General features: G+C 52.5%; 1 protein-coding gene and 1 long non-coding RNA gene across 2 annotated transcripts; both read right to left on the bottom strand.

Moving 5' to 3' along the window:
- Positions 1 to 920: 920 nt before the first annotated feature.
- Positions 921 to 2,361, bottom strand: LOC149126160 (uncharacterized). The gene is made up of 3 exons (XR_016234905.1): positions 2,117 to 2,361; positions 1,765 to 1,927; positions 921 to 1,140 (listed from the first exon to the last, which is right to left on the bottom strand). It is a non-coding gene; the product is annotated as an uncharacterized LOC149126160 (long non-coding RNA).
- A 4,509-nt stretch (positions 2,362 to 6,870) lies between these two features.
- On the bottom strand, positions 6,871 to 12,831 carry MSX2 (msh homeobox 2). Its single transcript, XM_002710390.6, has 2 exons — positions 12,287 to 12,831; positions 6,871 to 8,538 (listed from the first exon to the last, which is right to left on the bottom strand). The coding sequence occupies exons 1-2, from the start codon at positions 12,666 to 12,668 to the stop codon at positions 8,114 to 8,116; spliced, it is 807 nt and encodes a 268-aa protein (XP_002710436.2). The 5' UTR covers positions 12,669 to 12,831; the 3' UTR covers positions 6,871 to 8,113.
- Positions 12,832 to 60,948: the final 48,117 nt, after the last annotated feature.

Raw genomic sequence — 60,948 nt, 5'->3', positions numbered from 1 at the left:
AAGTGGAGCAACCGGGACTCGAACCAGTGTCCATATGGATGCCGGCACTGCAGGCCTTGGCTCCACCCCACTATGCAGCAACAGCGCCGGCCCTAATTCATTATATTTATCATGTTCTAAAAACCACATGGAGGTGCCGGTGCAGTGACTTAGCAGGTAAAGCCGCGCCCGTGACACCAGCATCCCATATGGCCTTTGGTTCGAATCCTGGCTGCTCCAATTCCGATCCTGCTCTCTGCTGTGGCCTGGGAAAGCAGAAGATGGCCCAAGTGCCTGGGCCCCTGCACCCACGTGGGAGACCTGGAAGAAGCTCCTGGCTCCTGGCGTCCCATCGGCACAGCTCCAGCCCTTGTGACCAATTGGGGAGTGAACCAGCGGATGGAAGACCCGTCTCTTTCTCAGCCTCTCCTCTCTCTGTGTAACTCTGACTTTCAAATAAGTAACTAAACATTAAAAAAGAAAACCACATGGAATCCCCCTTCTAGTCCCAGATGTAGCCAGGGCCGGGAGCAGAAGAGAATCCGGCAGTATTTTTGAGTTCGGCTCGGTTTTCCCCAGCTCCGGGCCCGGAAAACCTGCCGCCTTCCCCTTTAATTGCCGCTTTCCATCTAAGGCCTCATTTCCTCGCACTCGCCTGCTATTTGCAAGGGCAAAACGTCTGCACCCTCTCATCTCAGAGGTCTGAGGCTTCGCAGGCACCCGCGCGAGCCCCGCACGGAGGCGGCGGCCACCTGGCCCCGGCCTGGGCCGGCCCGGGGCGGGGAGGGGGCGGGGCGCTGACGCGCAGGCCCGCCGCCCCGCCCCCTCCCCGCATCCCGGCGGCTTTCCTGGAATTCTGGAGCCCGGGATCGTATTGCCCACACCCCCTCCTGGGATTTCCGACTGTCTCTTTGGCTCCTCTCTGTTCTCCTTGCCGAACAAAGAGCAGGCAGGCCAGCTGGAAGGAGCGTGGCTGCGGTGCGGTGGGGAGGAGAGGCTTCAGCCTTCCCCCACACTGGCCAATCGCGCACCCGTGGCCGCCTCATCCGTCAGCGCCGTCTTTCAGGTGATTTTCTGAGATGGGATTTCGGGAGGCACTTCAGTGACCAGTACACGACTTCTTTACAAAGGCAGGTTTTCCATCATCGGGTATTCTCAGCGCTGGAATTAAAAATAGCCAGTGTTGCCATTAAAATAGCCCCTTTTGTATCTGGCCCGCAACCCAGAAACCTCTTTTCAGGGAACTGTACACTTTCTTGGGTCTACAAAACACAAAAGAGTCCGACAGACCTCTCATGGTGGCGGGCGGGGGGGGGGGGGAGGGGCAAACCTCGCCCTCTGGGAAGGCCTTGGCACACACAGCTGATGAGCTCACTCTGTGCCCCGTGCTGTGTGACCTCAGGCCAGTCCCCTCCCCTCTCTGAGCACACCTTTGATTTTCTATAAGATGAGGCTAATAATAACACCCCTCCCTGTGCCCGCAGGGCCAAATGGGATTCCGAATCTGAGAGTATTTTTGGACACTGGGATATATTTCATGCACAAATATGTAGGATTAAGAAAGACCATTGAATATAGGAAGTCAAAGACAGACTGCAGATGACACCTCCCTCCCCCAACCCCGTCATCTTTGTTTAAATGTGTAACGATGACCCCCCCCCCCCTTCCGGGAATAGCAAACCACACAGAACACAGACAGGATGTGTCGCACAGGCGTTCACAAGTAGCACACCTGAACGGCTTTGCTGTGTCACCTCTCTGGGCAGTTTGCTGGCTAAGGCTTACTTGTGTGTTCTGAGACAACGGTCAATCCCATGGCTCGTGAACTGCAGGGTGGCAGGGAAATCTTCGAATGAAGATGGCTGGAGCCAGGCGGCGTCCTCAGCTTGAACTGGGCCTCGGGCTGTGGTGGCCTCGCCTGGATGTGCGCTTGAGAGTATCTACTTCGCTAAGTTAGCAGGGGGAATAAGTCAGATCCCGCCTGAAAGCTGAATCAGTCAGTACCTGGCCTACGATGCTGCTAGCACACCTGAGTGCCCAGAGCCCCAGGTAACTCTCCGGCCTCTGGGAGGCGCTATTGCCTCGTGGGTCCCGCGGTGAGCTTGGGGACTGGCCAGGTCGCGAGGTCCCGTCCTACCTGGGCTACTGCACGTCCTGGAACGAAGCGGGCTTGGGTCTAACTCCCGAGCAGGTGGCCACCCCGACGGTGGGGAGACTCGCAGGAGCCGAGGGATGCGAGTCGCTGAGCGAGGGGGCTGCAGCTATGTGCTGGGATTTCGGCTCCTCTGGGGAGCGAGGTGTAGGTTTAATGGTGGGGGGCGGGGTGCGGCCGCGGGCGCCTGGCCGGCTGCGGTCTCCCGGGCCGGCGGAGCGGGCCGGGCCTGTGTCAGCGCGCACTTATTGATGGCAGGTATTTGGGGAGTAATTGAGCGCAGCGGCCGGCCCGGGGCGAGAGTGGGCCTCCACGAGCAATTAAATGTGATTAGGCCGAGACCTTCGCGATCCAGCTGGGTGATTGATAACCCGGCCGCATTCCTGCAGGGCCCGCGACATCAAACGGGCGGCCGGCGGCGGGCGGGGCGGAAGGGGCCGCGCGCTGGGACGCTGCCCTGGTCGCCCAGACGTCCACGGTCCCCTGCGGAAATCTGGGGACGCGGCCCCCTTCCTGCGCGAGGGTCGCCCCCGGTGCTCCTTGGCCAGGTGCAGGGGGGAGAGGGGAGGGTGTGATGGTAGGGAGAAGCCCCCACTGCGCGGGACTCGCGGCGTCGGGACCCGCCAGGTCGGCGTGCCAGGCTGGGCTCCCACGATCTGGCCCGCAATCGCAGGAGCAGGGGAAGAAGGAAAAGGAAGACGAAGAAAGAAAGAAAAGGAAAAAAGGGGGGAGACGTAAGAGGGAGCGGTGAGATGAGATTCGAACACGGAGAAAGACCGAGGCACGCGACCACGGAGCCAAGGGACAAGACAGGGCAGGAAGAGGGAGCAAAGAGAAAGTTAAGAAGGGGCTTGAGGGCAGTGAGCAGAGAGGACAGATCAGAAAGACGGGACCAGGCACAGGCAGGAGTGGCAGGAGGGGAAAAAGAAGAGTGGCAGGCGGGAGGTAGGGGACAAAGGATCGCAAAGGGGAGCAGCCAGAGGTGAAGGCATACAGGCAGTGCAGGAGAAATCAGATGAGAAGGAAGCTGGCCGGTGGCCCCCTCTCCCCCAGTGCCATCCCAGGCTCTGCCTCACTGTCAGCAAGGTCCCCGCCCAGGGACACCTGGCGGATCCTGCCTCTGGCCCAACCCCAGCGCCTCGCTGGCCCCTCCACACTGAGTCAAGGGCACCCCCAACCCCAAAGCCCTTGTGAACACCCCAAGCCTGGGCCGCACACCCGTACATCCCGAGCGAGCAGAGGTGCTGGGGTTCCCCAGGCCCTCGCCTCTGGCCCGGGGAGTCTGCGCTGAGCCAGGGAACAGTTTCTGCCAGTGCTGACTCCACAGACAGGATCTAAACAGCATGAAAGAAATCAGAGCGGGGCACGTCGGCAGGAGCCGGACTTCTAAAACCCCCTTCCGCCCCCATAGGCTCCAATATTAAAAAACCCCCTAGGAGTCTCAGACACTGTATTAATTAGTGCAACCACCCATGAAAAGTTGGGTTTGGAGCGGCATTCTTTGCCCTGTGTGCAAAACCAAGTCTAATAAACAATTGTTAAGTTGGCATGTTGCCTCTGGTGAATTACATAGCATTAAAAAAATAATGCTTTTCATATTAGGCACTAATTAAAGGTTGGGACAGCTTTAAAACAAGAGAGGGAGGGGGGAAATCAAAGAAAATATAAAAATGTTCTTTCAAGAGTTATGGGAGGTTAATAAAGTATGTCTGTTAGAGTGAGCCTACTTTGCCCCTAGCTACAGCCAAACTGGAGCCGCCACAATTGGGTCTCAATAAGATAATGATATTCCTTTCTCTGCTATTAAAAGCCTCCCAGTGCAAACTTAAAATGATTTATTTAATTTAGGAAATTATGAGGTGTAACTTCAAAGCCCGAGCCGTTAGTAATGGAAAATACCAGGTTGTTTAAAATTATAATAATAATTGTTTGGAGGACTCGGGACATCAAAGTGTTTTCATCAACAAATGCGCAGGGGTCCGGAGGGGATGGCAGCGGAGTGGGAGGAGATGCCTGGAGTTTGGATTTGATTATTATGAACCTTATCAGGGCGGGATTCGGGATTCCCGCGGCCGGGGTCTCTGCTCCGCTTTGAAGGCAGCTATTTGGGAAAGTTAATTTTACTGCTTTTTATTTAGTTGGTCGGAGGGAGGAGGTGGGAGGGCGGCTGGGGGGTGGGAGAGGGAGTTCAGGGGCCCAGGAACTAACAGCAGGCTTTTCCTACTTGCTGTGACCGTTTTATTGCAACAGGGAGGCCTGCGGCATCCCCCACGCTGGGGGTGCGCTGGGGGTGGGGGCGGCAGGAGGTGTGTTTGGGTCTTTGGGTTTGTTTTTGGTTTTGCTTTTGTTTTGTTTTGTTTTGCTTACATGGAAGGGGCAAACAGGCACAGTCAACCTCACCGACCAGCAGGCCCAGTGATTTCGGGGAGAGAGGGAGACTCTGTGTGTGTGTGTGTGTGTGTGTGTGTGTGTGACGTGGGTTCTTTTATAAATGAGGTTTATGCTTATTTCAAGCCCAGCAGTGGAAAGGGAATGGGGGGTGGGGCAATGGCCTCTCCAATCCGTGGCAAATGAGAGGCTTTTATAGCAAAGAATGGCCGTGGGAGTTTTCCTTCGGTCAGACAAGCTTCTGCTCAAAGGCCGGGATCCTCTTTTCAATCGGGCCAGGCAGAAGTTTCGCCCGCGTCCGCTCTCAGCCAGGCCCCGGTGCCTACCTCCTGCGGCAGGCCGGGGAGGGGGAGGGGCCGCGGGAGCCGGGGTCCCCAGGAGAAGGGATGGGGACTCTGGCGCTTTCCTGCGGGAGCTGACGCCCAGCTCTTCCGCGGATGCTTGGGCCGGGCTGCCCCCACTCGGGGCCTCAGTTCCCCGAGCTGTCACCGACAGCTGTAACACCTGCCCTAGGCGTGTGCCACGGCTAAAGGACAAGACGCGGAAGAAGATGTTTAGCGCCTCCTTCGCATGCGCCCCGGGTCGTGGGACCGGCCCTGCTTTCTCCCTCCTCCTCCCCCGGAGCGCGGCTGTCTTGCGGCTAGGTTTTTGGATGCCAGGGTTGAAGGTGTGCAAAGACGGGTAGGTCCGTGCGCCAGGCTCTCCGCCGGGGTCGGCGGGAATCCGCAGCCCAGGGCCTGCACGCTGGCATCTTCCGCTGTGTTTTCCAGCGGGCGGCGGCGCGGGTCCTGGGTGAGTCAGGGTCCTAAAGGCGCCGCAGGTCGTCCATCTATCTGACTTCTAAAACACCCCGCGTGCCCGACCAAGCCTGAAAGAGGCCCCGACCATGCTTACCACCAGGAACTGGAGGCCCCAGCGGGAGCCCCGCGCACCCCCGGCCTGGTCTCCCACTAGGTCATGCCACCCAACCAGCAGCGGCGACGGGCGGATGTTTGAGCCTCAGTTTCTCTTCGGGATCCCAGGCGAGGAGGGTAGTGCGCAGTCATCTAGTTGGGAGTCCAGTCTGCCCCTGCGCTGCCCGGCTTCTCCGAATCGCCCTGCGGATCGCGACCCCCTCTTCCCCGGGGGCGAGCTGAGCCTGCACCCGGAGCCGGCACCTCCAGATCCCCCGCCCGGACTGAGATCGCCCGGGGCTGCGGGGTCGGAGCGGCGCCGGGGAGGAAGCTCGGTGGACAGGCTAATTAGGGACCCAACTTGGCGGCTGATGACGAAGCTGGGAAGCGCCTGGGCCTAAGGAAAACGCATCCCTTCGGTGAATGTGGCTGGATCCCAGGCTGCAGTTAGGAGTTCGGGCCGGAGAGGCCTGGGCTGGGGCGAGGGGGGGGGGCGGTGGATGGCAGAGGCGCACACTGGGGTCGATTCGGGGATGCTGCACCGGCTCAGTCCGGGGAAGTCGGGTTCCAGCTTCGGGCTGACCCCTCGGTTTGCATCACGCCCGGCACAGGGGACACGTCGCGTGACCCCTGGGAACCCCAGCCCACCGGGACCCACTGTTCCCGGGACCATCTCCCCAGTGAGGGCCTATCCCGACGCCGGCGGGCCCGAGCGCACACCAGGTGCCAGGTCTCCCCACCGCGCAGTTCCCGCGGCGCTGAAGTTTTCCTTCTCCTCTGCCTCCTGTCCCTGGGGTGGCCGGCGCCTCCCAGCCGAAAGCAGAGCTCGGAGAGGTGTTATCAGTGCCACAGAAAGCGGAGTTTCAGCTCTTCTCTATCGCGTCTACCTATTCACCCACTCTGCCTTCTTGGCCATGGCTCCAAACCCCAGCTGCTTCTCCCTGGGAGACGGAGGCTGGGGAGCCTAGAGGAAGAAACCATCCTCTAGGTGTTCTTTCAAGGTCCCTTTCCTGGGGAGTAGACAGGAATGGTGACACACTCTGAGAGTGCCCACCCCACACCCCAATCCCAGGCAGTGTACCCTACCACCTCCGCCCCCTCCAGGGAGACAGCTACAAGCCCCTCATCCTTGGCTCTTTGTTGTTGTCTGGGTAGCTGGGAGATTTCAAGTTCAAGATTTGCCCTTGGTCATCTATAAACTACTGGACTCCGGGCAGATCGCTCTGCGGCAGCCCTGCCATTTTCACCTCACTGTCCTTCGAAACACGAATAGCAAGTGCACCTCTCTTCAGGAATCCCAATTTTCAAGATTCCCACCCCTTCCCCCCTGCCACAGGCTTCATTTGGCCACAACTCTTCATGGGTTCACATTAAAAGAATAATTAAACGTACCAGCCCCCTCCTCTTTTGAGCTAAACCCGGAGAGTGTCTCTTAAAATAATTGTGAGTTTGGACAAACTTTATGGCATAAAACGTTTAATTTAATTCAGAATAAGAGATAAGAAATAACTCTTCAATAAAATATATAAAATTGTACAAGGTACCCTTTCAAAGGGATAAAATGTATACTGGCGGAAGAGGTGATAGGGGCAGGGAGGTGACATACCGGGGAGCTAAGTGGGTTGTCTGACAACACCATCTTTAGCAAGTCAAAACATGGCTTTACCTTCCACCCCCAACGTGTTAAAAAGTGTATAAACGTTTCTAATAAGGTCAGCACATACAATAGGTACACACAGAGAAAGCATGATTTTCTTTCTGGATCTATTCAAGAATATTTAGTATGTAGGTCACGGTTACAAGATATTCATCTTTTTAAGCAAAAAGTACTACACTCTCTCCCTCCCCCCTAAAAAAAAAATCACTGTTTGCAATGTGTGAGGATTGCAGTACCTAGCATCTCTGCGTGCTTTAACTTCTGACTCCAATCATCTGAAAGGCAGTTAAGCAACAGTCGCCCGGGGAGGAATTAAGGAGGATTCCCATTTTCTACCCGCCCCGAGGCATTCTCAGGATGCTGCTCACCTCGGCTACTGATCTTAAAAAACAACAAAACAAGTCAAACTTCAACAACGTGAAGAGAGAAAAACAACTAGGGCCGAATACCTAATGAGTGGTGTGCATGTACAACGCAAACGTGGGATATGCCCCCTATCTACTTCCTACGCGCATTGTGTCTATGGCTAGTGTTTGTTTTCCATAAGCAACAGTCAATGACCCTATCAAAAATGCCATATTTTAGCCAATTTCCCAAATCATCAGTCTCCCCCCTTTGAGAAAAATGCCACAGACTTACGCAGTCTCTTTTAAGACGATGAACTATAGAGGAAAAGTATAGATAGATATATATATGCATATAAATTTTGCCTTTCAAAATAATTTGAATTTTTTTACGTCTGTTGTATAAAAGTGTTTTATATTTCATTTTATATAGATGTATACACTTATATATAAAAACAGCCAGCCAATCTTTGTAAAGGGAGTCGGGGGCGTCAGGAAGATGACACCAAGCGAACAGGACCTGATTGGTGTCTCAGCCAGAGAATGAATTCCAGCTATGTGGGGTGGGCCCCGGCCCCTCGGGGTGGGGCACGAGGCTCTCAGATCGGGAGCTGCTGGGTGGTGGCGGCGGCCTTGCTGGAGACGGAGAGGGAGCCCTAGGCGCCAACAGCCAGCCTGGAGTCTGTGGCTGAGCGCCTCCTTAGGACAAGTGGTACATGCCGTATCCCACTGGCGTGGCGTAGAGTCCGACGGGCGGGATGGGGAGCACAGCTCTATGGAACGGGTAGGAGGCTCCGTAAAGGGACGTGGCTTGCAGGGGCGAGTTGATGGGGAAGGGGAGGCTGAAGCCCGAGGGCAGCATGGGTTTCGCGGCCATTTTCAGCTTTTCCAGTTCTGCCTCCTGCAGTCTTTTTGCCTTGGCCCTTCGGTTCTGGAACCAGATTTTGACCTGGGTCTCTGTGAGGCTCAGCGAGCTGGAGAACTCGGCGCGCTCGGCGATGGAGAGGTACTGTTTCTGACGGAACTTGCGCTCCAGAGCCAGGAGCTGGGAGGTGGTGAAGGGAGTGCGTGGCTTCCGATTGGTCTTGTGCTTCCTCAGGGTGCAGGTGGTAGGGCTCATGTGTCCTAGAGAACAGAGGCAAGTGCATTAGCCAAGGGTTGGTGCCTGCGCAGGCGTCCCCTCTTAACTCCAAGCACTTAGCCTAACACACACACATAAACACACACACACACACACACACACACACCCCTGGACTTGTGTTTCCATCTTTCAGTAACATGGTTATCTTTGTCAAAACCACGTCTTGGGGGTGGGATGGAGAGGGACCATGTTTAAATGGACTTGTTGCACGATTAGAGTCTTTTTAAAAAAAGTTGGAGAGTTGAACGGCGTCATGGAACTTCCTCTGTGCACGACACACATTGTAAGAGAGCATAGGAGTGGAACATATGTGAACAGACGCCTCCTAAGCTGACAAATCAAACTATCTCTTCTGCACTGAATTTCTACGTTTAAAATGGGAGAATGGGGGCACAGTTACCCCCACCTTCTCTGGACCCTGAGCTAATCACAAAAGAGAAAGAAAATGCAAAGGGTCCTAGAAACTGGGCTAGCTGCTCCCTGTGGGCTGGGCAGTGCACTGGCCAAAGTTCAGCTGCGCAAACAGGTCTGCAGCAAATTAATAGCATCTTTGCATTTCTGGACAGCCCCACGCAATAAACAACCACGCAGCTGTCATTCCATGCAGTCTACAGATTATAAAAGCCGAACATCATTTTACAGAGCTGGATGTGGGGTAAGTTTCTTGGCTGGGTGCTTCTGTAATATAAACTTTACTAAGAGGAGGGAGAACTTAGCTCGCCCATAAATGTACATGTCAGGGGAAATCAGGCTGCCTGAGAATTGAGAGCATATGAAGACATCTCGGTCATGCCCTCTATGAGTTAGGGCAAATGTGTAAATGATTAGTTTGTCACCAACATTTAGAAGTGGGGGAATTACAAGCGAAATAAAGGTGTGCCAAGAGCGGGCAGGCTCCGCTGTTGTAGGACCGGGGCATCCTTGTGATCCTGCAGCACCAAGAACTTTGCACTTGTTTTCCTCAAGGGCAGGGGGAGGAGTGTGGAGCCATGGGGCTGGAACGCTAAACAATTAATGTCCTGCACTTGGCTTTTATGAGCTATGCTAATTTCCCAAATGTAGCCACAGTAGTAATTCCTCCGGTGTACTCCTGGGAGAATGTCGCATTTCTTGTTCAGTAACTTCGGTGGCCCAAGAAAGAGTTTACAGTTCATCCTTGAGGGTGACACAGCACAAGTCCCAACCCAGCCTCCTCTTCCAACAAGAAACAGATCTGTCCTGGTGTCACATTGTTAACCATCACCGTACTGATTTAAAGAAAGAAAAAGAGTTCTGTAATCAAAGGAATAGAAATGTGGGTGAGCAGAAAAGTCTAGACTTTTGCATGTGCTAACTCCCAAAAAAGCTAGAGCAGAGGGAAGCCTACCTCTTCATTTACAAATGAACTAACAGAACTGGGCCTTCGGGGCAAAATTCTCCCCCTCCCTAGTCCTGGCTTCGAAGTTCTCCGGTGGCCAAGCCTCCTAGCTCAGCCACCCAACTCAGGGCACACACTAGCCCCCGGCGCCACGTAAGGGTTCTGAAGCATCTAGGAGCCTGCGGAAGGTAACTCCAGCTGCTCCATGGGGCCGCACTGGAATTATGAAAGCCAGGCGGCGAGGGGTCCCCATATGTGTATCAAAGCAACAGAGCAAGGCTTCCTCTCAGTGTGCCACTCCCCACCCCCTCCCTCCACCCCATTTTAAACCAGCCAGAGGAAGGATGCGATTATACAAGGCAAAACAGCATTTATCCTACTTCCTCCGAATAACAAAACCAGGTCTGGGCAGCTGGCTCCTTCCTGCCCCAGGCCCTCCCGGGGGCCCAGGGCTTCAACCCTGGGGAACCCGCTGCCACCTCCAAGCTCCTCGCACTGACCACTTTTCATGGGTGTTAAATGAAACCTTCCTCAGGATCTCTCCAGGTCTTGTCGGGTAAAAGTTCCAGGCAGGGCCCAAGGTTGCCTTACGGAGAACCCCAGGGGCTCTGGAAAAATCTGCTGAGGAATCCCCCCCCCCCAGACCCTTGAGGCCTGAGCATGCCAGCATACCAGACCTACGCATTCTACTCCATGCAAGGCCCGAATCGCTGATGCACCCGCCGGCCATGGGCCCCAGCTTACGAACATACAAGTGCTCGCATGTGTTAAACAAGTGAAGTGTCTTAAAAGAGCTTGGTTTCACTGTCGCTAAAGTGGAGGAATAATACCGATGGCTCGGCAGGGTTGTGAGTGCTAATTTTTATTTCAGTGGTCCCAGTCCTGTCTGCTCCCGGGTAGGTGATCTTCTAAAAGTTCCCAGACTAAGGATGGCTGCCGCCGCCCTCTGGACCTAGCAAGGGGCTGGCTGGCTGCTGCTACACAGAGATCAGATAAGATCACATGGTGAAAAGTGCTGTAAAGCACTGTGCAAACCAGAGTTTAAATTCTTTGAGTCCTTAATCTCTGCGCCCTTTGAGTCTTTCAGAGTTTCTAACAGGGTGGAGAGAGACCGCCAGAGGGGACAGCCACTGACGCCTGGGTATATGGCCTTGTTTTGTTCACCCGACACTGTGTATCTGAAGTCTCCAGGGTTGAAAGATGGAAACACAGAAGTTTTTTTTTTTTTCTTCCTCTCCCCAAGCTTTGGAGAAAGTCCCTCCATGGGCCTCCTTCCTTCTCACCTTTCCTAAAGGGTGGGCCCAGAGGAGGTGGAAAGACAGGGGGTAGAAATCAAAATACTGCAGGCAACGATTCCTTCAAATTGCAAAAGAATTCAAGGCCCCAAAATGCAAGTTAAAGTAGAAGGGGGAAAAAAATCAACCCAGCCTCAGCAGCAGGAAGCTGGAGGCAGGTGTGCAGACCACAGGCTGGTCCCCACTGGGGAAGAGGGGATCCGAGGGGTCCAGGGCACGAAACACAAGCAGAGGGAGCTCAGACACCTGGTCCCCAGTGCCCAATCCAGCGGTCGTTGCTGAATCGGGCAAGCAAATTCAATCCTCCGAAAAGCCTGGCACCCACGACTGACCAAGGGGGTAGCCACAGGTCCCGGGGTTCTGGCGAGGATCCGGGTCTGGGGCGCTAATGCCCATCACTTCGTAAACTAATTACTGCTGTGAGCTCCGCGGAGCCAGAGCGCTTCTGGCTCCAGCCCGCTCCGGGCGAAGCTCAAACGTCGCAGCCAGCCTTTCGGGCAAGACGGGGGCAAGTCTCTGCCCACCATCCTTTCCTGGGAGAGGGCTTCGACATCCGCGGTTCCCACGAAAGAGAGTCATGGTTTCTCAATGTCTGGTAGGACTCCAGTTGGCGCATCTTTAAAATGGGGGTGCACCTGGCAGGGTGGAGCTTTGAAAGGAGACAGGGCACCCGCCTCGTTGCTGATACACATTCGAGCGCTCTTGAGCCGTGGGGTACTCTCCACTCCCAGGACAGAGACCCTGGGAGTCAAGACCCAGGGGAGCAAGGCCGAGGGCTGCGAACCACCGCGCAGAACTCCGCAAAGCCAGCGGGCGGTTCGCTCTAGTCCGGAGCCGCGGGTGCGCGCTGGTGCTGGACGCTTTGTGCAGTTAGAGGGATCCGGGGAGCGTTCGGTGCGGATATTTCCCCAGAGGGTGCCTGGGACGCGCACGGAAACCTAGGGGTCCGGAACTCCTCGCTTCGCTTACGGCGCAAGCGGAGGCGCCTCGGCACCCCCGGCCTCAGACGCCTGCCCGAAAGCTCCCTCCAGCTCCCCACGCACCCGCCGACCCCTCGCCCCGACCCCGGCGCGCACTCACTGGGTGGCGGCGAGTATCGGCCGGGCTCCTGCATCCACGCCGCGCCGTCCTCTGAGTTCTCCGACTTGACCGAGGCGGTCTCGAAGGGCTTGACCAGAGGCCCGGGGCTGTGCGCTTCCCGGGCGCCGTGTCCCGGCAGCAGCAGCGGCGGCCGCAGGGTGGCCCCGACCGAGGCGCTGTCGGCCGGCAGGGGCGACGCCTCCTTGGGCGGCTTCTTGTCCGACATGAGCGCCTCCACGCTGAAGGGCAGGCTGGAGACCTTGACGCGGCGCTCCTCGGCGGCTCCCTCGGCGCCCCCAGGCCCCGGGCCCGGCCCGGCCACTACGGCCGGGCCCTCCTCATCGGACGAAAACAGATCATTGCCTTTGGACGGAGAAGCCATAACTTCTCTGTCCTGCGGAGCTCCCGGCGCGCGACTCTGCTGGCAACCCCGGCAGCCGCGACTCCAACTTTTTTTGGGGGGGAGCCGGGAGGGGCGCGCCGGGAGCCGAGCCTTTCCTCCAAGGGGAAGTGGGAGACTCGGCGCGGCCAATGGGCGCCGGCCCTGACGCTGACGCCACGGGCGCTCGTCTCCGATTGGCTCTGGCGCAGGAGGCTGGGGCCTCTTTTTTTTTTTTTTTCCTGTTTGAAATAAATTAGGAGTTAATTACAGGAGCAGTCAGCAGAGCTGTTATTAGGCGATCCCTCAAGGGTTATAATCACGCCAAAACTGAAAAGTCCAAGGCGTAATTAAGGCCGATTATTTAAAGAGGAAGTTCGCCGAGTCTCATTTCTTCTCTCTTTGACCCCTCTTTAAAGGGTACCCCGCGCCCATCCCACGCCCCCCGCCGCCGCCGCCGCCGCCAGAGTGTGTTTCAAATCCGGAGCCGGCGTTGCAGGAACTTTGAGGGAAGCGCCTACTGTGCGCCCCAACTTCACAACTGCAGAGGTCAGCCCTGAACATCCCTTGGCATAAAACAGGCCCGGCTCTCCGAAGGGCGCCTCGCGTTTAGCAAGTGCTCGCCGCGGCCGCTCTCGGCAAAACTCGTTCCTCTAAGAACAGCAGAGCCAGGGAGGGAGCTGCTGGGGTGGTCGGCGGCTGCCCGCTCCCAGGCGGAGCGGACTGGAGAATTCAAGCCAGTCGCCCCCATCTCTAACGCCCCCATCCCGAGGACAGAACCAGGGCGGTTCCAAAAAAAAAAAAAAATCTTGGAAAAAGTGCTTTCTGGTCCCCCGACCTCCTGATCCGACTTCTTGGACCAGACCGAGAACAACTGTGGGTCCCTGCGTGTGTTTGTCTTGCGCGTTTGGGTGCCAGTGTTTGCTTGGATGGGGAGGGCGGAAAAGGTGACGACTTTATTTAGTGTCTCCCTCCCGCTTCCAAGTCTCAGAAACACAGGGTCCCAAGTTTGCACAACCCCGGCCTTCGCATATCCTTTTGGGAAGTACATTTTTATTCATTGCACCTGTGTGTGTATGTGTGCGCGCGCGTGTGTAAGCACAGATATTCCTGCCCCACCCCAAATTATAGCTTAAGTAATCACGTCCCAAAGCCTCCTTGATCAGACTGTCTCCATCCTGGGAAGCAGAAAGAGAACTCTGAGAGCACACGGATCCTCTGCAGCTCCCCAGGCCGCCCGCGAAGAAGACAATTTACCTGAAATGGCTCTTTCTAGGTTACAGCTGTGTCTGAAGGACCAGTTTGCCATGGACAAGGTGCACAGGAAGTCACTCGCCTCAGCACCTGGCCGCCACAGAGGCTTGCTAAGTAGTCCTCCAGCGCCAGGCGGAAGGGACAATGTTTTTACATTATCTGAATGACCACTGGGGCCATCTTCCAGTTCAAGAGTCTCAGAAACTTGACCCCTGGACCTACGGATCCTTCCACTCTTCCCAGGACACCTCTCTGATGTCCTGTCCCAAACCTTTGCCTGGACTGACACTTGGCTGGCCTGGAAGAAGGGATCTGCGTCTTACAGTATATATATAAAAAAAGTTTTCACTGGCCAGTTAATTCATTTTGATTAGAGTGTCCTGGAAAAGTCAAGAAATTTTAAACACAGCCTTTGAAAACCTCTGGATCTCTGCACCACAAGCAACATGCACATTCTTTTCTCTCTCTCTTCAACAAACTGAAACCTAGAGAAAGTTAAAAAAAGAAAAATAACTATGAAAGCTATCTAGAGATGTATGTATTTTCCCCTTGAGTCATAGTTGATGACAGTGGGCTTGATAGTCATCTCAAATACAGTACAGGTAAATCCAGATTAAGTTCTCTGCCTTCTAGATGTTTAAGGCAAGGGGTAGGTTATATATTTTGGAAGCAAATCTGAAATTCGTTTAGCCCTTAGCTGCCAAAGTGTACAAAAGGGTTCAACTTTCGGTTAGTCAGGACGCAGCCAATGTTTTATGATTGATCCTGAAAACTCATTGTTAATATTTGTCGGCTTTGGGTTCGAAGACTCATTCCTGGGATATTAGAATAATAATAATTTTAAAAAGTCACTGGAACTCTTTTAACAAACTCTGGAGTCCTGATGTCCGGGAAGAAAGAAAATTCGGAAGCCAGAAATAGGAAAATGGTAGAGATTTTAAAAAAAATAATAACAGCTAGTGTTGAAAACCAGAGTGCCAGGTTCTGCCTACGAGGAGATGCCCAGGGTGACAGCCAACCTGTTGGCCATGCCCTCTACCCTCGCTCTCGCTCTCCCAGCTCTGTGCCGGGGTGGAGACAGCTGGGGAAAGGCTGGAACCTCGAGAGCACCGGAGCCCCCCGTGCACAAGGCGCGACTCTGCCTTTGCTCCAAGGCTGGCTCCGTTTCCAGAACCCTCGATTCACCTCTTCCCGGCGGCGTGACCTTGGGCGCGCTGCTCTGCCTCTCTAAAATGAGCGCTAATCATCCCCACCTTGATAGCTCCTGGGGTAATTAAACTCAACAGACTCCATAAAGTCAGTGGGCGTGGATCCATTTAAAAAACATTATTATCTATCAAAACCCAGAGCAGTTTATCGAAGGCTTTCTCTCTGCCAGGTATTCAAAAGCGAGGCGCACCGCCCGCCTTCACGGAAGCTTCTCCCTCCGGTCAACCTGGAAAGAGGGTCCCTTCTCAGGGCTGGTTTTCCCCGGCCGCGCCCACCGAGTCCCTCCGTCCGCGCGAAGGGGAGGCGGCCGGGGCAGGTTAGCGCCCCGGGGATGTGTGCGTAGCTGCAGTACGCACAAGCAGGGACGTGGGGTTCGCAACGGAACTCGGTCTCAGTCAAACGTCAATCCCGGACAGGGCTTAAATACCTGGACCTGTCCGAGATCTCATTTGTTTCTCTCAACACATCGCTTCGGGCGGAGGTCATTTCCCCCGTTTTACAGATGGAAAAAAAAAAAAAAGCCTTAGGCTAGGAAGCCTCAAAGTGAGCTGCCCCAGGTCAGCCACGCAGGAAGTGGGAGTCCCGTGAATCCACCCCGACCCCGGCGTGGCACGGAGGCCTCTGCGCGCGGACGACCCCCAGCCCTCCTCGCTCTTTCGCTCGCTCGCTCGCTAGCTGGGCGCATTTCACCCGCGCCAGGCCCCTTGGAGGAGCGGCCGGGCACGTGCACCGGGAGTCCCAGGGCGAAAACCCGCCTTGCAAACTGTGGAGCGCGGCGCGCGCTCCGCCGCACTGGAACCCCCGAGGCCTGATCGCTGGATCCTGGCGGCTAGGAGGAGGCCGGGGGAGGGGCCGCGAAGGGGGCTGTAGACGGGCCAGGGCTGCGGGCAGGCGCCAGGCGCGGGGAGATGAAAGGCGGGCTCCGGGGGAAGGGGCTGCGCCGGGTGACCGGCTCCAGCCGCGCCGGGCGCCCCGCCCCCGCTGCCCCGGGCAGAGGCGGCTGCCCGCGCCGGAGCCGCGTTAATTGCTCTCGGCCCCGGCACTCAGCCTGCGCGGAGCCGGGACAACCTCGCTCCAGGAGGAATGACAATTCGCCCTAATGGGACAACCTCGCTCCCAGAGGAGTGACAATTCCTCCTAATGGGCCGCTTATTAGCGGCCTATTCTCCCGAACCCGGGTATCAGAAGCGGGCAGACAAGCGGGCGCCGACGTCCGCCAGGAATTCCACAACACTGCTCTCCACCCTTACCCGGTGGCTGTGTGACCTCGGGCGAAAGGCTCCCCTCTCTGAGCTCATTTTTTTTCCCTCACCTGTGCTTGGAAGATCGGACCCCAGAGGGGCGGGCATTCGGGCCACGGGTTGAGGTTCCTTGAGCGACAAAAAAACCCTTGCTTGTGAAATTTCGAGCAAGGACTTTGCCAACGCGCTGCGCGGGTCACCTAAGACCTCCTGAAGCCTGAGCCTTGGTTGGCTGCCCATTGTGCAGATGGAGAAGTAGTGGGCAAAGAGGACAGAAGCAGTGGGTGGGATCCGAGTGGACGCTGTGTCCCCAGGAGAGGGTGTTGCGCGGGAAGCGGTGAGGGAGAGGAAGGCACAGCTTGGGAGAGGGAATGTCGGGTATTTGCAGACCCGAGGTTGTCCCTGTCACAGCAGGTGTGATGGTGGCCCAAGGGGCTCTGCCTTCTGTGGTTCTGGGTTCAGACCCAGGACCTACTGCTAACCATTTGCCACCATGGCCTCACATGCAGAAGATGCCTAAGGGATGCTGGTGAGGACCAGGAGAGAAGGCTCACGGGAAGCCGGGTGTGGCTGTGGCTGCCCCGGGCCTGGGAGCCTCAGAGAGCTGTGCTGCCTTTAGAGTGGGCTGGGCCACTTCTTTCCTGATCCACTCGCCCTTGTGTACAGTCTCTCCTCTGTGACATGGGAGTGCCTAGCGGTCAGTGAATGTTGGATATTACTATTATCTTGCCGTGGTCCATTACGGATATAATTTTTTTTAACCTCTCCTTTCATTTGCTCTTTCTGGCATTGTATACAGATGAGAACCAATGTTTAAGGCATAGAATTTCTTTTTCCTCTTATAAAACGGCAATAACTGCCCATCTCTTGAGAAGGAAGCAGATGGGCGATTCTGTCCAGTGAGGATGAGAATTAAAGGAAGGAAAAAGGTGTACACAGGTAGCAGGGAGTCGTGTCCTGCCTCCCAGCTCCTGGGCACCGTGTGCTGGCACCTTCCCAATCCCTGCTCTCTCCGGAGGGAGGGTCACACCGGCAGGGCTGTGATTTGTTGCACAGAAAGATTCAAAGAGCTCCTTGGAAGAGGTGTTTCCCGGAAGCTGAGTTCCCTAAGGAACATCTAGGGTGGCACCCAGGCAATCCTGCCCTCCTGGCACACGTCTCTGCCCCTCCCCCTCCATTTCCTTTTGCTTTACCCATTTGCAACACCAGAATAACCACCCACACTGGGCTGGGCTGAGAGGTTTCCATCTCTGCTTCTGGTCCCCCAAGCAGCCCTAGGACGTTGGGACCCTGAAGGAGAAGAAAACTGACGCTTAAAGCTTGATGGGAGTGGTAAAAGAAAAAAAAAAAACACTCTTGCAGAAATGCAAATCCAGCTTGTACTGATACTGAATATTATGTATTTGGCCCGCGGCAGGGGTTGTGAAGGTGGGAGGGGATGCGTCTGGAACTGCTCACCCGCTAAGAAAGAGCTACCGTTTCCTTTTCTTCCAACTTGACAGAGGGGCTACTGGATGGATGGAGGTGGGGGGGCTCCAGAACCAGCCAGCGCACCCGGGTTAGGAGAAGCCGGGACTATGGATTCCAAAATACAAGGGGTCTTCAAAAAATTTGCGGAAAAATGTGCATCATGAAAAAATAAGTACACGTGGATTCTTTTTTTTTTTTTTTTTTTTTTTTGGCCCTGCAAAAGCTTTTCATTCCCTTTGCCACGAATAGCTGGAAGCGCCGCCATCCCTGGGAGGAAATCCCAAACCTGTCCTATTTGGTGGCCTCCGAGCTGTTTCAGCTCCCAAACGCAGCCGACCCAGCTAGAGGGAGGGAGGGAAAGGGAAGTTGAAGGAATTACTTAATAGCCGTAATTATATATTTGTCAAATTAAGGAAAACAGAAGCTTTTCCAGTGGCTCCCCCCTGCTCGGTAGAGACAGCATCGGTGGGCTGTTCCACCTGGAGGAGGAAGGCGATTAGAAGCAATTACTCTGAGGTTTGTTAACCCGCCAGAGAAGTCGGGGGCCTTGGAGCTGGGCCCCAGGCTTTGGGGAACCTTTTGGGGGGGCTGTGGCCCCACCCTCCCCAGGCAGGAAGACCTAGTTTCTGCACTGGGGGGAAAACCGCGCGGCCACAGCAAAGCGCCTCCACGTGCCCAACCTCTCTGGCTCCCTGGGATCGCGCTGGGGCAGGGTGCGGGGACCTCCTCAGCCTCCTGCGCCCTTTTGTCACTGCAGCGGGGCGGCCGCTGGCCCGAGGTCACAGAGACAGCTGGCGGGAGAGCGCGCAGTTCCCGACCCCGCCGCCGCCCTGCGCCTTCCTTGCCCAGGACAGCTGGCCTCGCCGAGATCCGCGGAGACGCGACTGGCCACTGCCCACCACCTCCCAGGTGCTTTGCGTTTACAGCGCTGTGTCTGGTGCCCAGGAGAGCCCCTGGCACAGTGAGGGGCTCAATAAATTCTGGTGGAATAAATGGATCCATCCAGGTGGTGGCCACACACCTGCAGGCTGCCATGCCCAAGGACTTTGGAATAACCCTGGAGTTGGGATATTGGCCTCCCAGGACCTAAGGACTACAGCTGGATCCTGGAGTAGCGTGGGGGACGAAAGATTTTAAACTGTCCACTGGGAAAAGCTGAGTGCTCATTCCGCCAGAGACTCAGAAAGTCACCGCGTTTTCCCTTAGTCATCAAGTTCCCGGTGGAGGGGTCCTCATTCCACACCTAGGGGGAGGGTTGGGGGGAAGTGTGGTTTGTCCAAGGCCCTGCTGCAGCTGAGTGGCCCAGGCAGCCTTTGACCCCCGGGTGACTCTGCGATGGCTCTTTCTCATCCTCAGAAGGTCAATCTCTCATCCCTGGCTTAAAGCAGCCATTACAGTTATCTTGGCCCATTCACTTTCGAAATATCTTGAGTTTGTTCATTTCTAGGTTTTCTGAAGGGTGTGCTTCTACAATTTCCAAAAAATCAAAAACAAAAAAATGTGTATTTGTAAAAATATAAACTGATGGGACTGGCACTGTGGCGTAGCGGATAAAGCTGCTGCCTGCAGTGCTGGCATCCCATATGGGCGCCGGTTCTTGTCCCGGCTGCTCTATTTCTGATCCAGCTCCCTGCTGTTCTTGTCCCAGCTGCTCTATTTCTGATCCAGCTCCCTGCTATGGCCTGGGAAAATAGCAGATGATCCAAGTCCTTTGGCCCCTGCACCTGCATGTGAGACCTGGAAGAAGCTCCTGGCTCCTGGCTTCAGATAGGCACAGCTCCGGCCATTGCAACCATCTGGGGAGTGAACCAGCAGATGGAAGATCTCTCTCTCTCTCTCTCTCTCTCTCTGTCCATAACTATACCTCTCAAATAAATAAATAAATAAATAAATCTTTTTTTTAAAGGAAAATATGGTTTAAAACAACATGTAAACTGATAGCTGAAATTTCTCCTCCCTAGTTTATGCTCCCTGAGCACTAACTCTGTGCTGGGTGGTGTTCCAATCTGGCACCATGTGCCAACTCTGTTCACAACAGCCTTGTTGGATACCTACTGTGAGCTTCATTTTACACAAGGGACTGCTTCTCCTACTTGGAAACTCTGGGGCCGTATCATTTTTCTTCATAATTGCATCTACAAGGACATTGCGCTGGCCACATCCTCTACCCGCTCTCAGCCCTAGACAAGAACTGTCCCCACTGTCTAAATAGGAAAAAGATTGAGAGCCATGGGGAGAACTTTACACAGAGGGCATTGTAATGTCTTCAGAATTTTAAGAGGTCCACCAACTCTACCCAGAGGTAGGGCTTCTCATAATGACATTCCTGCTGGTACATTTCCTACTCTGTGTGTGTGTGTGTGTGTGCGCGCGCGGGCACGCGTCTGTGTGCTAGAGCTGATAAAGTGGGCACTTTTGCCTGTTGCCACCTTTCCACAGCTCCCAACTTTTGGCGAATGGATTTGCAAGTCCTTGTGAGGAGGACAAGAGAGCCAAGGGCATGGCTTCGAACCCAGGCAGGAAGCCAGGCTTCTGATCCGCACGTGTCACTCAGGTGCTGCCTGTCTCTGAACGGTTCCCCCCCCTTCCCTGGGCTGCTCAGCCCCCTCACTGGCAAAAGGAGATTTAGTCACAGTCCGTGTCCTGGCTGAGCGGTTCCCTGATCCAGGGCTCAGTGGACAGTGAAGCAGCTCATCCAGCACCAGGCGTGGGGGAGGTGATGGCTGGGGAGATCACGGGAGTCGGACTGCGCAACTTCATCCCACACCAGCTGTGTGTGGTGAGGCAGGTGTGGCCACTTTTTTTTTTTTTTAAATTGACAGGTAGAGTTATAGACAGTGTGAGAGAGAGAGAGAGACAGAGAGAAAGGTCTTCCTTCTGTTGGTTCACTCTCCAGATGGCTGCCACGGCATATCTGAAGCCAGGAGCCAGGTGCTTCCTCCTGGTCTCCCATGTGGGTGCAGGGCCCAAGCACCTGGGCCATCCTCCACTGCACTCCCGGGCCACAGCAGAGAGCTGGCCTGGAAGAGGAGCAACCGGGACTAGAACCCGCTGGCGCCGCAGGCAGAGGATTAGCCTAGTGAGCCACGGCGCCGGCCACGGGTGTGAGCACTTCTCTGAGTAGTCCTCCCGGATTCGCTGCTGCCATGTGCCCCCGTGAGAAGGCAGGGAGCCGTCTGACTCAGCTGCTGGCCAGGCTGGGAGGAGGCATGGCGCCTGGTTGTGAATGCTGCTGTTAGAGCCAGGGTTCACTCTCTCTCTCTCCCTCTCTCTCTCTCTCTCAGTGTGGACAATTGCAGAGAGGCTTAGGAAAATGAAGCTTGTTGCAGTTTCTCGGAGCCTTTGAGGAAACTCTGGGGCACAGCTCTTCCCAGGAGAGAGGATTTGGGGGGGGGGTCCCTGGATGGGTGGGGGGCACAGAGGAACAGGGAAGTAGGAAGCATCAAGGGGGCTGCATTTCTGGAATATGTGGAGCCTGGGAGACCGTCCCAGCACACCTTCAACACCTGCGCCATGATTGCGGAGGGCCCCTTGGATGAAGCCCCAACCTCTGAGCTAGAAAATCACAAAACACAGTGGCTCCCACTCGCCCTGTGCTTTCCGGAGCGGACCTAATTATGGCTGATAAGGCACACGGAGGGGACATCCATGTCACTGTACAAATCATTTTTTTTCCCTTCGTTTGAAGAGGAGAATCTATTTAAAGTTAAACATTAATTGAATAATAGTGCTGTTGGTACTGGGATAAGGCCAGCGGATTGTTCTTAGACAAGAGAACAATGGGCTGGGTGCAGGACTGAAACCTGGGTTAGCACGGATTGAGGGGCTAGAACATTGCGTTTCCTACGGCACAGAATCTGGTTTGGAATCCTGCCGCACCTTCTCTGGGCTGGATGGCCTTGGGCAAGCTACTTCCCCTCTCTGAACCTTGGATCCCTTATCTGGTGACCACCCTGGCCTCCCAGATTTGCAGGAAGAATTTACAATGGAGATAATAGCGCAGAGGACATTACAGTTTGCTGGATGTGTGATAGTCAACAAGAAGCAGAAGAATTCGGTGAAAACACTCGCTTATTTACCTTGGGCCTGGTTATCTGCTAACTTAGCAGTAATTGCAAAAGAGAAGCCGGCTTTGAAAGCTGAGTTGTTGGAGAGCCTTTGATTCCTTAGCTCAGCTCAGGGCCTGGCTAGGTAGACTGAGTTTCCCGGGCAGACACATGTTACAATGCTCCTAGAACGTCTACCCTCGGTAGGCAAACCTGAGGCATCAGTATGTTGCAAAGAAGGCGGAAAAATGTAGCCGCATGTCTTCTTTATAAATGATTAAACACATCGCCTGCTCTGTTCTTTTGTCTTCTTTCTTTCATCTCCTCCCCACTTCCCTGCCTTCCTTCCTTTCCCTGGGTTGCTGGGGTGGCCCTGAGCTTGGGTTACACAGGCTCCCCAGGCCTGGTCCTGTCCTCAGGGAGACGGCTGTTACCGAATACCGGGTTACCCAAAGAGATGTCAAAAGGACTGCCCCAAAGCCAGAGTCATCTTGCAGGATTCGTTTCTTTCCCGCTCACGGGGTTGGCTGGGATACAGCGCGCTCAACACTTCCATAAGCTGCCAGCCGTTCACCACCAAGGGACTGTCCGTCCACAGCTAGAATCCTGACTTCAGTGCATTGGCAGGAAGGACAGGGGCCCAGGTGCGGGCTCCAGTGCCGGCTCCTTCCTGCGGGATCTGCAGCCTGCAGGTTCTTTTGGCCAGCCTTGCGAGAGAGCAGCACCCGCAATGGGATACAGTGGGATAGGGTGCCCAGCTGGGACAGACTAACCTGACCCCAGGGTGGGGAGGGGGCGGGGTGGGGAGGAACGGGAAGGCTGCTTGGAGGAGGCGGCCTGTGCACTGAGCTTTGCAGGGTTTCGCTGGGCGGAGAAGGGAGAAATGTTGCTGGCGAGGGGACTGCAGAGCCCTGGTCTCTTTGCTCGGCTGTGAAGAGCATGGAGGCAGTGGCAGCGCACACAGGTGGAAGTGGGAGGCAGGCCTGGGCAGGGGGGGGGGGCTGCCGTGTGACTGCAAAGAATCTCTTTCCTCCCTTTACCCCTCTCTTTTCTTTCTGTCAGCTTCTGTGAAGCCCCTTAGAATTTCAAAAGCAGTGGGTATTCAGCATTGCTGAGGAAAAAAATCAAAGATGTGTGAGTGATGGGTAATTTCCTCCATCCTCGACTTGCCATTCTGCCATCCAACCTATTAAGGGGCTCAGGTGCATCTGGAGACACTGCTACCCACCTACAAACACGGGGTAGCAGGTGTTAGCGTGGCAAGGTGGCAATGGATGGTGCCTGTGTGTGTGTGTGTGTGTGCACATGTGACAGGCACACGTGCTTCTCTCTGTACAGCTTACTTCTCTTGTTTAATTCACATCACATCCATAGAAAGAAATCTAATCCCTCCTTTGTGTACTCCATAGGAGACATGCATTACACTTCATTTAACCATTTTTTAAATGAATAGACATTATCTTTTGTCCAAATGTTTCCTACTACCAACAGTTCTAGAACAAAAAATCTTTGGAAGCTTTCATACTTGGACTCTTTTTTTTTTTTTTTTTTTTTGAGACTTACTTATATTTGAAAGGCAGAATTACAGAGAGAGGAAGAGAGCAGTGAGGGGAGAGAGAGAGAGAGAGAGAGAGAGAGAGAGAGAATACCTCTATCTGTTGGTTCACTCCCCAAATGGCTGAGATGGCTAGGGCTGGACCAGGCTGACAGCAGGAGCCAGGTGTCTTTGGGTTTCTTTCCAGGGACCAAGCACGTGGGCCATCTTCCACTGCTTTCCCAGGCACATCAGCTGGGAGCTGGATGGGAAGTGGAGAAGCCGGGACTAGAACTGGCGCTCATATGGGATGCCTGTGTTGCAGGCAGTGACTCAACCCGCGGTGACTCAACCCACTGTACCACAGCGTCAGCCCCTGGACTCTGATTTTTTAAGGCCTGAATTTCTAAAACAGACGGATGGATCCCAGTATATATATATATATTTAAACTGAATGGACATTACTAGTTTTTTAAAATTATTTATTTATTTGAAAAGTAGATAGAGTGATACCTTCCCTGCACTGGTTCCCTCTCCAAATGGCTGCAACAACTAGGTGTGGGCTAGGCTGAAGTCAGGAGCCAGGAATTCATCTGGGTCTCCCACATGGGTGGCAGGGGTCCAAGGACTTGAGCCATCCTCTGCTGCTTTCTCAGGTGCATAAGCAGGGAGCTGGATCAGGAGTGAAGCAGCCGGGACTTGAACCGGCACTCAGGTTCCCACCAGCACTGTCCAGCTCTGTCCCTGCTCTGCCGGCACTGGAGATTTTTGCTCTGTTTTTATTTCTGCCATTGAATGGTTTTGAGCAGGGGAGTGACAAGTCCCTTGCCATCCCTGGGAGGGGAGCATTACACAATGCCCTGGAAGGAATGCGAAGGTGTTGGGAGGCTTCTGTTACAACCCAGGAGACTGGAAGAGAGGTGTGGCACTGGGTGAGGAGAGGCAGGGAGGGAGCCCAGAGGGGAGTGGTGAAGAAGCAGGGCTGTGAGCTAACCTCTCGGAGGGCTGGAGGGAACAGCCTGCTGGCATCACAGGTCTGACCACATGCTGAAACCCCCCCCCCCCACATGCCATGGGGCCTGTCCTTGTGTTGTCTGTTTATCACGTCCCCCAGGGGTCAGCCATCCCAAGCCTCCTGTCCTGGGTGTTCTGTCTCGCCAGCCACACTTGTCTGAAGCCTGGAGCCAAGGCAGCAGCAGGCCACTTAGATCAGAAGAGCTGCCTTGCTCCGTCTGCCCAGGGCCTGGGTCAGCAAGCAGGACAGGCAGCCCAGGACAGGGGCCAGGCGCACCTCCACACGGGACACGGCTGTGCCCATGAACTCACTCCCTGGCCACTTCACAGGGCCACTTGCTAGTGAGCAGTGCTGTTTCATCATCTGACCCTCGCTGATGTGCTGCTTAACTGCTATGCTTTCAGTTGGCAGCAGGTGCGTTACAAGGTATACCAGCAGCATAATCCCCAGGGCAGGGCAGGGTGAGCCAGGCCACGGGACTCGGACCCTGTCCGTGCTGCCGGGGACGTCCCAGAGCCTCTGCCTCACTCCCTTTGCTGCTCTGTCTTTGCTGCGTTGCTCTTTCCATCTCTCTGCCTCTCCCCATCCCTGGAAATCAACAACAGACTTGCTTTTTTTCACAGGTCTCTGAAGTGCCTTGGAGGCTCCTGGGAAGCCCTTACAGCCCAGGCTGAAGCCATTTCATTCTGCTGGGTTTCCCCAGTCCCCGCAGGAAGCCGGGGCGGTCCTTCAAGGCCCCGTGAGCACCAGCGATTGCCATCAGTACAGGACAGCCTGTCCAGCACGTGTGTTTGCTCAGCCCTTCAATGGTCCGGGAGAGGGCGGCGAGTTCCCCTTGACAATGGGTCCGTCTGCGTTTGTAATTGGTCCCATTCTCCAGAGAATAGAATGTGGGCAGTTCAGGCTGCCCAGGTGCTGAGGTTTCTAACCTCGACGTGACCTAACAACCAGTTCTTGAGCGGTCACATGGAGCTCCAAGCTCATGGGCATCCAACAGATGTATTTAACAATCCTGGGTATTAGAACGTGAGAGGCAGAATGGAAGTTAATGATCTGTTCTGGCCTTGACAATGGGTCCTCCTATCGAATGAACACCTAGGTCTCTTGTTGGGAGAAGCAGACCACTTCTGCTAGGTCATCAGCTCTGACCTGCTTGTCTTTGCCAGGGGCAAAGCACAGAGCTCCGAGTCAGACGGAAACATGGGGCTGTGTGACCTTGGGTAGGTCACTTAACCTCTCTGGCCCACAGTTTCCATCTCTTTAGAAAGAGAGGCAGGAACACTGACCTGGAAGAATTGTTGGGAGTATGATTAATGAGCTACAGGATGCACCTGTCTGTTCCTGGACACAGTCGGCACTCGGTAAATGAAAGCAACAGTTTTTGAAATCCATTGACTGAATTGAGTAACAGAGACCAGCTGACTATTGAAGGAGGAGGAGGAGAAGAGGAGGAGGAGGAGGAGGAGGAGGAGGGGTGATGGGAATTGCTTGCCTGCTCCCACCCAACTCCATTTCTGAGGCTGGCTGTTGGTTACCTAGGCGATGCTGCACAATGCAAGCCCAGGGCCTGCTCGGGCAGTGCGCAGCTGCCCGGGCTCCTGGTGCTTGCGTGCAGGGGGCAGGACGTAGCCAAGTTGGCCATTCGTTGACACCAGCAATAAGTCAGCTCTTGCTACTTGGCAGAAGAGGTTGGAGCAAGCGGCTTAACTCCCCCTGGGAAAGGGAGCTCAGACCAGTGGGTATAATGCTAACAACGAACAAAATAATCAACGGGATTGTGAATAACAGTAGTAATAAGCATATTTAAATAATGAAACCACCACTAAGAAACAAAAGGGAAAACCCACACCAGCTGGTGCCAAAGGACAGGCGAGTTCCTGAGATTTGTTTGTAAACATAGTGAAGAAGGAGGAAGGCAACGCGGCTGCGTGTTTCGTGGGTTCAACTCTGTTTTCCCTGGAGTGTGGTAGCCATCATAGGGGGGCTTGGTGAGCAGAAAGCCAATGCCGACAGGAAGTCCTCGGGGGTGTCATGGTCTGAGATAAACTTGTGAGTTTGCTTTCAAAATATTCTAATTGTTTTATCACTTTTACAATTGCAACAAAGTTGTAAAAAATCAACTTTAAATCAAACTGCAATCAACTTACTGTGATTTGAGGATTTCCTGATGGATGAGTTTTTCCATTTACTCCAGGAAAGGTTGGAGATGGTTCTCATTTTCAAGTTATTATTATTTTATTTATTTCAAAGGCAGAGCGACACAAGGAAGGAATGGGGATGGGGGAGAGAGAGAGAGAGAAATTTCCATCTGCTGGTTCGCTCCCCAAAGCCCACAATGGCCAGGGCTGGTCCAGGCCACAGGCAGACTGGAACTCCATCTGAGTCTCCCACGTGGGTACGGGACCCAGGCACCTGGGCCATTCTCTGCTTCTTTCCAAGGCGCATTAGCAGGGAGCTGGCTCAGAAGTGGAGCAGCCGGGACTCGAATTGACACCCATATGGGATGCCGGCATCATAGGCAGGGGCTTACCACGCTGCACCACAGTGCCGGCCCCCCATTTTTATCTTTCTATTTTCCCAGAACCCATGTCCTACCCTGTCTGACCAGGTTCAGTTAGTTAGAATGTGAGAATTGCTTTCAGAAAGGGCTTCCCCATAGGCCAGGGGCAGCACACGCAGAAGCGGAACGGCACAGAGGCAGCACGCTGCCACCTCCTCGTCATCTGCACTGGCCAAGCCTGCTGGTGGCTGGGGAGACCGAGGCTGCGAGTAAGGAAGCGCCTTGCCCAGGCGGGATCCACTGTCATCGGGAGTGGAGTAGCATCCAGACTCCACACCCTTGAGTTCAAGTTGGGGTCTTTTTCCAACACTACAACTTCAGCCAAAAATAATTCCTCTGCATGGTAAATGCCCCCTCCCAGGTAGCAGAGGAACCACCTTGTCTCTCACATGGAGCCCGGGGCTCCCGACCGGCTCGCAAAGAGTCTCTGTGTCTCCTGATCTCTCTCACGGCCCCTCGGTCAACCAGGCACTTTGCTTGTTAAGAAAACCCGCGTGTCATAAAAATGATCTGGAGAGAAAGCAAATCAAGATCTGGTTTGGGAAGGAAAGCCAAGATTCCTCCTGATCAACAACACTGCTTCTTAGGGCAAATATTTACCTAATCCAATCTGCCTTCCCCTTCTCCCGCCTCCTGGGACAAGAACGTCCCTCCGTCCCTCCGTCTCGCAGCCACCGCGGCCCTGTTGGGACAGACGAGGTTCAGTGTTTCCATCAGAAGGCATGTTTTTCTGGGGCTTATGACTCAGCTGTAAAAATGTGCTCTAGGCAAAACCCTGGCATACGAGGTCTCATCGCACAGGCAATTGGTGGTTTGTTTTTTTAAAACCTTTTTTTTTTTTTTTTTTTTTTTTTACAGACAATCTTGGAAAGAGAGGCACGGAAGGTCAGGCGTTTATGGTCGGATGCCATGGGTCTCACACTCAATGATTTGCCTCTTTGGTTTTCTTTGCCCTGCATGGTTCTCCGTCTTCTCTAACCAGCTATTTGGAGGCAAATGGATAGAAGCCCCAACACCAGACGGCTCAAATCTTCTTCCTTGAATGGATACCCGTGGAGGGCTTCCTGTGTGCCAGACACAGAACCGGGCCCTGCAGGTGCAATGGTGGGCAACGCCACCGGCATGGTCCGGGTTCTTGTGCAAGCCCCACATGTGAACAGATAAAAGTGGCTGGAGGGCCGGCGCCGCGGCTCACTAGGATAATCCTCCGTCTTGCGGTGCCGGCACACAGCGTTCTAGTCCCGGTCGGGGCGCCAGATTCTGTCCCGGTTGCTCCTCTTCCAGGCCAGCTCTCTGCTGTGGCCAGGGAGTGCAGTGGAGGATGGCCCAAGTGCTTGGGTCCTGCACCCCATGGGAGACCAGGATAAGTACCTGGCTCCTGCCATCGGATCAGCGCGGTGTGCCAGCCGCAGCGCTCGAAAACTCCATACAGGGTGTAGACCTTGGGGCTCCCGGGGGTGGGGCTGAGCAGGAGCCCCACGTGAGATCTGGAAAAGAGACCAGGTCAGGGAGGGAGGAAAGCATCGGAGGCAGGAGACTGCTGTTTCTGAAATACACCGAGGAGGCCTCTGTTCCCAATCACATTGAACTGGGGGGCGAGGCGGGGCGGGGCGGGTGGGAGGAGCTAATTCAGCCTCCTTCAGAATTCATGGAGAAGCAGCAATAAAAAAATAAATGTAGGCTGGCGCCGCGGCTCACTAGGCTAATCCTCCACCTGCGGTGCCAGCACACTGGGTTCTAGTCCCGGTCATGGTGCTGGATTCTGTCCCGGTTGCCCCTCTTCCAGGCCAGCTCTCTGCTATGGCCCGGGAGTGCAGTGGAGGATGGCCCAAGTACTTGGGCCCTGCACCCCATGGGAGACCAGGAGAAGCACCTGGCTCCTGCCATCGGATCAGCGTGGTGCGCCAGCCGCGGCGGCCATTGGAAGGTGAACCAACGGCAAAGGAAGCTTTCTTTCTGTCTCTCTCTCTCTCACTGTTCACTCTGCCTGTCAAAAAAAAAAAAAAAAAAAGTAGTTGGATGTAATGGATTTCTGAAATCCAGTTTTTTTAGCAGTCCACATTTTCTATGAACTTTCTGAAGACCGCTTGCATGCAAGATTTCATAATTATTGTTGCACCAAAATAAGCTTATCTTTTAATTCCATGTTTTTTCACAACCCTCATTTGTTTTTTCTTGTTTTTAAGAGATTTATTTATTTATTTATTTGAAAGGTAGAGTTACAGAGATGCAGAGGTGGGAAGAGAGAGGTCTTCCATCTGGTGGTTCATTCCCCAAAAGGCTGCAATGTCTGGAGCTGAGCTGATCCAAAGCCAGGAGCCTGGAGCTTCTTCTGGGTCTCATACATGTAGGGGCCCAAGGACTTGGATCATCCTCTGCTGCTTTCCCAGGCACATTAGCGGGGAGCTGGACTGAAAGTGGAGCAGCTGGATGCAGGCACTGCAGGTGACAGCTTCACCTGCTTATCCCGCAGCACCGGCCCCACAAACCCTCATTTCTAATACCTAGAGTTGGGGTAAAGACAGGGCACGCAGATTTTAGCTGGCAGCTCCAAGCACTAATTAGAAGTAGTAGTCAGGGGCCGGCATTTTGCTGTAGTGGGTGGAGCTTGCACAAATGGCATCCCATATGGCCAATGGTTTGAGTCCTGACTGCTCCACTCCCTGCTAATGCGCCTGGGAAAGCAGCAGAGGATGGCCCAAATGCTTGGGCCCCTGCAACCCCGTGGGAGACCCAGATAAAAGTTGTGGGCTCCTGGCTTCAGTCTGGCCCAGTTCTGGCCATTGCAGGTTTTGGGGGGAGTTAATCAGCGAATGGAAGATCTCTCTGTCTCTCTGTCTCCCTCTCCCCTCCCCCATCTCTCTCTCTGTAACTCTGCCTTTCAAATAAATTAAATAAATCTTTAAAAAGAAGAAGTACTAGGCCACTCTGTGCATTGAGTTCTAGGGTACAGCCTTGGCACTTGTATTGGAAGTGCAGAGGGAAGCAGTGCGAAGACAGTGGAGAATGAAACACTGTTTCTCTCTTTCCAGAGGATCCCTGTGGTCTTTGTGTGGAGGACGCCCGGAGGGAGGGAAGGGAGGGTACCCTTCAGGCATCTGCGGCAGCTGTCTGGGTGTGAGTCCCTATTGGAGCTGGCTGAGCCGAGAACACGGTGGTGGAACTGGAGAGCTGCAGGTGCACATGGGGTGTTTGGGGCAGGGTGGGGCACAGACACTGACCATGGCCTGCTGCTGGGTGGGCCAAGGGCAAGCTGCAGGAGGGCTTGGGATGCTCCCAGGTGTCCCGCTGTAGCCCCAGCTGAAGTGGTGCTGTGATCCAAGGTGAGGCAGGATGAGGTAGGCAGGGGAGTGGACAGTGACTTGCTGGTGTCCATCCCAGACCACTGGGTCATCCCAATGTTGAGCCCTTTGGAGAAGATCACTTGGGGCAGCAGCACAGTCCCTCAGTTCAAGCTCTGGAAACATCAGCCTGGGGCCAGCCCCAGCTCTTCCATTTTCTAGCTAGGCAACCCCGGCTGGTTCCTTGGCCTCACTGTGCCTCAGTCTCTTTATCTGAAAAATGGGCGCAATAGTAGAACCCGCCTCACAGGGCTGTTGTGAGGGTCAGGGGAGCTCACCAATGTGAAGCCACAGGGGCGCGCCTGCCCGTGCTGTGAGAGAGCCGTTCCGCGTGGTTGTCAGAACCCAGCGGGGAGAGGTGGTTAGGGAAGGTGGCCCTGGGGGAGATCCTCTGTGGGCATTAGCAGGTAGCATTCGCTGAGAGAAGAGTGTGCGCATGCGTGTTCGGTCACGAGCGGAGACTTCCAGACCCAGCGGACAGTAGAGGGTTCTGAGTCCGAATCGGACGGGGTGTGTTTGAGACACGGAGAGTGGGAGGGAAGGTTTGCGGCAGACCAGGCCTTGGGGAAAGAAGCAGGAAAGGCGGCCATCACGGGCCGGGCCGTGCCGGGAGGTGGAGGTTTTGTTCTCAGTGAGAGGGAGGCAGCGCTGGAAGGTCTCAGGAGTGGAGAGAGCCCGTGCGATTTCCATTTCAAAGGCTCCCAGGGAAGAGGCTGGGAGGGCAGCGCGTCGGGGAGACCAGATCACAGAGGCGGGGGCTGTGGTTCTGGCTAGGGAGGATGGCGGACTGGAAGACGCTGGCCGTTGTACAGGTGGAGAGCAGTTGTGCCCAAGAAAAATTTTGAAGGTGGAACAAGCTCCTTCCTCACGACAGCCATAGCGACTCATGAAAAAGGCAAATTCGACTGTGTCCACCTCCTGAAATCTCTTCAGTGCTCGCTCCCCAGTGCTCTCGGAGTGATGGCTGAATTTCTGGCCGTGGCTGCTGGTCAGCTGCCTCCCTCCCTGTAGCACCTGGCACTCTCTTCCCTTTGCTCTCTGTGCCTCAGGCACCCCTGCCTTCTTTTAGTCCTCAGGATACGCCTCGCTCCTTCCCTCCTCAGTGCCTTTGCACATGCTGTCCTCTCCATCTCCAAAAACTGGCTCATCCTTTAGCAAGCCCAGCCCTGCTGTCCCCACCTACCTCTTTCTGATGTCAGTCTTGGCCCCCTCCCTGTTGACCTCCAGTTAAATTCACTGTGCTCATGAAAATGGAAAGTTGGATCAGCCTCCGCGTGCCCTGGTCAATGGATCAATAAACTGTGGTTTACCCATCATACACGGACACCCACAAGCCCTGTGACATCCTCTGTATTCTCCTGAGTTGTGCGTGCTGCCACTTGCCAGCGAGGCGGGGGGGCCGGGACAGTGGAGAGCACTTGGGGACTGTGTGTCTGATTGTCACGGGGCTCTGAGGGTGACATGTAGCTGAGCTGGGGCTCAGACAGGGGAAGTGACCTGCCCGAGTTCACCCAGGCAGCAGGGAATGGAGCGGGATCTCAGCCTGTACTGGGCAGGCCAAGCCTCGCTCTGCTGCCGGCCCTGCCTCCTAGGCCCAGCTGCATTGAAGGAGAGCACATCGAGTTGGGGGGAAGAATCTGGCACCTGAATTTCCTGGGGGACAGTCTGCAGCTGAGGTCCTCCAATCACACCTTGTCTTGAACTGGTAAGGAGGTGGTGCTTACCAGCCGGATGCTTGGCTACTCCTAAGAGCAAATCTGTATCCAGATATTTGTTAACAGAGCAAGAGGGACCAGAATCGCACTTGTCTTGAAGGTTCCCATTTCCCAGATGGCAATGTGAAGGCAGAACAAGGTCAAGGACATTTCAATCGATCCTAACTCAACTCTCAACTCTCAGCAGTGGCCTCAGAAACCCCCCCCTTTTTTTTTTTTAAAGACTTATTCATTTATTTGGAAAGCAGAGTTACATAGACTGAAAGAAGAGACAGATCTTCTGTCCACTGATTTATTCCCCAAATGGCTGCAATGGCCAGGGCTGGGCCAGGCTGAAGCCAGGGGCTAGGAACTCCATATGGGTCTCCCAGATGGAGGAAGAGGCCCAAGCACTTGGTCCATCTTCCACTGCTTTCCCAGGCACATTAGCAGGAGTCAGGATGTGAAGTGGAGCAGCTGGGACTCAAACAGGCGCACTTGTGGGATGCCGGCTCTGTAGGTGGTGGCTTAGCCACTGCGCCACACAACTTGGCAACCTTTAAGTATAGCCCAGTCAGACCCCGCGCCTCCCATCCTTGGATGGCACTTGCCAGAGCAGACAGGGCCAGCAGGCCTTCCACCTCCCTGGCATGATATCTAAGGGAACCATGAAGACTTCGGCCCGAGGACCCAGTCCTGTGCCTACTCCCTTGAGGCCCAGGGCTGGGTCGCCACCACCCCCTCTGCATCCTGGCCCCTGGATCCCTAGTTGGATGCCAGCCCTTCCCCAGTGCCTGCTGACCTCTCTCAGGCTCTGGCTGACTCAGGACCTTGGCTCTTCAGCTCCCCTGTGCTCTGCAGGGAACCCGGGTGCAGCCTCCTCCCGAGCCTGAGAGCACAGCTCGCTGGGGTGTCAGTAACAGTGAACTCCCATGCGCCTGCAGGGACAGTCCTGCCCCCAGTGCCAACCTGGGACCATTAAATCGGAGTCCTGTGAGTTGGGTTCATGAATCTGTACTTGTAAAAGCTTCCTGGGAGATGCCTCTTAAAACAAGATACAAAATAAGAGGCCACAGTCAAAAACAATGAGGGTTTACTTATAAAGACATGAAAAAAATTCCTTAAAAAATACTCAGAATGCAAACCCACAAACTGCAGAAGACAATTTGCCACGTAAATGCTGGCCTTTTACAAAAGACTGACATTAATAAAAGAGAAGTCTGATAGGAAAATAGCAACAGGATATAATTTGGCAGTTTGCAGAAATTTAAATAAAAACAGTCAAAGCATAGAGAAGAATGTTCGGTCTCTTTGGTGATTAAAGAAACAGATGCCGAGGGCACCAAAACGATGTACCATCCTTCCCCCGGCCCCGCCCCCAGCATGTTGTCAGTTATGAGAAAATTGCAGTGTGCTTCTTCCTCTTCTCGGGGAGTACAGGTGGGCGTGGACACGGAGCACTTGCGCAACATGGATGGAAGTGTAGGATGCACAGGCACTTTGGGTGGTTCTCCTGGTGGGCATGGTTTACTTAGCTAAAGATCTGCTCACAAGAGAACAGGAAGACTTATGTCCAGGGATATTTATGGCAGCCCATTTGTGACAGCGGAAAGGATCAGCTATCTAAGTGCCCATCCGTAGGAATGTGTTCAGTCAATAAGGCCCCAGCTACACAATGGGATGCAAGACTTAGGTGACAAATGTCCCGAGCAGGAAGAGATCTCTGCATAAACACAAGAGCTGTTTGTTCACCAGGTGTTTAGGGAGCATCTTAGGTGCTTGGCACCCTTTCAAGTGCCTTCCAGGCCCCCAGATCCGAAAGGGAATCTCACAGTCTCTTGGGACTTAAGGTCTGATGGAGGAAACCAGTTATGCTAAGTAGCGAAAAGTAGTGGGAAGAAAATTAGGACAGAGTAGGAGACTACCAGGTGGAGGTGGGGGTGCAGGCTGACTCTAAAAAGAGTGGCTCAAGGTTTCTCTGGGGTCCTGGCCTTGTGGCACAGCAGGTAAAGCTGCCCCTGCAATGCCGGCATCCTGTGTGAGCACCAGTTCAAATTGGTTCGAGTCCCGACTGCTCCACTTCTGATCCAGTCTCCTGCTCATGTGCCTGGGAAAGCAACGGGGGATGGCCCAAGTGCATAGGTCCCTGAACTCACGTGGGAGACTCAGAAGAAGCCCCTGGCTCCTGGCTTCGGCCTGGCCCAGCTCTGTCTGTTGTAGCCATTTGTGGAGTGAACCAGTGAATGGAAGATCCTTTCTCTCTCTCTCTCTCTCTCTCTCTCTCTCTTTCTCTCTGTAACTCTTTCAAATAAAAAAATATTTATTTTTAAAAGAAGGCTTCTCTGGTGAGATGACACTTGGGTATACTGCCATGAATCATGGGAGTCATAACATCCTGTCTGTGGGAAGAGTAGTTCAGACAGGTAAGGCAGCAAGTGCAAAGGCCCTGTAGCTGGACGGGCTTGGCTTGTGGTAGACCCAGCAATAAGATCAGGGAGCTGCACGGCTGTAAGTGACAGGGCTGGTGGAAGGAGAGGAGAGTGCACAGCCTGGGCCAAAAGGAAGCTGCAGGGTGGACATCTATATTTATGTTTTGGAGGCTTCTGAAAAATATATCTATTGAGAGGCTGGCGCTGCTTGTGGCACCATATGGGTGCCAGTTCGAGTCCCAGCTGTTCCTCTTCCGATCTAGCTCTCTGCTATGGCCTGGGAAAACAGTAGACTTCGCAAGTATTTGGGCCCCTGCTCTGGTGTTGGAGACCTAGAAGAAGCTCCAGGCTCCTTGCTTTGGATTGGCCCAGTTCTAGCTGTTGTGGCCATCTGGGGAGTGAACCAGTGGATGGAACATCTCTCTCTCTCTGATTCTCCTTCTCTCTGTCTATAACTCTGCCTCTCAAATAAATAAATACAAACATTAAAAAAGTTTGTAACTCAAGAAGATCAACAACCCATTTAACATATATGTGTATATTTATTTATTTTCTTATTTGAGAAAGGGAGAGAATAGCTCCCTGGTTCACTCCCCAAGTGCTTGCAACAGCTGTGGCTGGGTCAGGTTGTGGACGGCAGGTTGTGGACGGGAGCCCGAGACTCAGTCAGTGTCTCCCATATGGGAAGCAGGGGTTCAAGTACTTGAGCCATTATATGTTGCCTCCCCGAGTGTGCTTCAGCAGGAAGCTAGAATCAGAATCACAAGTTGGGGGCAGCACAGTGATGTAGCAGGTTAAAGTCCCAGCCTGCAGTGTCAGCATTCCTTTTGGGTGCCAGTTTGAGTCCTGGCTGCTCCTCTTCCCATCCAGCTCTCTGCTAGGGCCTGGGAAAGCAGTAGAACATGGCTCAAGTCCTTGGGCCCCTGCACCTGCGTGGGAGACTGGGAAGAAGCTCCTGGCTCCTGGCTTCTGGCTTTGAATCAGCTCAGCTCTGGCTGTTGTGGTCATTTGGGGAGTGAAACAGCAGAATGGAAGACCTCTCTCTCTCTCTGGTTCTACCTCTCTGTAACTCTGTCTTTCAAATAAATAAAATAATTCTTAAAACAAAGAAGAGCCTAGTGTTATTATTAAAGAAAAAAAAAAAAGAATCAGAGAGAAAATCAGCATTCAAACCCAGGCACCCTGAGATAGGATGTGGGTGTCCCAAACACCATTTTAACTGCTGTGCCAAATGTCTTCCCTAGAAACTTTTCATAATATGCATTTAATGAGATGGACTGTAGCACAGGTGGAAGAGGGACATGTTTTTCGCTTTCCACTTGGCTGAGGTATCTGCATTTCCCGACACATGGACCCATCACCATTCGTTAAACTTATACGAATGTCTAAGATGGTATCTGGATGGGATGTAGGATAGTTTTGTTTGCATATTTCAAAAACTGTGATTCATTCAAGCAAGACTGCCTCCTTATGTGATTTCCATGCACCGCTCGTGTTGGGAACCCCTGACTATGGTATCCCAGGCTCACAGCAAAGATGAGCAGAGCTGTGCACTGTGGGGAGGAACTCAACCCCCTCTCCCTGTCGAAGAACCTTGCAGAGGGCCTGGTGATGTGATAGCTGCCTCTTGCAACATTGGCCTCCCATAGCAGAGCGCCAGTTCAAGTCCCAGCTGCTCTGCTTCCAGTCCAGCCCCCTGCTAATGCACCTGGGAAAGTAGCAGAAAATGGCCCAAGTCCTTGGGTCCTTGCCAGCCACATGGGAGACCTGGATGGAGTTCCAGGCTCCCGGGTTTGACTTGGCTCAGCTCTAGCTGTTGTGACCATTTGGGGAGTAAACTGGCAGATGAAAGATCTCTTTCTCTCTGTCTCTCCCTCTCTTTGTCACTCTGCTTTTCAAATTGATAAAATAAATCTTAAACACACACGCACAACAAAGGAAACCTTAGGGGAGTGTTGAACAATGCCAGGAGTACTAAGTCCATTCAGTGACTTTGGGGATTCAGCAGTAGACTCAGTAACAAACCACTCACTACCCACAGGCAGGGCTCTGGGAAGCTCCGAATTGGATCCCAAGGAACTGGCTTTCCTGGGTGCCCATCAGGCCCAGTCTTTGGTGAGAACCAAGCAGGCCTGGTCTGGAGAGTCTTCAGTCCTCAGAGTGGTCCTCTCCTAGCCCTAATCCCTGGCTTGGGCTTGGAGGCCTCAGCCATCCTACCCCATGCAGGCCGGAAGTGAGATAACAGAAGGCAACACTGGAGCTATGCTTTCTGGCCTCTTCTACCGCAGAACCCAGGGCATGGTGGTCCGGGCCTCTTGTGTGTGTTTCAGATCAGCTCACAGCCTTTTGAGACTGCTGGCCAAGTGGCTTTTAGAGAGAAGTGCTGTCTTTCTGAACATCAAAGCTGATGTCCAAACGTGGATCCTTGGGTTACTTGGAGACCTCGGCAGGAGACCTGCAGGGTCCCCATCCAGACCCTTTCCAAGGGAGGCTCTCCAAGCCCATTTTGGGTATCACCTAAAAGCACAGTGTTCCAAGGAGCTAGGGTAATGGTTACAGGTTGGTGGAAGAGGAAACAGGAGCAGGCCCCAGAGAGGTAGACCTGGGCTGCTGGCAGAGCCGGGCTGGCCAGGCACAGTGGAGCCCTTAGCCTGGGAGGTGCGGGCAGGCTGCTGTTACTCATGTCTGACAGATCCAGAGCTGCTCCCTGGGTGAGAAAGCTGCAAGGGTAGGCTTTGTGATGTGATGGTGCTCCCAGGCCCCCAGATCATCACAGCTGCAGGGGGCTTCCTGGTTGACCAGACAGGCAGGCATTCTTATTCATCAGGGAGGCTGAAGTGCAGAGCTGGTTAGCTCCACTTCATAGATAAGGAAATTGGGGCTCAGAGAGTGAGAAGCACCTGCTAAAGTTTGCATCATAGCGCTAATAACTCACGGCTAGATAATGATTTACAGTGCTTCCTGGTTTGGGGCATTACAAGAGCTCCATGAGATAAGAAGTCTTGATTTTTTTTTAAAATACTTATTTATTTGCTTAAAAGACAAAATGACCAAGAGAGAGCTTCTATCTGCTGGGTCACTCCCCAAATGGCTGTAACAGCTGGGGTTGGGGCTGGGCCGAAGCCAGGAGCCAGGAATTGTGTCCAGGTCTCCCACACGGGTGGCAGTTACTGCTGCTGCCTCCCAGGCGCATTAGCAGGGACCTGGATTGGAAGCGGAGTAATCAGAACTGGAGCCCCTGCTCTCATAACGGCTGCAGATGTCCCAAGCGGTAGCTTAACTTGCTGTGCCACAACACCCACCCCGTGTTATTGTTTTTTTTTTTTTTTTTTTTTTTTTTTTTTGCTGTTATTCTTAGTAGTGATAGCCTCAGTATTCCTATATCACGGATGCCTAAACCAAAATTTAGAGAAGTTGAGAAAAAATGATGAAAAAAATCAGGGTTGTTATGTCAGAGAATTAGGTACTAGAGCTATTTATCTCACAGAATCCATCTAATGACCCTCAGGAAAAATAATTGCCAAAGCCATTTATTCATCCATTCATTCAACCAATGTTTGCAGAGTTCCTGCCATGGGCTGGTACTGCCCTGGGCATACAGAGCACAGCTGGGCACAGAACTATGTCTATGTCCTCACAGAGCTCATTTCCTTTTGGGTTGAGGTAGAACATGCCAGAAATAACCAAGCAAATGCATGTATTTATATGCATATACGAGATGGCACTAAATGCACTAGAATAAGCCCCCGTCTGCAGCACCAGCAACCCATGTGGCACTGGTTCGAGTCCCAGCTGCTCCACTTCCGATCCAGCTCTCTGCTATGGCCTGGGAAAGCAGTAGAAGATGGCCCAAGTGCTTGGGCCCTTGCACCCACGTGGGAGACCCGGAAAAAGCTCCTGGCTCCTGGCTTTGGATCAGCGCAGTTCTGACCTTGCAGCCACCTGGGGAGTGAACCAGCGGATGGAAGAACTTTCTCTGTCTCTCCCTTTCTCTGTCTGTGACTCTACCACTCAAGTAAATAAATAAAAAGAATTGTGTCTACAAATCACATTGAATCTGTTTTTTTTTTTTAAACTAATTAAAATTAAAGAAGAAGAAGAAGAAAATAACAGGGTCCAGCAATGGGAGGAGGGGCAGGAGGGGAGCTGTGATGAGGAGCAGAGCCCTGCAGAGTGAGGACAGGGAGGAGTTTGGGTGGAGGAGTGAGTCGGAGCTGCTTTAGTGGGCAGCAGTGGAGAGACACCAGCGCCATAGAAGTCCCAGCCGCTCCTGTTTCTGGAGGCTTTAAAAACAGGCCCAGGATTTTAAGGCGCCTCGTGGAATCATGATGACCCTGGCAGCTGGGTGGCAGGGGAAATTGAGGCTGAAAGATTAAGTGGGCAGCTTCCCTGTCTTGTAGCTAATCCATGGCAGACTTCACACCCAAATCTCCTCCCGCCTGACTCCAGGCCCCTGCTCCTCACAGCCGAGGCCTGGAAGGAAGCGTGGGCAACTTTGCTGGGGGCCAGACTGCAGGGCACTGCAGGGCACTGCGGAGCAGTGATGGGAAGTGTCAGTGCCCAGTGGGGAGGACCTGAGCTCTAAGGGCCTTGTAGGCACCTGGAGGGCGCGGAGGGGGGCCAGGGGGGCTTCTGGGGCGGCTGGAGGGCAAGGGGCTGCGTCCACTGAATGGGGAAGTGGACGCAGGGCAGATTCCTCTTTGGCAATCTCCCTGTTAAAGCCCATCTCATGTAGAAGTTCTTTTTTTTTTTTTTTAGTTTATTATTTATTTGAAAAGCAGAACAACAGAGAGGTATAAGGAGAGAGAGAGAGAGAGAGAGAGAGAGAGAGAGAGGAGAGATCTTCCATCTGCTGGTTCACTCCCTAAATGGCTGCAACAGTTGGGCTGATCTGAAGCAATGAGCCAGGAGCTCCGCTGGGCCCTTTTATGCCCTATTGCAGCCAATACAGATGTCTTGAAACATGTCTTCTACCCATCACTACCTGAACATTAGTACAAGGAAGTCATTGGCTCACACACAGGACCTTTGTTGATTGACGGGTGGACAAAAAAGCACTTGTGTGAGCATATTGCAACATTTTGATAACTCTATTTAAATACAATTAGGTCTCCCACATGGGTGCAGGGGCCCAAGCACTTGGGCATCCTCCGCTGCTTTCCCAGGTGCATTAGCAGGGAGTTGACTGGAAATGGAGCAGCTGGGACTCGAACCCATGCTCCAATATGGGAGCTATGCCACAACGTTGGCCTCATATAGAAGTTATTTTTTTAATTATTTATTGTATTTCTTAAAAGGCTTTATTTATTGGAAAGGCAGAGTTAGAGAGAGAGAGACAGAGAGACAGAGAGACAGACAGAGAGAGGAAGAGAGAGTGCTTCCATCCTCTGATTCACTCCCCAAATGGCCACAGGGGCCAGTGCTGCGCCAGGCTGTGAAGGCCGGGAACTTGGGCCATCATCGGCTGCCTTCCCAGGTGCAGTAGCAGGGAGCTGCCACCGAAGCAGAGAACCGGGGACTTGAACTGGCGCTGTTATTGGCTGCTGGAGTTGTAGGGGGTGGCTTAGCTCCCTGTGCACGATGCCGGCTCCTCACCTAGAAGCTCTTAAACTGAGGTGCATGGACCACTCTGGGGCTGGCAGGGAGGTCGAGTGTGAAGCCAGGTGGGAAGAAACTTCATCTTTATTTCTGCTGTCCTCTGACGGCATGCTTTCCTTTCACTGTGAATGCAGAGCAGCAAGGGCGCAGCTGGTTTTGCCATCAGGAGAGACCGGGCCCTTTCATGCCCCATTGCAGCCAATACAGATGTTTTGAAACATCTCTTCCACCCATCACTACCTGAAAATTAGTACAAGGAAGTCATTTGCTCACACCGGACCTTTGTTGATTGACGGGTGGACAAAGAAGCGCTTGTGTGAGCACATTGCAACATTTTGATAACTCTATTTAAATATAATTAGGTTTCTTTGCTATTTGATTTTGTGCATTGAAAAACCAATTACAGTGCCAGCATTGTGCTGTAGCGGGTAAAGCCATATGGGCGCTGGTTCGAGTTCCGGCTGCTCCACTACTGATCCAGCTCTCTACTATGGCCTGTGAAAGCAGTGGAAGTTTGTCCAAGTCCTTGGGCCCCTGCACCCGCATGGGAAACCCGGAAGAAGCTCCTGGCTCCTGGCTTCAGATCAGCATAGCGCTGGCTGTTGCGGCCATCTGAGGAGTGAACCAGAGGATGAAGACCTCTCTCTCTTTCTCTGCCTCTCTGTAACTCTGCCTTTCAAGTGAATAAAATAAGTCTTCAAAGAAAAACCAAAAACACCAATTAAACTGCTGGATTGTTTGCCTTAACCACTGTTAAGATGCCAGGAAAGACATCTGTGCCCCATGTCAGAACCCCGGGTTCAATTCCTGGCTCTGGCCCTTGACTTCATGTTCCCGCTAATGCAGGGACCAGTGGTGATGGCTTATGTCATTGCATTCCTGCCACTTGCATGGAAGAACTGGACTGAGTTCCTGGTTCCCAGCCTCAGCGTGGCTCAGTCGTGGCCATGGTGGGCATATGAGGGAGTAAAACAGCAGATGGGAGCGCTCTCTGTGCCTTTTCCTTCTCTGTCTCAGCCTCTCAAATAAATAAATAAATAAATAGATTAAAAAAAAATTAATCCTTGTGGCATAGCGAGCTAACGAACTGCCTGCGACATCACTATCACATATAGGTGATGGTTCCAGTCCTGGCTGCTCCACTTCCAGCTCCCCGCTGATGGCCTAGGAAAACAGCAAGTGCTTAGGTCCCTCCATCCACGTGGGAGACCTGGAAGAAGCTCCTAGCTGTGGCCTGATTCAGCCCTGGCTGTTGTAGCCATTTGGGGAGTGAACCACCAAATGGAAGAAAAGATCTCTCTATCTGTCTCTCTGTCTCTCCCACTCTCTGTAACTCTGCCTTTCAATTAAATAAACAAAAATCTTTAAAAAATTATTACCAAAAAATTAAAAACTTCAGATTTCTTGATCTTGATTGCAGTACCCAGCAATGCTGGTCTTGAAATATCGCACCACACCACATGGATATGTACAATTATTCATCAGCTAGAAGTTCAGAATAAATTGTTAGGAAATGTGTATTATTCTGAAAAGAAGTCACAGCTTTGGCAGCTGCCAGAGGTTTAACATCACCAAAAGGGTGTGGAGCGCGGCAGTGTGCCTGCTGTTTCTTTCTTTTTTTTTTTTTTTTCAACATTTATTTATTTATTTGAAAGTCAGAGTTACACAGAGAGAGAAGGAGGGACAGTGAAAGAAAGAGAGAGAGAGGTCTTCCATCTGCTTGTTCAATTGGCCGCAACGGCTGGGGTTGAGCTGATCTGAAGCCAGGAGCCAGGAGCTTCTTCCCAGTCTCCCATGCAGGTGCAGGGGCCTAAGGACTTGGGGCATCTTCCACTGCTTTCACAGCAAGGAGCTAGATGGAAAGTGGAGCAGGCCAGACTCGAACTACCGTCCGTATGGGATGCCAGAACTGCAGGTGGCAGCTTTATCCACGACGGCACCTTGTCGGTCCCTGGGCCCACTGATTCTCCTGCTCTAGCTTACCTTCGTTTCTCTGCTCTGGCTGGCCGCAGAGCAACCGTGACTCTGGCCCGGATGTCCCGACAGGCTGGGCTCTTCGCTTATGCTCCTCTTAGGGCTCAGGGCTCAGAAAATGCTCAGGGCTCAAAATGAATTTGCTGTCTACAGCTTAAGCAGCCAGAGTCTTGGGCACACATCTAGCCTAGCTGTTACGACTTCAGTTAAGACACCTGCTCCATGCCCTCCGTGCAGGTGAGATGGAGTCTGTCTCCCGACTCCAGCCTCCTGCTAGCACAGACCCAGCCACAGCAGTGATAGCGCAAGTGATCAGGTCCCTGCCGCCCTCCCAGGAGCCCTGGTTTGTGTTCTCTGTCCCAGTTTTGGCCTTGACCCAGCCCCAGCCCCAACCCCAACCCTTGCCAGCCTCTGGGGAGTAAACCAGTGGATGGGGCTCTCTGTCTGCAAGTCTCTCTCTCTCTGCAAGTCTTCTTTCTCCAGTAGTCAGCAGGTCTGGCAGCTCTGGGCCTGCCTCTCTGCTTCCCATGGTGCAATGGTTGGAGTTGAGTGGAGGCCACCCGCATGGACTGAAGGGTCCTCCCCACCTGGACACAGCCCCCGGAGACCCTATTTCAGGTGTCTGTTCCCTGGCGGATTTTTGGTCCCCCAAAGGGGAGGTGACCCCTGGTATTGGCACTCTCTGTACTGTTTCCTTGGGCTCCCTCGGTCACTTCCTCTCAGGCCACCCCTTATCTCTCAGGATAAATAGTATCTTCCAGAGTGAGGGCTCCGTGGTCACTCTCTCCAAAGTTGCACCTCAACCCCAGCCCCGAATAAATAAACAAATCTTTATTTTTAAAAATATTTATTTATTTTATTTGAAAGAGAGAGGCATCATCCATCTGTTGGTTCACCTCCCTCCCCCAAATGGTTGAAACAGCCAGGGCTGGGCCAGGCTGAAGCCCCGAGCCAGGAACCAGGAACTCCATCCGAGTCTCCCACCTGGGTGCAGGGGCCCAAGCAGTTGGACCATCCTCTGCTCCTTTCTCAGGCTATTAGTAGGGAGCTGGATCAGAAGTGGAGCAGCAGGGACTCGAACCGGGGCACCCGTACAGGATGAGGGCCTGGCATGGCACTGCTTTTAGACAAATCTTTCAAACCACATCTGCTTGTAGAAGCTCTTCCACTGCTTCCCTGGAGGCCATTGGGAAAACGCCATCTCTTTTTCTGAACTTGCCTCCTAAATGATACCCCCCCCCCCCCCCGCCTGTCTGTAAGAATTAGACACAGCAGCAGCACGCCTCTCACTCAGCACATAGTAGGTGCTTGCCTACACCCACCGAGCCCTCGGCCAGTCCCCGCCCCACCCCCACCTTTCCCCTTTCAGTGGGAGCTGGAAGAAAGCCTGTCAATCACGGGCTAATTTATGCGGCATGATATGCCTTTATTATTCCACGCCGGGTCGGGGCTCCTACTGTCCAATGAAGGTCAAAAGGAGGTATGGCTTTTATCTCTCCAGCAACTCGGGGGAAACACAGGGGGGGAGGGGCAGCTCCCAGAGGTTTCCTCCAGAAAACAAACAGGTCCTCTCCCGGCCCTGAATAGCCTTCCTCAATCAAAGCTGTAAAAGTTTCAAAGCAGCGGGACTCAGCCCTGAGCCTGGAGGGAGCTAATAAAGCTTTGAATGGAGAGAGTGACCCCGAACTGGCAGAGGGGTCCCCGCTGGGCCCCGGGCCCGCGCCTGCTGCCTCATGGAGAATTCAAAGGTGATGTGTCATTAGTCAGTGTCTTAACAGCAACCCTTTCAAAATTATCGATAAAGGGGAAGGGGGCCCTTTCTGGTGCGCGCCCCTCGAACGATTTTCTGCTCGCTTTTTTCTTTCTTCTCTTTCGCCCGTCGCGGGAGCCACGCTGCCGCATCTTTTTCTTGTTTGCTTTCAGCGGGGGAAAGAACTGGGTTGAAATCACGAGTTTCATGCTCCGGGAGCAGACTCTCTGGCTTTTCATGCAGTTTCGCCGTGAGGTCCGGGCTCTGAGAAGCCACCGGATTCGGGTTCCCAGGAAAACGGCGGCTCCTTCGTAAAAATCCTTCTCCATCGTTCTAGCTTTTTCCAGTTCGAACCCTCCATCCTTGTCGCTGCTCCCTGTGGGCGGCCCGCAGCCTGGGACCTGTGTGCAGGCAGGTGCAGGGTGCCCAGGGCTCCTGGGCAGCTGCGACCCCAGCCATCGCCCACCCCTCCTGCGGGAGTCAGTTTCCTCCTTCATGAGCCACTGCCAGCATCCGGGGCCCAGAGAGAAGTGACCCGAGTGGCCTCATTCAGGTCGAGGGGGCACTTGAGGGAGGTGATCAGCTCTTTACCTAATGGGGAAGACGCCCAGGATCTGAGTTCCCTCCTTATCTGCCTCACCCCGCAGTTCACGGCTGAGCCCCGCGGTTGCGGTCGCGTTCATCTTTAATCCATTAACTCTGGATTGATTTGATGGCATTCCCGACTTTATAGGAGGTTGTTACATTGCTTTTTATTGGTTGTACATTTTGTGATATAATTAACGGCCACGTCAGACCCCATCTGAAAATGTCTATTGCAAAGACAAACCCTTTTACTTAGGTACTTATTTGAAAGGCAGAGTTACAGAGAGAGAGGGAGAGAGACAGAGAGATCTTCCATCTGTGGGTTTGTTCCCCAGAGGGCTACGACGGCCAGAGCTGGGCCAGGCCGAAGCCAGGAGCGAGGAGCTTCCTTCAGATCTCCCATGTGGACCCAAACGCTTGGGCCATCTTCTGCTGCTTTTCCCAGACCATTAGCAGGGAGCTGGATTGGAAGTTGTTAGCCAGGATGAGAACTGGTGATAATACAGGATTGTTGGTGTTGCAGGTGGCAGCTTTACCTGCTGTGCCATAGGACTGGGCAGACAAAGGCAAATCTTTATATGTGTGTGTGCGTGTGTGTGTGTGTGTGTGTAACACTCTATAGTAACCACACCCACACTCACACCCACACAATGAAAACAGCCGCGAGCAACACTGAAACAAAGTCCTATGCTTCATGGCTTCAGATGTCGCAGGAAGCGTGGGGCTGGCACTGGGAGGGTCCGTGAATATTTTGTGTCTGCAAAGCTGGATTCTTGCTCTTCCAGGCAGTACGCCCTGGGGCACCCTCGCCCTATTCAAATCTTTCGTGCTAGAATCCAGGTTAAATGCCCTGGTCCCGTGACCTCCACAGCCACTAGTTTTCCTTCCAGTATCTGTAAGTATTGGGTATTTTAGTTCCAAATGAATGAACTTTCTCACCTCTCACCTGCCCCCGTCCGGGTGCGGGCCAGCACGGGCCACGGTAAGCCTTGTGGTTTTAGGAAGTAGTGGCAATGACACTGAGCTTCTGGGAGTACAAGCCACGCCCTGGCACCTGGAGGAAGGGGTTCCTGCTGACATCACCCAGCAACTGCGCTTCTCCCGAGGGGACAGAGGCCGTGTCCATGTCCGTGGTCATCTCCCAGCAAGGCTCTGACATAGAGCAGGTGCCCATGTGAGCTCACAGGATGGGAGGGGTCTAAAAAGGCAGTGAGGGTGGCAGGTAGGGACTTGGGGAGCGGAAGTGGGGAGGGGCACTCATGAGGCCACAAGGGAGAGGCTTTTATGTTGAAGGAGGAGGCAGTTGCTGACACTGAGCTGATTTTTAAAGCTAACTCTCTGAAGTCAGGACTTGCATCCTGAGGGGCTCTGGCTGCATGGCCAGGTCCTCCTTCCCATCCCTGCCTCTTGGCACAGCCTCCCAGTCTCTGGCTGGTCTGTTTCAGGAGTCTGCATGGTGAGGAGGGTCACCCACCAGTTCCGATTCCTCTGGGCCCAGCCAGGGCCTGGTGCTTGGTGGGCGACCAGACTGTGCTCACAGGCTGTCAGGAGCCCACTGCAGGCTCGGGCTGGACACCAGGACCCCCTTGTGTTTCCCAGTGTTCCCAGATCATCCCCTAAAGCAAGCCCCGAGCCAGGACCAGTCTTGGCCCCACCCTTCCTGGACTTCTCCTGCTGGGTTTGTCCTGGTGGGGCACCAGCCCTCGATTTCCTGGTGCTCAGCTTCTGCACCTGTAAAATGGGGTTTTGTGATGCTTCCTGCTTCCCAAGAGCTGTTTGGAGGATTAAGTAAACAGATACGGAGAAGTGCCTCCAAGAGTGCCTCGTACATAATGAACTGCTATTATTAGCATTACTGCTGGTTTTGTTTGTTTTTAATTCTTCACCATCTTGGTTATTTTTATTTTATTGACCACTGAATCTTAGTTCATGTAATGATGTTGTAAGGCCACCACAAAACAAGCCAAACACGGGAGCAAGGGAAAGGGCTTATTGTCGGGTAGGAGGGCGAGAGAGTAAGAGAGAGGAATCAGGAGAGAGCACGTGTTCTGGAATAGGTCTTGTTAAACCTTTGCAAGGGGGTGGGGTAGAGGGGCGGGCAGGGCAGTAGGAGCAGCCAATCCCATTAGGGTAGGGGTGGAGCTGACACCAGTGGATGGGCCATGGGGCTTAGGACCAAAGCTGACTGTGCAATGTGGTGACAGGGGTCGGGCCTGAGATGGTGTCTGGGATGTAGATGGCGCCACAGATAAGACTGCACCATTTTACTAACAGATATGGGTATTCTTGTGATTGGTTTTCATTCTCCATATTATTGTTTTTTAAATACAATTTCAAGATTTATTCATTTATTTGAAAGTCAGAGTTACACAGAGAGAGACAGAGAGAGAAGGAGAGGCAGAGAGAGAGAGAGGTCTTCCATCTGCTGGTTCACTCCCCAGTTGGCCGCAACGGCCAAAGCCAGGAGCCAGGAACTTCTTCCAGGTCTCTCGCATGGGTGCAGGGGCCCAAGGATTTGGGCCATCTTGTACTGCTTTCCCAGGCCATAACAGAGAGCTGGATCAGAAGAGGAACAGCCAGGACTCGAACCGGCGCCCATATGGGATGCTGGCACTGCAGGCAGTAGCTTTACTCACTACACCACAGCGCTGGCCCCATATTATTTGTGTTCTTGGGAAGTAGCTGTGGCAGTGAGGACTTGCTGTGGTTTCCTTTCCCCAGCCTGGATTCTTCCCTGACCCCGGAGCGTGTGTCTGGCAGTGTGGACATCCGTCTCCAATGTCACAGGATCCCATACAGTGCTTCACTCACTGTCTTAGCTTTTCTTGTGCATCCAGGGGGACAATTTGCACAATCATTCAGTCGTTTCTCATCATTCCTTTCCTGAAATCACAAAACAAAGGGGGATCCCAGTGTGATCTGTGTGTGTTTTTTTTCTTCCTCAGGGTGACTGAGAGCGACTCCAGTTTGGGCATACACAGTGACACTCCAGACCAACTGTGACCCCTCTCCCAGCCTCAGCTTTCTCCACTGTAGAACGGGGACCACATGGGACGCTGCCAAGCCTTTAGCACAAAGCGGTTAGCCACCGTTCCACAGGAAGTAGGGTGGGGCCTCGGTTTCTTCATCCATAGAATGGGCGTGCTGACTCTGCCTGGATCCTCTGAGGACTAATGCAAAGTGCGGGCTTGCCCACTCGGGGGAGGGGAGCCTCATTCCTGCCGGGCGCCCTGGGCTGCCAGCATGGCCGCAGAGCAGCGCAGTGAGCCAGCAAAGGGCGCCTGCCCTCCCAGCCCAGCTGGTTCTGAAGTTTCCCTTGGGGAGTGACGTTTGATTAGCATAGAGATAAACAGTGCCAGATAAGGGGCTGGCTTTTACATCTGGGGCTGCCTAAGGAACAGGACTTTTCTGGCTGGGGCGAGGCCCCCGAGGGGGGATGTGCCCCGGCTTCCTGCTGGCTCCCTGGGAAGCGAGTTTTGACAACAGCAATGCTAATTGATTAAATGTTCTCATCAGAGATTACAGTGCCAAGGCTGATCACAGTTCTATTTCTTTCGGGAGGCGAGGGCGTTTTCCTTCTTAGTATCTCTATTTATCCCTGTATTTTACATCCCAAAGTACAGAGGCCCTCCTGGGTTCCTCCTGGACCCTGAGGCTCAGCCAGTCTTTGTTAAATAAATGTTTACTGCAAACGCTCTTGTGCGATCTTGTCTTTGGATTGGAAATGAACCTGCATAGGACTGAATCCTCTGTCTGCCTTATACAGGCTGTGGATTTGAGCAAGGCATTTGTGGCCTCACTGTTCTCATCTGTAAAGTGGGAATTAAACAGTTGTATGTGTCTTTCTTTAAAAGTACTATGCAGGAGCAGGTGAAAATAAAAACTCGTGAGAACTCCCTTTAAAAACCAAAACCAGGCCAAATACAAGTCTTTGTCAGAAGGCACTGTTGGGGGAAGCATTCGGGACAGCAGCTAAGTTCCTGCGTGGGCTGCCTGCCTCCCAGATTGGAGTTCTGCCCAGCCGGAGTCTTGTTCCTCTGCTTTCGGTCCAGCTGCCTGATAACGCACCCCGGGAAGCAGCAGATGATGGCTCAAGTTCTTGAGTCCCTGCCACCCACATGGGAGATTTTAACTGAGTTCTGGGCTCCTGGTTTCCTTCTTTTTTTTTTTTTTTTTTTTTAAATTATTTATATGAAAGGCAGAGTTACAGAGAGGCAGAGACAGAGAGAGAGAGAGAGAGAGAGAGAGAGAGAGGTCTTCCATCCTCTGGTTTACTCCCCAAATGGCCACAATGGCTGGAGCTGAGCCCATCTGAAGCCAGGAGCCAGGAGCTTCTTCTTGGTTTCCCACACAGGTGCAGGGGCCCAAGCACTTGGGCCATCTTCTGCTGCTTTCCCAGGCCACAGCAGAGAGCTGGATTGGAAGAGGAGCAGCTGGGACTAGAACTGGCACCCATGTTGGATGCTGGCACTACAGGCGCGGGCCCCCTTGCTTGTGTGTTCAAGGTTTCTCTATGTTATAGCATGCTTGAATTCCTCATTCCCCATTACAGAAGAATGTCCTGCTTGTATGAATATATCGCATTTTATTTATTTATCTTCCATGAATGGCCACTGAGTTATTTGTGCTTTTTAAAAAGATTTATTTATTTGAAAGGCAGAGAGACACAGAGAGAAGAGAGACAGAAAGAGAAAGAGATCTTCCATCTGCTGGTTCACTCCCCACATGGCCGCAATGGCTGGAGCTGCGCTGATCTGAACCCAGGGGCCAGGAGCTTCCTCTGGGTCTCCCAGGTGGGTGCAGGGGCCCAAGCACTTGGGCCATCCTCCCTGCTTTCCCAGGCACATTAGTGGGAAGCTAGATCAGAAGCAGAGCAGTGGGGACTCACACTGGCGCTCTGATCTGGGATGCCAGTGTCTCAGGAGGTAGCTTAAATACTGAGCCACAGCAGCAGCCTTCGTATCTCCCACTTTTTAAAAAACCCTCTTGTCTTTTGTTTTCATTTCTTTTTTTTTTTTTTTTTATTGTTGGGCTTAAGCAGGATGTTAACCAGCAGATTTTTAGAACTTACCTGTCCTACACAGGAAACTTTATACCCATGAAGCAGCAATACCTGTCTCTCCCATTATACTTTTTTAACGTGACATTTTCCATCTTAGTCATTTTTTAAGATATATTTTTTTTATTTGAAAGTCAGAGTTACACACAGAGAGAAGGAGAGGCAGAGAGAAAGAGGTCTTACATCTGCTGGTGCATTCCCCAGTTGGCTGCAACGGCCGGAGCTGCATTGATCCGAAGCCAGGAGCCAGGAGCTTCTTCTGGGTCTCCCACGCAGGTGCAGGGGCCCAAGGACTTGGGCCATCTTCTACTGGTTTTCCAGTAGAAAACAGGCTATAGCAGAGAGCTGGATGGGAAGTGGAGGAGCTGATACTCAAACCAGAGCCCAAATGGGATGCTGGCACCACAGGCGATGGCTTTACCCGCTGTGCCACAGTGCTGGCTCCTTAACCATATATTTATTTATATATATTTATATATATATATTTATTTGAAAGTCAGAGTTACAGAGAGAGGGGAAGAGACACAGATCTTCCATCCACCCCCAAAATGTCCACAACAGCCCAGGATGGGCCAGAATGAAGCCAGGAGCCAGGAGCTTCATTCAGGCTCCCACAAGGGTGGCAGGGGCCCAAACACTTGGGCATCTTCCACTGATTTTTCCAGGCAATGCATTAGCAGGGAGCTGGCTCAGAAATGGCACAGCCAGGACAGGAAACAGTGCCCACATGGGATGTCAGTGTTGCTGGCAGCTTGACCTACAATGCCACACATCAGCCCCTTAATCATCTAAAAAAATGTTTATTTTCATCTACTTGAAAGGGCAGGGTGAGAGAGAGAGAGAGGGAGAGAGAGGGAGAGGAGAGAGAGGGAGATCTTCCATCCACTGGTTCACTCCCCAAATGACTGGAACGACCGGGACTGGGCCAGGCTGAAGCCAGGAGTCAGGAGCTTCATCCAGGTCTCCCACGTGGGTGGCAGGGACACAAACACTTGAGCCATCAGCAGCTGCTTCTAGGTACACTAGTCAGAAGTTGGATTAGAAGTGGAGTAGCTGGGACACAAAGCCAGACACCCTTATATGGGCTCACCCCAAGTGGAGGCTTAACCCGCTGGACAACACCACACCTGGTCCTAATGAGAATGTCTTTGCCGGGGTCAGCACAGTGGGCTGAGCATCCACCTGTGGTGTTGGCATCCAGTATAGGCGCTGGTTCGAGTCCCGGCTGCTCCACTTCCAATCCAGCTCCCTGCTGAAGGCCTGGGAAAACAGTAGAGGATGGCCCAGGTCCTTGGGCCCCTGCACCTGTAAGGGAACCCCAGAAAAGGCTCCTGGCTCCTGGCTTCAGATTAGCCCTGCTCCAGCCCTTGTAGCCATTTGAGGAGTGAACCAGCGGATGGAAGACCTCTCTCTCTGTCTTTCCCATTCTCTATCTGTAACTCTGCCTCTCAAGTAAATAAATAAATCTTAAACAAAATATACAGAACTGAGCACTATACCAGCAGGATCACCCTTAAAAAAGAAGAAAAGAGAATGTCTTTGCCTTCTTTTGGTCATTACTAGGTAAATATTAAAATTATACATTTACGTATGAAAGGGAAACTATATGAATCCCAGCTGAATTTGCCATTGATAAATTAAGCCCATTATATTTTTTGGGTGGCATTGGTATTGACATTGTAAGATCATTTAAATAACAAAAAGACATTTGTTTACCAAATACAAATTAATCATTTTGCAGGTCAATTGAAAGCTAACAATAATAGTTTTTAAAAAGTATTTTCTTTTTGCATTTGAAAGGCAGGCGCACAGACACACATACACACAGAGGCAGAATAGGCAGAGAGAGAAATTCTATCCACCCTGCCACTCCCTAAACACCTGCCACAGCTGGGACTGGGCCAGACTGAAGCCAGGGGCCCAGAATTCGATCCCTGTCCCACACAGGAGTAGCAGGAACCCAGCTCCTCAGTCTATCACCTGCTGCTTTCCCAGGTCCATGTTAACAGGAAGCTGGACGCGGCAGGGGAGCGGCTGGGGTTTAACCCCGCACTGCGATGTGGGATGCGGGTGATCCGAGCAGCATCTTAACCGCTGTGCCCAACACCTGCTCCCATAATAGTCTTTGTAATCTGTGTAATCTCCACTATCAGGAAGACACACGTGGAGGGTCACGGGAAGGTTATTTGTTGATGAATCGGTCGATATGCCTCTCCCCCAAATTAGTAATGTAGAGATGATCAGTGCTGATTCTGATTACCTGGCTAAAGTTGCTGTGCGTGTGGGCTAGGGAGAGGCCTCACACTGGGACCCAAGACAGTAATGGGTCACCCACTTTGGAAGCAGGTGGGTGACCCTGGGGCTTCCTCCTGGGGCTGGCAGCCCTGGGCTTGCTCCAAGTAACCACCCTGGTGGTCAGATCTGATGTTGCTTCCCAGCCTTTCAACATGTATTTTCTCTATTTTGCTTGTTTCCTTTATTATTATTATTAATTGTCTATGCTAAACATTTAAAAACAGAAAAGTAGAAAAGAAAATCACCCCAGTTTCCAACTCCAAAAATAACCACAGTTCAAGTTGGGTGGATTTCTTTACAATTTTATTGATCTTTATCTTAAAAATTTATTTATTTATGTGAAAGGCAGAGCTACAGAGAGGCAGAGGCAGAGGCAGAGGCAGAGGCAGAGGCAGAAAGAGAGAGAGAGAGAGAAAGAGAGAAATGTCTTCCATCTGTAGTTCACTCCCCAGGTGGCCGCAATGGCCAAAACTGTACTGATCTGAAGCCAGGAGCCAGGAGCTTCTTCTGGGTCTCCCATGCGGGTGCAGGGGCCCAAGGACTTGGGCTATCTTCTACTGCTTTCCCAGGCCATAGCAGAGAGCTGGATCAGCAGTGGAGCAGCCGGGACTCGAACTGGCGCCCATACGGGATGCTGGCACTGTAGGTGGAGACTTTACCCGCTATGCCACAGCACTGGCCCTTAATCTTATTAATCTTATCTGGGTGTATTCTTTGCTAATGGGAAACAAGCAACTTCACACCTTTGCAAGTTCTCTGCCAATGTTACTGTAAGTACTGTAAGAAGCAGGCCCAGTGATTTCATTAACCATTTCTTCCTCTTGTCCTTTTTATGTGTGTGTAGATTTTTTTTAATAATTGTTTTTTATTTATTTGAAAGGTAGAGAGTTACAGAGAGAGGAGGACAGACAGAGAGAGAGAGATAAATCTTTCACTTGCTGGTTCATTCCCCAAAGGGCAGCATCTGCTGGGGCTGGGCCAGGCTGAAGCCAGAAGTCAGGAGGTTCATTCAGGTCTCCCAAGGGCCCAAGCACTTGGGCCATCCTCTGCTGCTTTCCCGAGAGCATTAGCAGGGAGCTGGATCAGAAGTGGAGCTGTCAGGAATCGAACCAACTCCCTTATCGGATGCCGGCCTCATAGGTGGTGGCTTAACTGGCTATACCACAACACTGGCCCCCATCTCGTCCATTTTACATTTCTGTAACTCATATCATAATGATTACTATCCTTCAGAAAGATTTTTTATTGTGATTAGAATGATTTCCTCAGGATAAATCCTAAACATGGAATTACTATGCAACAGAAATGTTTCGTTTTTCAGCTTTATTTTATTTATTGGACAGGGAGATTTACAGAGAGAGAGAGAGAGAGAGAGAGGTTGGTCTTCCATTTGCTGGTTCAATCCCCAGATGGCTGCAACGTGCACTGTCTGGCCAGGTTGAAGCCAGGAGCCCAGAACTCCAACCAGCAGGGAGCTACATTGAAAGTGGAGCAGGGACCAGTGCTGTGACACAGTAGGCGAAGCTACTGCCTGTGGTGTGGGCATCCCTTATGGGCACTGGTTCAAGTCCCGGCTGCTCCATAGCTCTGCTATGTCCTGGAAAAGCAGCAGAAGATGGCCCTTGGATCCTTGGGCCCCTGGGAGACCCAGAAGTTCCTGGCTCCTGACTTCCAATTGGCCCAGCTCCGGATATTGTGGCCATTTGGGGAGTGATCCAGCAGATAGAAGACCTCTCTTTCTCTTTCCCCTTCTCTCTCTCTTTGCTTCTTCCTCTCTGTAACTTTCTCTTCCAAATAAATAAGTAAATCTTAAAAAAAAAAAAAAAATGAAGCAGCCAGCACTTGAACTGGCACTCATTACAGAAATCTTTTTATGATATACAATGCCAATTTGTTCTCTAAAAAGTTTGTAATGGGGCCAGCACTGTGGCATTGTGGGTAAAGCTGCCACCTGCAGTGCCGGCATCCCATATGGGCGCCGGTTCGAGTCCCAGCTGCTGCACTTCTGATGCGGCTCTCTGTTGTGGTCTACAAGCGGTATAAGATGGCCCAAGTCCTTGGGCCCCTGCACCCGGGTGCGAGACCTGGAAGAAGCTCCTTGCTCTCGGCTTCACATGTGTGCTCTGGCTGTTGCAGCCAACTGGGGAGTGAACCAGCGGATGAAAGAAAGACCTCTCTCTGCCTCTCCTCTCTCTGTGTAACTCTGCCTTTCAAATAAATAAATAAATAAATAAATAAATCTTTAAAAGAACACATAAATCTCCAGGCCAGCTCTCTGCTGTGGCCTGGGAAGGCAGGGGAGGATGGCCCAAGTGCTTGGGCCCTGCACCCCATCAGAGACCAGGATAAGTACCTGGCTCCTGCCTTCGGATCAGTGTGGTGCGCCGGCCGCAGCGCGCCAGCCGTGGCGGCCATTGGAGGGTGAACCAACGGCAAAAGGAAGACCTTTCTCTCTGTCTCACTATCCACTCTGCCTGTCAAAAAAAAAAAAAAAAAAACAAAAACAAAAAAAAACATAAATCTTAAAAAGAGAAATATTAACAGTAGGTTGATAGGATATTTTTATCATCTTCTTTTCATTTTCCCAGATTTTCAAAAAGTTTCTCTAATATGTGTATTGTGGTTTTCCTATAAATTTAAAAATATCTACCCACACAGTGTCGGTGAGAAAGAAACCCTTCTGCTCTTCACAGCCATCATAGCTGGTCTTCAGAGCTACACAGACTTCACAGCTCTTTTTCGCTTGATTGCGGATAATCTTCAAAGCATTTAAACCATATCAAATAAATATATTATGCGGATATGTGTGTGTGCATATTTTAAACACAGTAGAATCCCATTATACAAGAGCTTTTCAAAAAAAAGGGGGTGGAAAATGTGCACTATGAAAACCATATGTGTAGATTTCCAAAATTTTTGTACCCACATAAACGTACCTTTTAATTAAATTTTTTTCTTTTACGTTTCTTTTCTTTCTTTTTTATTTGAGAGGAAGATAGAGACAGAGGTATTCCTCCCACAGGGTCACTTGCCAAATGCCCACTATAGCCAGGCCTGTTCAGCCAAAGCCAGGAGCCTGGAGCTGGGTTCGGGTCTGCCCTCTGGGTGATAGGGGTCCAGTTACTCATGTCATCACTGCTGTCTCCTGGATGGGCATTAGCAGGGAGCTGGATCGGAAGTGGAGCAGCTATAGTTCAAACCAGTCACTCTGATTTGCTGGGGTGTTCCCAGCAGCGACTTAACCACTGCTCCAGACGCCCGCTAATTCCACTTGTCCATGAACATGTGAAGCACCCTTGCATGCACTTATTTGTAATTTCACATTGCCTTATTCTTTCCAACGGCCGATGTACTGCACTGCACGGATGTATCATAATTTACTTAAACTGTCTTCTCTTGGTGGCCAGTGAGGCCATTCGTAGTAATTTTCCCCTATGGAGAAGCATCGTATTGCAACTTTAAAAATAAAGAAAAGGAAGAAGACTAGGAAGGCAGGTGAGTGAACACCAAAGAAAGATGCAGAGCAAAGGATGACAAAAGGGTCTGTCAGCTGGGGATTAAGCAAAACACATCAAAGCCCAGCTCCGGAAATGCACCGGGGAGCCCTGGCCTGTCTCCTCTGCTCCGAGGGCCTGCGGGAAGCTTCAGGTAAGGGCAGTGCAGGAGCTGGTTCTCTGACCCCACAGCCCCTAGAAGGAGTCTAATGGCGCGGCAACGGTGTCCTCTTTGAATCCAAGACTTAGAGCTCCCATCTGCCAGCTTGCACACAGACACGTGGCCTCCGAGTAGCAGTGTGGCTGATCAGGAGAGAGACCAGTGCCTTCCTGAACACCGCAAACCTAAAGTCGCATGTGGACTCACCATTTTTTTTTAAAGATTATTTATTGACTTGTTTATTTTATTTTATTTTATTTTATTTTATTTGACAGGCAAAGTGGAGAGTGTGAGAGAGAGACAGAGAGAAAGGTCTTCCCTTTTGCCGTTGGTTCACCCTCCAATGGCCGCTGCGGCCTGCGCGTTGCGCTGATCCGAAGCCAGGAGCCAGCTGCTTCTCCTGGTCTCCCATGCGGGTGCAGGGCCCAAGGACTTGGGCCATCCTCCACTGCACTCCCTGGCCACAGCAGAGAGCTGGCCTGAAAGAGAGGCAACCGGGATAGAATCCGGCGCCCTGACCGGGACTAGAACCCGGTGTGCCGGCACCACAATGACTTGTTTATTTGAAAGACAGAGTGACACACAGAGAGGGAAAGGCTCAGAGCGAGCGAGCGAGCGAGAGAGAGAGAGACATCTTCCACCCCGGACCTCCATTCAGGCCTCCCTTGTGGGTGCCGGGGCCCAAGCACTTGGACCATCTTCTGCTGCCTTCCCAGGTGCATTAGCAGTAATGCTGAATTGGGAGCAGAGCAGCTAGGACTTGAACCAGAACTCCCCAAATGGCAACTTAACCCACTGTGCCACAACACCTGCCCCTACAGTCACCTCTCTTCTTTTTCTTTTCTATGGATTTATTATTTGTTTGAAAAGCAGCATTACAGTGGGAGGGGACACACACACACACACACACACACAGAGAGAGAGAGAGAGAGAGAGAGAGAGAGAGAGAATCTTCCATGCTCTGGTTCACTTCCCAAATAGCCACAACAGCCGGGGCTGGACCAGGCTGAAGCTGGGAGCCTGGAACTCCATCTGGGCCTCCCACGTGGGTGCAGGGGCCCAAGCCCTTGGCCATCTTTTGGTACTTTCCCAGTTGCATTAGCAAGTAGCCTACAGTCCCCTCTTAGACAGAGTTACTCACAGAGGGGAGCATAACTGACCCTGCCTGGAAGGCTCAGAATGGGGTTCACAGCGCAGGGCACAGTGGAGTTAGGTCTTGAAGGATACATAGGAGTTCTCCACCAGAACATAAGGGAGTAGCTTGGGCAAAGTCACACACACACATACACACACACACACATTGAAGCAGAGTTTGTTTTTTTGGACAATGGTGAGTCAACTGGTATTCCTGAAACATAGAGAAATGGCAGAAATGGACCAGCAAGACAAGTTGGGGAAGATTGTGAAAGTCCTTAAATGTCAGGTTGGAGAGATTAGATTTTTACTCTGAAGGCAGTAGGGACCTATGGAAGGTTCAAGCAGTGACACAACCAGGTTTGCAGTGAGGAGATGATCCCGACTGACAGATAGACCGGCTGGGAGAGTGTTTAGAAGCAGGAAGATAGATTAGTCCAAAGTAAAGAGCACCATCAGTTTTGTTTCTTGGTGACCTACGCCCTTTTAGGAGAACTGATATCCTACTAAGGATCTTCTGTTCTAGGCGTTTGTCTTAGAACCAAGCCCTTGGATGGCTCGTGTAGTCGCAGACTCACTGCAACATTTCTTCTATTACACAGAATCACATGAAAATCCTGCTTTCGCGGACCCTTCAAATGCGCAAACGTGACTTTGTATGGTTCAGCTTAGCAGTAATGAAAGACCGGCCGCAATCTCGCGGCTGATCACCAGGGTCACGTGTGGCATCTGTGTGCATGAGCTAGCGCCATGTGAGTGCACGTGCTCAAGTGTAGCCCCGAGACACGGCAAGGTCTTACTGTGTTTGTTTTAAAGGCCTGATAATAGCATGATGTGTACACTTAAAAAAAGGTCTTTATCTTTTAGATATAACCTAAACTATTTACAGTTAAAATAACATGATCTCTGATGTCGGTTAAGTAACCCAGAGCAGGGTGGGGTGGGTGGGAAGTAGGTGGAGGTAGGAGGAAGCCAGATTGGCCAAGAGTAGATGTTTGCTGAGGAGGACTGCTGGCCACATGGGAATTCCTTTCACTAGTCTGTTCTTTTTTTGTTTTGTTTTTTAAAGATTTATTTATTTAACTGAAAGTCAGAGTTACACAGAGAGAGAAAGAGAGGCAGAGAGAGAGAGAGAGAGAGAGAGGTCTTCCATCCGCTGGTTCACTCCCCAGCTGGCCACAACAGCAGGAGCTGTGCTTATCCAAAGCCAGAAGCCAGGAGCTTCTTCCAGGTCTCTCACGTGGATGCAGGGGCCAAAGGACTTGGGCCATCTTCTTCTGCTTTACCAGGCCACAGCAGAGAGCTGGGTCGGAAGTGGAGCAGTGTCCATATGGGATGCCGGCACTGTAGGCGGTGACTTTAACCGCTATGCCACAGCACCGGCCCCATCTGTTCATTTTTTGTATCGGTCTGGCAAGTTTCCATAATAATATATATATATATATTTAAATATTATTTATTTTAAAGGCAGAGTTATAGAGAGGCAGAGGCAGAGAGAGAGCGAGAGAGAGGGAGAGGTCTTCCATCTGCTGGTTTACTCCCCAGGTGGCCACAGTGCAGGAGCTATTCCAATCCAAAGCCAGGAGCCTGGAGCTTCTTCTGGGTCTCCCACATGGGTGCAGGGGTCCAAGCACTTGGGCCATCTTCTACTGCTTTCCCAGGCCATGGCAGAGAGCTGGATTGGAAGCAGAGCAGCCGGACTTGAACTGGTGCTCATAGGAGATGCTGGTACTGCAGGCGGCGGCTTTACCCACTATTCCACAGCACCAGTGCCTATAATGACATGTTTTTGAAAATACAGAGGTAGAATGTTTTTAAAAGAATGCTGCCACTTGTGCAAAAGGAGGGCATATCTAACCCGATGCATGCATACACACTATAGGTTAGTAGAGATGGAGAATAATTTTGGAAGAAACTAAAGTCAGTAATGACAGGGAGATGTAGTCTTTGGTATTTCAAAAGACTTACGCATGTGTTTTTTTTTTAGAAAAGTCAAATAGATGAGGCCAGCATTGGGGTGTAGCAAGTAAAGCCTACAACTCTGGCATCCAATATGGGTGCCGCTTAGTGTCCCAGCTGTTCCACTTCCAATCCAGCTCACTGCTAATGGTCTGGGAAAACAGCAGAAAATGTCTCAAATGCTTGGGCCCCTCCTAGCCACATGGGAGATCCAGAAGAAACTCCTGGCTCCTGGCTTTGGCCTGGTCCAGGCTTGGCTGTCTGGGGAGTGAACCAATAGATGAAAGAAATCTCTCTTTCCCTCTCTCTCTCTCTCTCTCTCTCGCTCACTCTCTCGTTCTCTCGCTCTTTCTCTTTCCCTCTCTCTCTGTAGCTCCGACTGTCAGATAAATAAATACATCTTAAAGAGAAGGGTAAAGTAGTACATAATATCAAACAAAACCAACCCACAAAGCTGCATTTTATTAGCGTCTTTCCACTAATTCAGTGCTTGTGTGTGTGTGTGTGTGTGTGTGTGTGGTGGTTCAGTTTCCTTGCTTGTAGACTGCAGAAAGCAGTCCCTGCCCACGGGGGTTAGAAAGGGCTTGCGGATAATCTGTGAAAATTGGCTGACCCAGGGCCCGGGCCATGGTCGTTTCCCAGTCATCATGACAGGAGCGCCACGGCCGCTCTGTGCACTCCAGGAAACTGTAGACAGCAAAGCCATCGGGGGGGGGGGGTCCCTTTGGAAGAGTGAGCACGAGGTGTCCAGGTGTGACGTCCGTCCCATGCTTGCGGGGTCCTCGCTACTCATTTGCAAAGGGGCCCGATTTCTAACCCCTAAGCTGTCCACATCAATCAGATTCACCGGATAACTGCTCCACTCTACCCGTCACCTCCCGCGTGTGGATGACCCTCCAACCCCAGGCCCCCGGCCTCCAGGGATGAACTCGAAAGCTGACTCAGTCATTTTTTGCGTGAGTTAATGTCTCGGGTGAGCTAGAGGCAAACCTTCGCAAGAGCAATGCATGGCTCTGTCGGCTCAGGTTTCATAAAGCGCCTCCATGGTGACGTTTGGGACCAACGTAAACAGCCAACCCGTGCCTGAACCCCTGTCCAAGGGAGCTAAGATTACGGCCTCGGCTGAGTGTTTAGAATGCGGTGAGGGTCTTTGGGGCTGTTTGTCTACCTCCTTGACGTGTGAAAGGCTCAACTTTGACCTTCTTCTCGCCAGCCAACTGCAGCCCTGGTGGAGTGCCCATCTTCCCCCGCTTGAATAGCGCCGTGTCTCCAGGGCCCAGCAGGTTAAGGGGGATCAAGTTTACAATGTGGCTCTGTACGCAGCGTTCCACGTTGATGGCTCTGGAAGCTGACAGCGATGATTAGAGGCCTTAAGGCAGCTTCTCCTGTGAGATCACTCCTTCATTTCGTATTATTTAGTTTTTATTAGGAAGGGGATTATACAACTCTTTTTCTCTTGGGCAACAGTCAACCACATGAATTTGACAAGCGGTGCCCCTTGGTGGAAAGGGGAGTTTCAAATGATGTCTGCAGAGCAGCGTCCCTGGGAAAAGGGAAGAGATCTCGGCCGCAGGACCTCCAATGACAGCAGCACCGGGTGAGGGATGCCCCGTCACTCACCAGCTGGTGGTCGCAGTCGGCCGTGGGAACACGGAGCCGGCAGTGGGTGGGCTCGCTGTACCTAGGTTGATCTCGCAGGAGACGTGGTGACGTCTCAGCTTTTAGGTGAGAGACTGGCATTCTGGCCCCCAGGTGTCACAGTGAGCGCCAATAAATGCTGAGTATTTACCAGGTGCAAAGAGCAGTCATGAACACGTGTCGCGTGTTTAACCTTCACAGCAACTGCTCAGGGACGTGCCGTTTCATTCCCGTTTTAGTGATGAACCCACGCGAGTTCACAGGGCTGATGAACAGAGGACTGGAACCACGGAAGGCCGAGTCCTGAACCACATACGTGATCTGCAGAAGGAATAGAAAATAAAGGAACAGCTTTGAGGGGACATCTGGGCATTCTCATGGTGTCTGACTCACACCTGTGAGGTTAATGTTCTTGTGTTTCACCCGGTTGCAATTGCAGAAATCCAACTCTCACTGACTTAGGGAAACAGGGAGAAGTTATTGGCGTCTACAGTTAAAGGTTGACTTCAGGCATGGCTGCCTCCAGCCCTTGATTCCTCTCAGCTGCTAGAACCTTCTGTGTCTATTGCTGAACCAAGAGCCAAAGGGAGGAGATGCTCAGGTTGGCTGTGAGCTGGGGGCAGGAGAGTGTTCAAAGGGAAATTCCACCATCAGCAGGGGGAACAAGGCTGGGTAAAGCCAACTGGACGATGTCCACACTGCAGAGAGGAAGAGGAAAGTCACAGACAGGAAGTGATCCCTCTGGACTCTTGAGTGTGTCTGTTGATCTGTAGCAATAGTCACAACAATTAATAGTAATAGTAACACCTGCCTTCTTGGGGTGTTGGGAGAACCAGAAAAGAGA

Source organism: Oryctolagus cuniculus, chromosome 6, assembly GCF_051225735.1.
Source record: "Oryctolagus cuniculus isolate XC-2025 breed Fujian yellow rabbit chromosome 6, ASM5122573v1, whole genome shotgun sequence".
Taxonomy (NCBI): Eukaryota; Metazoa; Chordata; class Mammalia; order Lagomorpha; family Leporidae; genus Oryctolagus; species Oryctolagus cuniculus.
The sequence above is the reverse complement of the archived record's forward strand: the minus strand, read 5'-3'. Positions and strand labels throughout refer to the sequence as shown.

Excerpts from the sequence above, each read along its gene's own strand:
- MSX2 (XM_002710390.6), bottom strand. The coding sequence starts at position 12,668 with ATGGCTTCTCCGTCCAAAGGCAATGATCTGTTTTCGTCCGATGAGGAG. Across the intron at positions 8,539-12,286 it reads CCGATACTCGCCGCCACCCA|GACACATGAGCCCTACCACC; the intron begins GTGAGTGCGCGC and ends TCTGTTCTCTAG.